Source organism: Pristiophorus japonicus, unplaced genomic scaffold (assembly GCF_044704955.1).
Source record: "Pristiophorus japonicus isolate sPriJap1 unplaced genomic scaffold, sPriJap1.hap1 HAP1_SCAFFOLD_1633, whole genome shotgun sequence".
NCBI classification, from domain to species: Eukaryota; Metazoa; Chordata; class Chondrichthyes; family Pristiophoridae; genus Pristiophorus; species Pristiophorus japonicus.
Window position 1 is genome coordinate 1 of NW_027251314.1, and position 53583 is coordinate 53583.

Below are 53583 nucleotides of genomic sequence, written 5' to 3' on the forward strand. Positions count from 1 at the left end.
GGGGGAGAGAGAGTCGCGGAGGTCGGGGGGGAGAGAGTCGCGGAGGTCGGGGGGGGAGAGAGAGTCGCGGAGGTCGGGGGGTAGAGAGAGTCGCGGAGGTCGGGGGGGAGAGAGAGTCGCGGAGGTCGGGGGGGGAGAGAGAGTCGTGGAGGTCGGGGGGGGGGGAGAGTCGCGGAGGTCGGGGGGGAGAGAGTCGCGGAGGTCGGGGGGGGAGAGAGAGTCGCGGAGGTCGGGGGGGAGAGAGAGTCGCGGAGGTCGGGGGGGGAGAGAGAGTCGCGGAGGTCGGGGGGGGAGAGAGAGTCGCGGAGGTCGGGGGGGGAGAGAGAGTCGCGGAGGTCGGGGGGGGAGAGAGAGTCGCGGAGGTCGGGGGGGGAGAGAGAGTCGCGGAGGTCGGGGGGGGAGAGAGAGTCGCGGAGGTCGGGGGGGGAGAGAGAGTCGCGGAGGTCGGGGGGGGAGAGAGAGTCGCGGAGGTCGGGGCGGGGAGAGAGAGTCGCGGAGGTCGGGGGGGAGAGAGAGTCGCGGAGGTCGGGGGGGAGAGAGAGTCGCGGAGGTCGGGGGGGAGAGAGAGTCGCGGAGGTCGGGGGGGGAGAGAGAGTCGCGGAGGTCAGGGGGGGAGAGAGTCGCGGAGGTCGGGGGGGAGAGAGAGTCGCGGAGGTCGGGGGGGGAGAGAGAGTCGCGGAGGTCGGGCGGGGGGGAGAGAGTCGCGGAGGTCGGGGGGGAGAGAGAGTCGCGGAGGTCGGGGGGGGAGAGAGAGTCGCGGAGGTCGGGGGGGAGAGAGTCGCGGAGGTCGGGGGGGAGAGAGAGTCGCGGGAGGTCGGGGGGGGAGAGAGAGTCGCGGAGGTCGGGGGGGAGAGAGTCGCGGAGGTCGGGGGGGAGAGAGATCGCGGAGGTCGGGGGGGGGAGAGAATCGCGGAGGTCGGGGGGGGAGAGAGAGTCGCGGAGGTCGGGCGGGGGGAGAGAGTCGCGGAGGTCGGGGGGGAGAGAGTCGCGGAGGTCGGGGGGAGAGAGAGTCGCGGAGGTCGGGGGGGAGAGAGTCGCGGAGGTCGGGGGGGGAGAGAGTCGCGGAGGTCGGGGGGAGAGAGAGTCGCGGAGGTCGGGGGGGAGAGAGAGTCGCGGAGGTCGGGGGGGAGAGAGAGTCGCGGAGGTCGGGGGGGGAGAGAGTCGCGGAGGTCGGGGGGAGAGAGAGTCGCGGAGGTCGGGGGGAGAGAGAGTCGCGGAGGTCGGGGGGGGAGAGAGAGTCGCGGAGGTCGGGCGGGGGGGAGAGAGTCGCGGAGGTCGGGGGGGAGAGAGTCGCGGAGGTCGGGGGGAGAGAGAGTCGCGGAGGTCGGGGGGGAGAGAGAGTCGCGGAGGTCGGGGGGGGAGAGAGTCGCGGAGGTCGGGGGGGAGAGAGAGTCGCGGAGGTCGGGGGGGGGAGAGAGTCGCGGAGGTCGGGGGGGAGAGAGAGTCGCGGAGGTCGGGGGGGAGAGAGAGTCGCGGAGGTCGGGGGGGGAGAGAGAGTCGCGGAGGTCGGGGGGGGAGAGAGAGTCGCGGAGGTCGGAGGGGGAGAGAGAGTCGCGGAGGTCGGGGGGGGAGAGAGAGTCGCGGAGGTCGGGGGGGGAGAGAGTCGCGGAGGTCGGGGGGGGAGAGAGTCGCGGAGGTCGGGGGGGGAGAGAGTCGCGGAGGTCGGGGGGGAGAGAGTCGCGGAGGTCGGGGGGGGGGGAGAGAGAGTCGCGGAGGTCGGGGGGGGGAGAGTCGCGGAGTTCGGGGGGGGGGGAGAGAGTCGCGGAGTTCGGGGGGGAGAGAGAGTCGCGGAGGTCGGGGGGGGAGAGAGAGTCGCGGAGGTCGGGGGGGGAGAGAGAGTCGCGGAGGTCGGGGGGGGAGAGAGAGTCGCGGAGGTCGGGGGGAGAGAGAGTCGCGGAGGTCGGGGGGGGGAGAAGAGTCGCGGAGGTCGGGGGGGGAGAGAGAGTCGCGGAGGTCGGGGGAGAGAGAGTCGCGGAGGTCGGGGGGGGAGAGAGAGTCGCGGAGGTCGGGGGGGGAGAGAGAGTCGCGGAGGTCGGGGGGGGAGAGAGAGTCGCGGAGGTCGGGGGGGAGAGAGAGTCGCGGAGGTCGGGGGGGGAGAGAGAGTCGCGGAGGTCGGGGGGGGAGAGAGAGTCGCGGAGGTCGGGGGGGGAGAGAGTCGCAGAGGTCGGGGGGGGAGAGAGAGTCGCGGAGGTCGGGGGGGGAGAGAGAGTCGCGGAGGTCGGGGGGGGAGAGTCGCGGAGGTCGGGGGAGAGAGAGTCGCGGAGGTCGGGGGGGGAGAGAGAGTCGCGGAGGTCGGGGGGGGGAGAGAGAGTCGCGGAGGTCGGGGGGGGAGAGAGTCGCGGAGGTCGGGGGGTCGCGGAGGTCGGGGGGGGGAGAGAGAGTCGCGGAGGTCGGGGGGGGAGAGAGTCGCGGAGGTCGGGGGGGAGAGAGAGTCGCGGAGGTCGGGGGGGAGAGAGTCGCGGAGGTCGGGGGGAGAGAGAGTCGCGGAGTTCGGGGGGGAGAGAGAGAGTCGCGGAGGTCGGGGGGGGAGAGAGGGTCGCGGAGGTCGGGGGGGAGAGAGAGTCGCGGAGGTCGGGGGGGGAGAGAGAGTCGCGGAGGTCGGGGGGGGAGAGAGAGTCGCGGAGGTCGGGCGGGGGGGAGAGAGTCGCGGAGTTCGGGGGGAGAGAGAGTCGCGGAGGTCGGGGGGGGAGAGAGAGTCGCGGAGGTCGGGGGGGGAGAGAGAGTCGCGGAGTTCGGGGGAGAGAGAGAGTCGCGGAGGTCGGGGGGGGAGAGAGAGTCGCGGAGGTCGGGGGGGGAGAGAGAGTCGCGGAGGTCGGGGGGGGGGAGAGAGAGTCGCGGAGGTCGGGCGGGGGGGGAGAGAGTCGCGGAGTTCGGGGGGAGAGAGAGAGTCGCGGAGGTCGGAGGGGGAGGAAGAGAGAGAGTCGCGGAGGTCGGGGGGGGGAGAGAGAGTCGCGGAGGTCGGGGGGGGGAGAGAGAGTCGCGGAGGTCGGGGGGGGAGAGAGAGTCGCGGAGGTCGGGGGGGAGAGAGAGTCGCGGAGGTCGGGGGGGAGAGAGAGTCGCGGAGATCGGGGGGGAGAGAGAGTCGCGGAGGTCGGGGGGGGAGAGAGAGTCGCGGAGGTCGGGGGGGGGAGAGAGAGTCGCGGAGGTCGGGGGGGGAGAGAGAGTCGCGGAGGTCGGGGGGGGAGAGAGAGTCGCGGAGGTCGGGGGGGGAGAGAGAGTCGCGGAGGTCGGGGGGGAGAGAGATTCGCGGAGGTCGGGGGGGGGAGAGAGTCGCGGAGGTCGGGGGGGGAGAGAGAGTCGCGGAGGTCGGCGGGGGAGAGCACGGAGAGAGAGCACTGAGAGAGAGCAGAATCCACTCGATGTTTCATGTTAAGGTCTGTATTCGATCTCAAAAAAGTGACTCGCATGATACATGAGATATATGGTAAAATCATGTTTTGGGGAGGAAAATTTAGGGGTCGCATGATACGCGAGATCGCAGGATACGCGAGTATATACGGTATTCAAAAGGGAGTTAGATGTGGCCCTTAAGGCGAAAGGGATCAAGAGGTATGGAGAGAAAGCAGGAAAGGGGTACTGAGGGAATGATCAGCCATGATCATATTGAATGGTGGTGCAGGCTCGAAGGGCCGAATGGCCTACTCCTGCACCTATTTTCCATGTCTATGTCTGTGTCTTCCCACCGAGCCCTTCGCGCGTCGGATACCAGTTTTAAGCCTGTATTAAGCAATTCTACTAAGGTATGCTGGGTACATGTCCCAACATTACTATGCCACTGGCCGATGCCAGTCCTCATGTAATGATCTTTACTGTGGTGGGTATAGGTGTGAAAGGGCCTATTCTGCCTGTGACGCAGGAATATCTTCACTGCCTTCCCAATTTTCTTGTGCTCGCTGACTTGTTCGCTGAGGGTTGTTCGTGTGGTGCACCACTGGGCCGGTGTGTGGCTGACCATGCACATGGTTAGTCTGTGAATCAAAAAAAGCTAAATTGAAATGCTTTAGGAGCAAAAATAGATATGTTGCTTCGCTCCTTCCCACCTGCACCTTCCTAGGATTTATTTTTAATCCTGCGCTCTGTCGAGCTCCTAGCGCTGTAGTTAAAGCTGGTACGTGTTGTTGTTCTATACTGGAGGCAATAAGGATATCATCCACATACTGCAAAAGGGTGCTTCCTTCTCCTACGTCTACTGGTTCCAAAATCCCTGACAATACTCAATGAAATATGCTCGGGCTATTATGGAATCATGTGGCACTCTGGTCCATGTGTATGGTTTTCCCTTTACAGTGAAGGCAAATTTTCCTTGGGACTCTTTGTCCAAGGGTATGGCCCAAAATCCATTCGCTGTATCCAGCACGGTGAATATCTTATGTTCTGGATCCAGGCCATTAAAAATTGTGGCCGGACTTGCCACCAATGGGTGTTCTTGGGGCGTCACTTTATTCAGGGCGATATAATCGATAGTTAATCGGTAATACCTGTCGGGTTTCTTTACCTGCCACATAGGTGAATTAGTGGAGACTATTACATGTTTCACTCCCCCTTACTCCTCTAATTCCTGCACTATCTGACAGACCACTGCCTCAGCTTCGGGTCTCAATGGGTACGGTCGGTGAGCTTTGTGTTCGTGGCCGGGAGTTTTGATATCCCTCTAAATTTTCCGTTTCCTTCCTTTTGCTGCGGGCATTCTTTACTGCAGTGACCTTCTTGATTGCAGTTAAAACATATCAGAGGGGCTGCGCGAGAGATGAGGTCTCCTTCCCCCTTCGCTTCTGCTGCTAACGTAACTGCTGTTATTTTAGCTATCTTCTCCCGTTGTTCTGACTTTAACTCCTCTGCCTGTTCTGCCCACTCCAAAGTTTCATCGTGATCATGTCCCACTTTAAATCCCCACTTAATTACCTTTTGATGGGCTTCTCCTAGCCCGTCTTTAAACATCCCGTGCTTGAGGAATTCCAATTTTTGCATTTTTTTTGTGTTGCTATGCTTGTGCACTGTACTTTCCGTCCGGTCCCCTCTTTTATCTCTTCCAGCTTATTTATCTTAGCTTCTAACTCTTGAATTTGTTTTACATAGAAACATAGAAACATAGAAAATAGGTGCAGGAGTAGGCCATTCGGCCCTTCGAGCCTGCACCGCCATTCAATGAGTTCATGGCTGAACATGCAACCTCAGTACCCCATTCCTGCTTTCTCGCCATACCCCTTGATCCCCCGAGTAGTAAGGACTTCATCTAACTCCTTTTTGAATATATTTAGTGAATTGGCCTCAACAACTTTCTGTGGTAGAGAATTCCACAGGTTCACCACTCTCTGGGTGAAGAAGTTTCTCCTCATCTCGGTCCTAAATGGCTTACCCCTTATCCTTAGACTGTGACCCCTGGCTCTGGACTTCCCCAACATTGGGAACATTCTTCCTGCATCTAACCTGTCTGAACCCATCAGAATTTTAAACGTTTCTATGAGATCCCCTCTCATTCTTCTGAACTCCAGTGAATACAAGCCCAGTTGATCCAGTCTTTCTTGATATGTCAGTCCCGCCATCCCAGGAATCAGTCTGATGAACCTTCGCTGCACTCCCTCAATAGCAAGAATGTCCTTCCTCAAGTTAGGAGACCAAAACTGTACACAATACTCCAGGTGTGGCCTCACCAAGGCCCTGTACAACTGTAGCAACACCTCCCTGCCCCTGTACTCAAATCCCCTCGCTATGAAAGCCAACATGCCATTTGCCTTCTTAACCGCCTGCTATACCTGCATGCCAACCTTCAATGACTGATGTACCATGACACCCAGGTCTCGTTGCACCTCCCCTTTTCCTAATCTGTCACCATTCAGATAATAGTCTGTCTCTCTGTTTTTACCACTGTTTTGTTTGAGTATCTATTTATTTTATCGGCCCGCTGTAGCAGGTGCGTATTATCACATTGGCATTCTCCGTTTTATTCTTATTCTGACTATCCCACCATTTCCTCTGTCTGTCTGGTGAGTCTTCTGGCTGTTATCCTTGCTTTTTCATTTCTTTTATTAAGAAACCCAAATTAATAATGTCCAGTATAAAGCAGCTGTCAATGGAAAGGGTTAACTCCTTTGCAGGTTTGTAAGAAGGCCTGACGTCATTACGTGACTTCGCGTAATTTTTTTTTAAACCTTTCCCGATATCAGAATTTTTTTCCCCCCAAATCTTTGTGCCTTCAAAACTTGCTTAGAAATTAGAAATCCATTAAAACAGCGGAAAACATTAGTAAAACTGCCATTAATAGCTTTAAATAAAACATTCTCATCGGGGAAAGCAGCATTTCAGATTAAACTCCAATTTGTTTCGAAACTTCCAATTCAAATATTTGCCAAAGATTTTTTTTTAATTGATTAAAAACGAGACCACCCATTTTTAATAGCTATTTTGTTTACTGAAACCCAATTTAAAATACAGTACTGGCAATTGTGACTTCAAGACCAGAGCTTATTTTCCTTAGCTCTGTAAATCATACTCAAAACAATCAAGGGAACTGACACACTTTTTACATTTTCACGCAAGCTATGTACATTACAGCATTTCGTTTTTTAAGGTCCTGTTCACTGAGCAAATCTTGTGTTTTATTTCCCTCGGCTCAATAGCTAAAACTTCCGTGCCAGTTCCATTCCCAGTTTTTTTTCCTTCCTTTGCTGAGTTCACATAGCTTAGATCTTTTCCCTTCGTTATCTCCAAAACCCTCTCCTGCTTGCTTAGACTGTTCGGGACTTTTCCTCAATAAGCACCGTCCATTTTGAAAAGGTTTTCAAACCCGAAATATAAATCTCCTTTACTGCAGAGAAACGTTCTCGTAATTTAAAATCATTATCAACATCGAGTGTCTTTTATCTATTTTCCAATATTCACACTTTGAAACAAACCCGAGATCTCACTGTCGCCATTATGAAAATTTGGCTTTCATTGGTTAATTACCCTCCAATTAAACCAATATCTTTTTCACAGCCAATATCAACTAGTATCCAGTAAGTTACATCTTTTTCCATTTAAATCACCTGTCTTCAAATTAGTTTTTGCAGCTTACAAACATTTTACACAGAGGGCTTATGTCTCCATGAATTTGTTAATTTAAGCTACATCAGACAATTACAAACACTTTTTTTCCAATTAGACATTCAATGGTTTCCTTTAGCAGCTGTAGCTTTCAAGGTTGCATCTTTTATCTTTTGATAAACAAGCTTTCCTTTGTGAATTCAACAGTCAAGAAAGCTTCCACTTGAACACTTTCACTTAAAGACAGACATTCACACCAAATACAGCTTATCCTATGTTTTCTCAGCAACTTAATGCATGCCATTTTTCGTCTGGGTACTTTTACCCCTCTACCAGATTCCGTGTACTGTTTCCAAGCCGTTGGACCCCTCCGGACCCGGCCGGACTAACAATACTGCTTACCTCCCTAATCTGGTTACTCCGACTGGAAGTGTCGGTTTTATTTTTCGTCTTTTTCTCTGGGTACGTTTTTCCTGCTAGCATTTATACCCGGGACCCCTTTGGTCCATTCTCAGAGACCCCCCCTTGGTCTTCATTTTATCCCACTGGTCATAAGAACATAACATAAGAACATAAGAACATAAGAATTAGGAACAGGAGTAGGCCATCTAGCCCCTCGAGCCTGCTCCGCCTTTCAACAAGATCACGGCTGATCTGGCCGTGGACTCAGCTCCACTTACCCGCCCGCTCCCCATAACCCTTAATTCCCTTATTGGTTAAAAATCTATCTATCTGTGACTTGAATACATTCAATGAGCTAGCCTCAACTGCTTCCCTGGGCAGAGAATTCCACAGATTCACAAACCTCTGGGAGAAGAAATTCCTTCTCAACTCGGTTTTAAATTGGCTCCCCTGTATTTTGAGGCTGTGCCCCCTAGTTCTAGTCTCCCCGACCAGTGCAAACAACCTCTCTGCCTCTATCTTGTCTATCCCTTTTATTATTTTAAATGTTTCTATAAGATCACCCCTCATGCTTCTGAACTACTCAATCTATCATCATAAGGTAACCCCCTCATCTCCGGAATCAGCCTAGTGAATCGTCTCTGTACCCCCTCCAAAGCCAGTATATCCTTCCTTAAGTAAGGTGACCAAAACTGCACGCAGTACTCCAGGTGCGGCCTCACCAATACCCTGTACAGTTGCAGCAGGACCTCCCTGCTTTTGTACTCCATCCCTCTCGCAATGAAGGCCAACATCCCATTCGCCTTCCTGATTACCTGCTGCACCTGCAAACTAACTTTTTGGGATTCATGCACAAGGACCCCCAGGTAATTTCTCCCCATTCAAATAATATTCCCTTTTACTGTTTTTTTTTCCAAGGTGGATGACCTCACATTTTTCGACATTGTATTCCATCTGCCAAACCTTAGCCCATTCGCTTAACCTATCTAAATCTCTTTGCAGCCTCTCTGTGTCCTCTACACAACCCGCTTTCCCACTAATCTTTGTGTTATCTGCAAATTTTGTTTCACTACACTCTGTCCCCTCGTCCAGGTCATCTATGTATATTGTAAACAGTTGTAGTCCCAGCACCGATCCCTGTGGCACACCACTAACCACCGATTTCCAATCCGAAAAGGACCCATTTATCCCGACTCTCTGCTTTCTGTTAGCCAGCCAATTCTCTATCCATGCTAATACATTTCCTCTGAAACTGGTCAGTTTTCCTAAACATCCTGGGGTCCCACCCCCCTTTTTTAGGTTGTATTCCTTCCTTTTCATGCAATATACCTATCCTCAACCTTGGTTTTCGTCCTTCCGTGGTTCGTTATAACTTTGTTCTACAGATTACTCCCTTCTAGTTCTTTATACAGATTACCTCCTTCCCCGTCAATACTACAGCTGCTGGTGGTACAAATAATATACTCACTGCCATTGCTAGCTGTCACATCATCCAGGTCGGAGGGTCTGTACCCTGCTCGCAGCGCCAATTGTTGGGGTAAAAGGAAGACTTCTCTCCCTCGGGGCGCTCTACCTGATATAGGTGATCGACAGTTCGACACTTCGCCCTTCACCCTCCGTATAACGACCACGGAATCAAAGAAACGAAACATTAGGTTCAACCGGCTTTATTTCGAGCAAATGTAGGGGAGGGCTCAATTGTTGAACCTTCAAATACAAGAGATTTCGAGTATAATTTATACAGGTTTTGGAGAGGAGCTATCCTCCTACAAAATCATGGATAGATCTATTGCTATCAGCGGAGTTACATTGATTTGTCGACTGTTATCAGACTGGTTCTGAGTGGTACATGCAATTGTCCATCTCCCATCATGTGTTAATTGTGTTGTTCCGTGATTTGCACTTTGCCACACTCTGTATGTTGCCTGAAGTAATTGTTCCCAAAATACTGGTTCTCTTATCTCTTCCTCAGAGACTTCTACTCAAAATTGTAACTGCTGACTTGGGCTGTTTTGTTACTACAGTTAACCATACAGTTTTAATGCATTATAAGTGTGCTATACCTAAATAAGCTAGTGTTACATACACAGGCAATTATTCCTCAGACCCTTCTAATGCTGATTAGTTCACTACCTTCAGCATTGTGTTGTGACCAGCTTTCTGTCTGCTCTTTGCCTGCTATAATTCTATATCTGGAGTAAAAATAAAACGGGGAAGGTGGCTCAACCGTGGCTAACCAGGGAAATTAAGGATAGTGTTAAAACCAAGGAAGAGGCATATAAATTGGCTAGAAAAAGCAACAAACCTGAGGACTGGGAGAAATTTAGAATTCAACAGGGGAGGACTAAGGGTTTAATTAAGAGGGAGAAAATAGAGAGGAAACTTGCAGGGAACATAAAAACTGACTGCAAAAGCTTCTATAAATGTGTGAAGAGAAAAAGATTAGTGGAGACAAACCCTTGCAGTCGGATTCAGGTGAATTTATAATGGGGGACAAAGAAATGGCAGACCAATTGAACAAATACTTCGGTTCTGTCTTCACAAAGGAAGACACAAATAACCTTCCGAATGTACGAGGGGATAGTGGGTCTAGTGAGAAGGAGGAACTGAAGGATATCCTTATTAGGCGGGAAATTATGTTAGGGAAATTGATCGGATTGAAGGCCGATAAATCCCCGGGGCCTGATAGTCTGCATCCCAGAGTACTTAAGGAAGTGACCCGAGAAATAATGGACACATTGGTAATCATTTTCCAACAGTCTATCGACTCTGGATCAGTTCCTATGGACTGGAGGGTAGCTAATGTAACACCACTTTTTAAAAAAGGAGGGAGAGAGAAAATGGGTAATTATAGACCAGTTAGCCTGACATCAGTGGTGGGGAAAATGTTGGAATCAATTATTAAGGATGAAATAGCAGCGCATTTGGAAAGCAGTGACAGGATCGGTCCAAGTCAGCATGGATTTATGAAAGGGAAATCATGCTTGATGAATCTTCTGGAATTTTTTGAGGATGTAACTGGTAGAGTGTACAAGGGAGAACCAGTGGATGTGGTGTATTTGGACTTTCAAAAGGCTTTTGACAAGGTCCTGCACAAGAGATTGGTGTGCAAAATTAAAGCACAAGGTATTGTGGGTAACGTACTGACATGGATAGAGAACTGGTTGGCAGACAGGAAGCAGAGAGTTGGGATAAACGGGTCCTTTTCAGAATGGCAGGCAGTGACTAGTGGGGTGCCGCAGGGCTCAGTGCTGGGACCCCAGCTATTTACAATATACATTAATGATTTAGATGAAGGAATTGAGTGTAATGTCTCCAAGTTTGCAGATGATACTAAACTGGGTGGCGGTGTGAGCTGTGAGGAGGACGCTAAGAGGCTGCAGGGTGACTTGGCTAGGTTAGGTGAGTGGGCAAATACATGGCAGATGCAGTATAATGTGGATAAATGTGAGGTTATCCATTTTGGGGGCAAAAACACGAAGGCAGAATATTATCTGAATGGCGACAGATTAGGAAAAGGGGAGGTGCAACGAGACCTGGGTGTCATGGTACATCAGTCATTGAAAGTGGGCATGCAGGTACAACAAGCGGTGAAGAAGGCAAATGGTATGTTGACCTTCATAGCCAAGGGATTTGAGTATAGGAGCAGAGAAGTCTTACTGCAGTTGTACAGGGCCTTGGTGAGGCCTCACCTGGAATATTGTGTTCAGTTTTGGTCTCCCAATCTGAGGAAGGACGTTCTTGCTATTGAGGGAGTGCAGTGAAGGTTCACCAGACTGATTCCAAGGATGGCTGGACTGACATCGGAGGAGAGACTGGATCAACTGGGCCTTTATTCACTGGAGTTTAGAAGGATGAGAGGGGATCTCATAGAAACGTATAAGATTCTGACGGGACTGGACAGGTTAGATGCGGGAAGAATGTTCCCGATGTTGGGGAAGTCCAGAACCAGGGGACATAGTCTTAGGATATGGGGTAGGCCATTTAGGACTGAGATGAGGAGAAACTTCTTCACTTAGAGAGTTGTTAACCTGTGGAATTCCCTGCCGCAGAGAGTTGTTAATGCCGGTTCATTGGATATATTCAAGAGGGAGTTAGATATGGCCCTTTCGGCTAAAGAGATCAAGGGGTATGGAGAGAAAGCAGGAAAGGGGTACTGAAAGAATGATCAGCCATGATCTTATTGAATGGCAGTGCAGGCTCGAAGGGCCAAATGGCCTACTCCTGCACCTATTTTCTATGTTTCTATCCCTTACAAGGGTTATGGAGAACGGGCGGGGAAGTGGATCTGAGTCCACAATTGGATTAGCCATGATCGTATTAAATGGTGGAGCAGGCTTGAGGGGCCATATGGCCGACTCCTGCTCCTATTTCTTATGTTCTTATGTGGAGCTCCATCCCACACCAAGGGAAGACATGGGGCTCAAGGTTGAGCGTAGTTGAAGATTCTCGCGTCTAGTAGCTAGTGTCAGCTGTGGCTCAGTGGGTAGCGCACTCGCCTCTGAGTCAGAAGGTTGTGGGTTCAAGTCCCACTCCAGGGACTTGAGCACATAAATCTAGGCTGACATTCCCAGTGCAGTACTGAGGGACTGCTGCACTGTCGGAGGGGCAGTACTGAGGGAGCGCTGCACTGTCGGAGGGGCAGTACTGAGGGAGCGCTGCACTGTCAGAGGGGCAGTACTGAGGGAGCACTGCACTGTCAGAGGGGCAGTACTGAGGGAGCGCTGCACTGTTGGAGGGGCAGTACTGAGGGAGCGCCGCACTGTCGGAGGGGCAGTACTGAGGGAGTGCTGCACTGTCGGAGGGGCAGTACTGAGGGAGCGCTGCATTGTCGGAGGGGCAGTACTGAGGGAGCGCTGCACTGTCGGAGGGGCAGTACTGAGGGAGTGCTGCACTGTCGGAGGGGCAGTACTGAGGGAGCGCCGCACTGTCAGAGGGGCAGTACTGAGGGAGTGCTGCACTGTCGGAGGGGCAGTACTGAGGGAGCGCTGCATTGTCGGAGGGGCAGTACTGAGGGAACACTGCCCTGTCGGAGGGGCAGTATTGAGGGAGCGCTGCACTGTCGGAGGGGCAGTACTGAGGGAGTGCTGCACTGTCGGAGGTGCCGTCTTTTCGGAGGAGACGTTTATCCGAGACCCTGTCTGCTTTCTCTGAGATGGACGTAAAAGATCCCATGGCATGTTTCGAAGAAGAGCAGGGGAGTTATTCCCGGTGGCCTGCCCCAATATTTATCCCTGAATCAACAGAACAAAAACAGATTACCTGGGTCATTATCACGTTGCTGTGTGTGGGAGCTTGCTGTGCGCAAGTTGGCTGCTGCCTTTCCCACATTACAACGGCGACTACACTCCAAAAGTACTTCATTGGCTGCAAAGTGCTTTGGGACGTCCGGTGGTTGTGAAAGGCGCGATAGAAATGCAAGGCTTTCTTTTTTTTTTCATGGCCGGTCGCCCTTGCTTTACGTTCGCCCTTTGACCCGTGTCTTTGTCTGCCGCAGAGAAACTGATATCGCCCGAGATGTTCGCGGAGATCCTGTGCGATGACCTGGATTTAAACCCGTTGAACTTTGTGCCAGCCGTAGCCTCGGCCATCCGGCAGCAGGTGGAGTCCTACCCAATGGACAGCATCCTTGAGGACCAGACTGACCAGAGAGTGATCATCAAGGCAAGTGCCTCCCAACACCTAACAACATCAGAAATAGGAGCAGGAGTCGGCCATACCGCCCCTCGAGCCTGCTCCGCCATTCAATACGATCCTGGCTGATCCGATCATGGACTCAGCTCCACTTCCCCGCCCGCTCCCCATAACCCCTTATCCCCTTATCGTTTAAGAAACTCTCTATTTCTGTCTTAAATTTATTCAATGACCCAGCCTCCACAGCTCTCTGAGGCAGAGAATTCCACAGATTTACAACCCTCTGAGAGAAGAAATTTCTCCTCATCTCAGTTTTCAGTGGGCGGCCCCTTATTCTAAGACCATGCCCTCTAGTTCTAGTCTCCCCCATCAATGGAAACATCCTCTCTGCATCCACCTTGTCAAGCCCCCTCATAATCTTACACGTTTCGATAAGATCACCTCTCATTTCTTCTGAGCTCCAATGAGTAGAGGTCCAACCTCCTCAACCTTTCCTCATAAGTCAATCCCCCTCATCCCCGGAATCAACCGAGTGAACCTTCTCTGAACTGCCTCCAAAGCAAGTATATCCTTTCTTAAATATGGAAAACAAAACTGCACGCAGTATTCCAGGTGTGGCCTCACCAATACCCTGTATAACTGTAGCAAGACTTCCCTGCTTTTATACTCCATCCCCTTTGCAATAAAGGCCAAGATACCAGTGGCCTTCCTGATCACTTGCTGTACCTGCATACTAACCTTTTGTGTTTCATACACAAGTAACCCCCAGATCCCGCTGTATTGCAGCACTTTGCAATCTTTCTCCATTTAAATAATAACTTGCTCTTTGATTTTTTCTGCCAAAGTGCATGACCTCACACTTTCCAACATTATACTCCATCTGCCAAATTTTTTCCCACTCACTTCGCCTGTCTATGTCCTTTTGCAGATTTTTCGCGGGCGGGCAGGGAAGTGGAGCTGAGTCCATGATCAGATCAGCCATGATCTTATTGAATGGCGGAGCAGGCTCGAGGGGCCGTATTGCCTACTCCTGTTCCTATTTCTTAATAGGGGCGTTACATTTGCAGTTTTCCAATCTGCTGGGACCTCCCCAGTAATCCAGGGAATTTTGGTAAATTACAACCAATGCATCCACAATCCCTGCTGCTACTTCTCTTAAGACCCTAGGCTGCAAGCCATCAGGTCCAGGGGATTTATCTGCCTTTAGTCCCATTATCTTACTGAGTATCAGCTCCTTAGTGATTGTGATTGTGTTAAGTTCCTCCCTCCCCCCCTATAGCCCCTTGACTATCCACTGTTGGAATATTGTTAGTGTCCTCTACCGTAAAGACTGATACAAAATATTTGTTCAGAGTTTCTGCCATCTCCATGTTTCCCATTACTAATTCCCCGGTCTCGTCCTCTAAGGGACCAACATTTACTCCAGCCAATCTTTTCCTTTTTATATACCTAAAGAAACTTTTGCTATCTGTTTTTATATTTTGTGCTAGTTTACTTTCATAGGGCCCAAGTTTCCACATGATTCGCGCCTGATTTTTAGGAGCAACTGGTGGAGAACGGACTATCTTAGAAATCGCAATTCTCCACATTTTTTTTTCTGCAGTTCTAGTCAGGTAGAACAGTTCTAGTTTGGAACAGATTTTTTTCTTCAAAAGGGGGCGTGTCCGGCCACTGACGCCTGATTTGAAAGTTTCCACAGTGAAAATGTACTCCAAACTAAAGTAGAATGGAGCCAGTGAAGATTTTTGTCGAACTGAAAAAACCTGTTCTACACATTAAAAAATCAGGCGCAGGTTACAAATTAGGCGTCCAGACCGAGGTGGGGGGGGGGGAAGGGAAGTCATTAAATTCGACAATAAATTCTTATTTATACTTCTACAAATATTATACAAATAAATCCAACCTGAATAAACATTTATAAGCCAAGAAAAGATGAAATAAACCATCTTCCTACCTGTGTGAAAGTGCTTCAGCCAGGGAGAATTCTGCAGCCGGGAGGGGAGAGAGAGAGAGAGAGAGGGAGAGGGAGAGAGAGAGAGAGGGAGGAAGAGAGAGGGGAGGGAGGGAGAGAGGGAGGGAGGGAAGGGGAGAGAGAGAGAGAGAGAGAGAGGGAGGGAGAGGGAGAGAGAGAGAGAGAGGGGAGGGAGGGAGAGAGGGAGGGAGGGAGGGGAGAGAGAGAGAGAGAGATGGAGGAGAGAGAGAGAGGGAGGGAGGGAGAGAGAGAGCGGGGGGGGTGGGATAGAGAGAGCGGGGGGGGGAGAGAGAGAGCGGGGCGGGGGGAGAGAAAGAGAGGGGCGGGGGGGAGAGAGAGAGTGGGGGGGAGAACAGAGCGGGGGGGGAGAGAGAGAGCGGGGGGGGGAGAGAGAGAGCGGGGGGGGAAGTGCGGGGGGGCGGGTCGGTTTGGGGAACAGGAGCTCGGGTCGGGTCAGTCGGGGGGGGGGGGGAGCGGGTGTCGGGTCGGGGGGGGAGCGGGTGTCGGGGCGAGGGGGGGAGCGGGTGTCGGGTCGGGGTTGGAGCGGGTGTCGGGTCAGTCGGGGGGGGGGGGAGCGGGTCTCGGGTCGGGGGGGGAGCGGGTGTCGGGGCGAGGGGGGAGCGGGTGTCGGGTCGGGGGGGGGGTGGGGGAGCGGGTGTCGGGTCTCGGGTCGGGGGGGAGGGAACGGGTCTCAGGTGTCGGTGGGGGGGGGGGGAGCGGGGGTCGGGTCTGGTCGGCGGTGGAGGAGGGGGGAAGCGGGAGTCGAGTCGGGTCGGGCGGGGAGCAGGAGCTGGCCGTGGGAGGGGAGCCCCAGTGAGGCCATTGGGCCAGGGCTAGGGGCTGTGTGCTTCGGGCCCCTCCCACACAGTTTGGCGCCTGGAGCTACTGCACTTGCGTGCCGACTGTAACGCGCATGTGCAGAGGTCCCGGCACTGTTTTCAGCGCAGGGACCTGGTTCCGCCCCCCCCCCCCACAGCTCGTGCTGGCTGCGCCGAGGGCCACAGGACCTGTATGTCGGTGGAGAATACCGAGGATTTTTTTAGGCGCCGTTTTAGGCGCGAAAAACGGGCCCCCAGCTCGGAGGGGCACCCGTTTTTTTTCTTGTGGAAACTTGGGCCCATGGTCTATCTTCCCTTTCTTAATCATTTTTTTAGTCGTTCTTTGCTGGCTTTTCAAAGCTTCCCAGTCTTCTGTTCTCCCACTAGTTTTGGTCACTTTATATGCCCTTGTTTTTAGTTGGATACCGTACTTTATATTTTAGTTAGCCACAGATGGCTATCTTTTCTCTTACGCCCTTTCCTCCTCACTGGAATATATTTTTCTTGAGAGTTGTGAAAATCTCCTTAAATGTACACCACTGTTCATCAACCGTCCTACACTTTAATCTATTTTCCCAGTCCACTTTACCCAACTCAGACCTCATACCTTCATAGTCTCCTTCATTTAACCTCTAGCGGGAACGGCAGCAGTTACTGGAGTAAATGAGGAGAAACTGATTCCAGTGGCAGGAGAAAGACTTGCATTTAAATAGCGCCTTTCACGACCACGGGACGCCTCAAAGCGCTTTACCGCTAATGCAGTACATTTGGAGTGCAGTCTCTGTTGTAATGTTGGAAACGCAGCAACCAACCTGCGCACAGCAAGCTCCCACACACAGCAATGTGACAATGACCAGATCGTCTGTTTTTGTTATGTTGATTGAGGGATAAATATTGGCCAGGACACCGGGGACTTTAGAATTCTCTGCCCCAGAGAGCTGTGGAGGCTGGGTCATTGACTATATTTAAGATGGAGATAGACAGATTTTTGAGTGATAAGGGAGTGAAGGGTTATGGGGAGCGGGCGGGGAAGTGGAGCTGAGTCCATGATCAGATCAGCCACGATCTTATTGAATGGTGGAGCAGGCTCGAGGGACTGAATGGCCGACTCCTGCTCCTATTTCTTATGTTCTTATGTTATGTTCTTATATCTCCCCTGCTCTTCGTCGAAATAGTGCCATGGGATCTATGGCACTGTGACATCTCATCCGAAAGACGGCACCTCCGACAGTGCAGCACTCCCTCAGCACTGCACTGGGAATGTCAGCCTTGATTTATGTGCTCAGGTCCCTTGAGTGGGACTTGAACCCACAACCTTCTGACTCAGTGTGCTACCCACTGAGCCACAGCTGACACCCCAAATGATCACGAGTTCAAAACCCGCCATGGGAGCTGGGGAATTTAGATCTGGAATTAAAAAAGCTAGTCTCAGTAATGGCGACCATGACATTAACAGATTGTGGTAAAAACCCATCTGGTTCACCAACGGTCTTCCGGTCTGGGCCCATACGTGACTCCAGACCCACGGCAATGCGGTTGACTCTTAACTGCCCTCTGACACGGCCCAGCGAGCCGCTCAGTTGTACCAAACTGCCAGGAAAAAAAAACCGCAACGGTTCAAGGCGGTGGCTCACCACCACCTTCTCAAGCGAAATTAGGGATGGGCCGTAAAAGGCCGGCCTTGCCAGCGACGCCCACATCCCGGACCTGTCCCGGACCTGTCCCATTGCTCCGATCGGATGGTGGAGGAGGGGCGGTGGGGGGGGCTCTGCCAGGTCCCGTGGCATCCATTTTGTTTCCCCGGCCGCCATTTTGTTTCCACCTGTCCGCCATTTTGTTTGACCTGGGATCTTTTTCTCCGATGAGAGCGAGGCTTTGGCTCAGGGCTGGTGTCCACCCTCCCCCTCCCCCCCCTCCCTCTCCCCCCCCCCCCCCCACACACTCTGAGTCAGAGGGTTTAGGGTTCAAACTCCACTCCGAACAGAAGCCACACCCCTCCCTTGGAGGGCGTGCAGTGAAGATTTACCAGAATGATTTTCCTGGACATCAGGGGCTAAATGACGAGGAGAGATTACACAAACTAGCGTCGTATTCACTGGAATTCACAAGGCTATGGGGTGATTTTCAGGATAGTCGGTTGAGTGGTTGACGCGAACAGTATAGATGTAGAGTGGATACAGAGACAGTGTTTGCAGTTGTGGGGTGTTCTGTATGCAATGGAGGTACAAACTGAGTACTGTTTAACTGAACAAGGTAACACCCTTGGCTCTGCTTTATTACGGCCCAGAGTGCCTGACTCACAACATGGCTGGCCTTTTATACCAGAGCAGCACCAGGTGCGTGCTGCTCAGTGGCCTCCAACAATGGCACCATCTGGTGGCTATAAACAGCATGTACATACATGACACGGGGAAGAGCAAAACTAGAGGCCATCAATATAAGATAGTCACCAATATAAGATAGTCACCAATATAAGATAGTCACCAAGAAATCCAAGGGGGAATTCAGGAGAAACTTCTTTACCCGGAGAGTGGTGAGAATGTGGAACTCGCTGCCACAGGGAGTGGTTGAAGCGAATTGTATCGATGCATTTAAGGGGAGGTTGGACAAGCGTACGAGGGAGAAGGGAATAGAGGGTTCTGCTGATAGATTTAGATGTGGAAAGACGGGAGGGGGCTTGAGTGGAGCATAAACTGGTTGGGCCGACTGGCCTGTTTCAGTGTCCTCTATCCGATGTAATTCTATGTAAAGACTGATAGGGTAGGTAGAAACTATTTCCGCTGGTTGGAGGGACAGAGTCTAAAAATTAGAGCCAGGTCTTTCAGGAGTGAAGTTAGGAAACACTTCTACACGCAAAGGGTAGTAGAGGTTTGGAGCTCTCTTCCGCAAACGGCAATTAATGCTGGATCAATTGTTGATTTTAAATCTGAGATTGATAGATTTTATGTGAACCAAAAGGTATTAAGGGATTTGAGCAAAGTGGAGTATATGGAGTTAGGTGGCAGATTGGCCGTGATATTGAATGTCGGATCAGGCTCGAGGGGCTGATTGAGCCTCCTCCTGTTCCTGTGTAACAGGCTCGAGGGGCTGAATGGGCCTCCTCCTGTTCCTGTGTAACAGGCTCGAGGGGCTGAATGGGCCTCCTCCTGTTCCTGTGTAACAGGCTCGAGGGGCTGAATGGGCCTCCTCCTGTTCCTTTGTAACAGGCTCGAGGGGCTGAATGGGCCTCCTCCTGTCCCTGTGTAACAGGCTTGAGGGGCTGAATGGACCTCCTCCTGTTCCTGTGTAACAGGCTCGAGAGGCTGTATGGGTCTCCTCATGTTCCTGTGTAACAGGCTCGAGGGGCTGAATGGACTTCCTCCTGCTCCTGTGTAATAGGCTCGAGGGGCTGAATGGACCTCCTCCTGTTCATGTGTAACAGGCTCGAGGGGCTGAATGGGCCTCCTCCTGTTCCTGTGTAACAGGCTCGAGGGGTTGAATGGGCCTCCTCCTGTTCCTGTGTAACAGACTCGAGTGGCTGATTGGGCCTCCTCCTGTTCCTGTGTAACAGGCTCGAGGGGCTGAATGGGCCTCCTTGTGTTCCTGTGTAACAGGCTCAAGGGGCTGAATGGGCCTCCTCCTGTTACTGTGTAACAGGCTCGAGAGGCTGAATGGACCTCCTCCTGTTCCTGTGTTTCCTCACTGAGTCAGAGGGTGAATGGATTCAAATTCCCATTCCGGACAGTCCTGGTAAGCAGAGACGAGAATATAATCTCCAAATACTGGTTTATATCGAATTACGTCGCGCCTACTGCACAGAAACAGGCCTTTGGGCCCAGCGGCTCTGTGCCGGTGTTTATGCTTCATAACAGCCTCCTCCCCGCCTCTACATCTCACCCCATCAACATATCCGTCTAATCTTTTCTCCCTCATGTGTTTATCTCATTTCCCCTTAAATGTATCTATACCATTCGCCTCAACCACTCCCTGTGGTCGAGTTCCACATTCTCACCACCCTCTGGGTAAAAAAGGTTTCCCCCGAATTCCCGATTGTAATTATTGGTGACTATCGTATATTGATGGCCTCTACTTCTGGTTTCGCTCGCAAGTAGAAACATCTTCTCCATGTCTACCGTATCGAACCCTTTCATAATCTTAAAGGCATCTGTCAGGTCACCCCTTTGCCTTCGCTTTTCTAGAGAAATAAAGCCCCAGGCCTGTTCATCCTTTCCTGATAGTTACAACCTCTCAGTTCAGGCATCATCCCTGTTAATATTATTTGCACCTTCTCCAGTGCCACGATATAAGAACATAAGAATTAGGAACAGGAGTCGGCCATCTCGCCCCTCGAGCCTGCTCCGCCATTCAACAAGATCATGGCTGATCTGGCCGTGGACTCAGCTCCACTTACCCGCCCTCTCCCCGTAACCCTTAATTCCCTTATTGGTTAAAAATCTATCTATCTGTGACTTGAATACATTCAATGAGCTAGCCTCAACTGCTTCCTTGGGCAGAGAATTCCACAGATTCACAACCCTCTGGGAGAAGAAATTCCTTCATAACTCGGTTTTAAATTGGCTCCCCCGTATTTTGAGGCTGTGCCCCCTAGTTCTAGTCTCCCCGACCAGTGGAAACAACCTCTCTGCCTCGATCTTGTCTATCCCTTTCATCATTTTAAATGTTTCTATAAGATCACCCCTCATCCTTCTGAACTCCAACGAGTAAAGACCCAGTCTACTCAATCTATCTTCATAAGGTAACCCCCTCATCTCCGGAATCAGCCGAGTGAATCGTCTCTGTACCCCTCCAAAGCCAGTATATCCTTCCTTAAGTAAGGTGACCAAAACTGCACGCAGTACTCCAGGTGCGGCCTCACCAATACCCTGCACAGTTGCAGCAGGACCTCCCTGCTTTTGTACTCCATCCCTCTCGCAATGAAGGCCAACATTCCATTCGCCTTCCTGATTACCTGCTGCACCTGCAAACTAACTTTTTGGGATTCATGCACAAGGACCCCCAGGTCCCTCTGCACTGCAGCATGTTGTAATTTCTCCCCATTCAAATAATATTCCCTTTTACTGTTTTTTTTCCCAAGGTGGATGACCTCACACTTTCCGACATTGTATTCCATCTGCCAAACCTTCGCCCATTCGCTTAACCTATCTCAATCTCTTTGCAGCCTCTCTGTGTCCTCTACACAACCCGCTTTCCCACTAATCTTTGTGTCATCTGCAAATTTTGTAACACTACACTCTGTCCCCTCTTCCAGGTCATCTATGTATATTGTAAACAGTTGTGGTCCCAGCACCGATCCCTGTGGCACACCACTAACCACCGATTTCCAACCCGAAAAGGACCCATTTAATACTTTTTAATAATATCGAGACGAGGGGGGCCCAAATCGCCCGACACGGGGCGGACCGACCGATCGTTCAGCGTTGCGTCCACCCCAATGCACGGCCGGACATTCCGGGGAAACTCAGACCTGTATTTTTTTTTTTTGGAGCGGGGCAGAAGTGGCCTCGTCATCGGGTCAGAAGAGCGGGCGGGTCGGAAGTAGCGGCTGTCGCTCCGACCCGCCCGCTCCGCGCTGATGCGTCACAACGTCGCTGCCCTTCAGTTAAAGTGCGGGGCCGCTGTGAACTCCGCCTGTTTCTCAGTTAGGCCCTGCTGGGCCACCAGGGAGGGTTTCGGCCAGGCCAGTGGTCTGCTACACAAGGGGGGGGGGGGAGGGGTGCCGGGAGGGGTTGGTGACGGGCTGCCTGTTCGCGGCCCGGCCGAACCCCGAGGGGGGGACTTAATTGTCGGGCGACAGTAACAAATGAGATGGCGGCATCGCCGGCTGTCAGGGAAAGCCGGATGGCGACAGGCAAAGCTGTCGGGGGCACCGACCAGCGCAAGCACTGTTCCCGCTGAGTGATTTCCCGGCGCGGGGCGAAAAGGGAGTGGCCGCCGGTCGCGGGGGGTTCGGAGTGTGCCCGACGGGAGCAATTACCGCTGGAAAACCCAGGTAGGGCAATTTCAAAAATGGTCCTTATTCTGCACCGACTCGGCACAGAGTCATTACCGACCTGTGCACGCCTCTTAAAAAAGGGCCAGTTTCAGCCCTCGGAACAGTGCACAGTAACTCCCAGTGTGATATGGTGACCAGAATTGTACACAGTAACTCCCAGTGTGATATGGAGACCAGAACTGTACACAGTAACTCCCAGTGTGATATGGTGACCAGAACTGTACACAGTAACTCCCAGTGTGATATGGTGACCAGAACTGGACACAGTAACTCCCAGTGTGATATGTAGACCAGAACTGTACACAGTAACACCCAGTATGATATGGAGACCAGAACTGTACACAGTAACTCCCAGTGTGATATGTAGACCAGAACTGTACACAGTAACTCCCAGTGTGATTATGCAGACCAGAACTGTACACAGTAACACCCAGTGTGATATGGAGACCAGAACTATACACAGTAACTCCCAGTGTGATATGACCAGAACTGTACACAGTAACTCCCAGTGTGATATGGAGACCAGAACTGTGCACAGTAACTCCCAGTGTGATATGACCAGAACTGTACACAGTAACTTCCAGTGTGATATGACCAGAACTGTACACAGTAACTCCCAGTGTGATATGACCAGAACTGTACACAGTAACACCCAGTGTGATATGGAGACCAGAACTGTGCACAGTAACTCTCAGTGTGATATGACCAGAATTATGCACAGTAACTCCCAGTGTGATATGACCAGAACTGTACACAGTAACTCCCAGTGTGATATGGAGACCAGAACTGTACACAGTAACTCCCAGTGTGATATGACCAGAACTGTACACAGTAACTCCCAGTGTGATGTGACCAGAACTGTACACAGTAACTCCCAGTGTGATATGACCAGAACTGTGCACAGTAACTCCCAGTGTGATATGACCAGAACTGTACACAGTAATTCCCAGTGTGATATGACCAGAACTGTACACAGTAACTCCCAGTGTAATATGACCAGAACTGTACACAGTAACTCCCAGTGTGATATAACCAGAACTGTACACAGTAACTCCCAGTGTGATATGACCAGAACTGTACACAGTAACTCCCAGTGTGATATGTAGACCAGAACTGTACACAGTAACTCCCAGTGTGATATGACCAGAACTGTACACAGTAACTCCCAGTGTGATATGTAGACCAGAACTGTACACAGTAACTCCCAGTGTGATATGGAGACCAAAACTGTGCACAGTAACTCCCAGTGTGATATAGAGGCCAGAACTGAACACAGTAACTCCCAGTGTGATATGACCAGAACTGTACACAGTAACTCCCAGTGTGATATGTAGACCAGAACTGTGCACAGTAACTGCCAGTGTGATATGGAGACCAGAACTGTACACAGTAACTCCCAGTGTGATATGACCAGAACTGTACACAGTAATTCCTAGTGTGATATGGAGACCAGAACTGTACACAGTAACTCCCAGTGTGATATGACCAAAACTGTACACAGTAACTCCCAGTGTGATATGGATACCAGAACTGTACACAGTAACTCCCAGTGTGATATGACCAGAACTGTACACAGTAACTCCCAGTGTGATATGACCAGAACTGTACACAGTAACTCCCAGTGTGATATGACCAGAACTGTACACAGTAACTCCCAGTGTGATATGACCAGAACTGTACACAGTAACTCCCAGTGTGATATGGATACCAGAACTGTACACAGTAACTCCCAGTGTGATATGACCAGAACTGTACACAGTAACTCCCAGTGTGATATGACCAGAACTGTACACAGTAACTCCCAGTGTGATATGACCAGAACTGTACACAGTAACTCCCAGTGTGATATGGATACCAGAACTGTACACAGTAACTCCCAGTGTGATATGACCAGAACTGTACACAGTAACTCCCAGTGTGATATGGATACCAGAACTGTACACAGTAACTCCCAGTGTGATATGACCAGAACTGTACACAGTAACTCCCAGTGTGATATGGAGACCAGAACTGTACACAGTAACTCCCAGTGTGATATGACCAGAACTGTGCACCGTGCTCCCAGTGTAGTCTAACCAAAGTTCAGTGGAAGGTTCACGTAAATTCTCTGCTTTTCAACTCTATCCCTTTCGAAATGAACTAGTTGACAACCAGTGTGTGAGGGCGGGGGGAGCAATGTGTGTCTGATGGGTTTAGGTACTTTGCCTGTAAAGGGTAAGTGGGGAGAGGGGCTATCTAGAAAGTACAGTGCGGCTGGACTTTGAACCAGTGTCTCCACCCCTTAGACCTGTATTGCCCCCCCCCACTGCACCTTCGCTTGAGTAATCCCCCTGCTTTCTTTTCTTCTTCCCTACCCCTTCAACCCTCCTCCCCCCCCCCCCCCCCACTCCCCCACTTGCATCTCTCCCGTAGCTCAACACTCACGTGGGGAACATTCTGTTGGTGGACCAGTTCGAGTGGGACATGTCCGAGAGGGACAACTCACCCGAGAAGTTTGCGTTGAAGCTGTGCTCGGAGCTGGGACTGGGGGGAGAGTTCGTCACCACCATCGCCTACAGCATCCGGGGCCAACTCAGCTGGCATCAGAGAACGTACGCGTTCAGGTCTGTTAGGAGCACGAGTCTGCGCGCAGCAACGGGAGTGGGGGAGGGGCGGTGGGGGTGCGGAGAGGGAGCCCGCACCACCACCCAGCGGGCACAGGGGGGCGCAGTGCGTTTCACCACTGACCTTTCACCCTCCGCTTGACCTGGGGGTCAAGTCCGGTGGGCGGGAGCGGGGGGGGGGGGGGCCGAAATTCAGCCTCCCGATAGGGCCTGTTACCGCCGTGAGGTTGGCAGCCACGCGGCCGTGTCAAATGGCCGCTGATTTTTCCTCAAATGGCCGGCGCTTGTGAAATTCTCACCGCTGGTTTTTCCCCCGCTGGTCGCCACTTCTGGCGAACCATGCTCAGTGCGCCATCAAAGTGTGCAGCGCTGATGTTCCGTCCCGCAAACAAAATGCTTCCAAAAAAACTTCCGTTCGCCGCCTGGTGCTCCTGACAGTTTTTTCTGTCGGTGCGCTGTGCTTGCAGTGTGCGTAAAATGGCGGCGCGGCCTCCATTGTAGGCCGCCATCTTATTTTTTTTTGGTCGGCTGACTGCCAATTCGGCCCGACAATTATGCCTCCCCCCACCCCGGGTTCGGCCGGGCCGCCGACAGGTAGCCCGTCACCAACCTCTTGGGTGCCAGGCCGCTGGCCCAGGCCGAAAGCCTCCCTGCTGGCCCAGTGGGCCTAACTATAATAATGACAGAGCTCGCAGCGGCTATTCTCCTTTAACTGAAGCGGACAAACGCGGTGACGTCACCAGCGTGATGACGTCACCAGCACAATGATGTCATTAGCACGATTACGTCACCAGCACGATTACGTCACCAGCACGATGACGTCACCCGCACAGTGACGTCACCAGCGCGATGACGTCACCAGCACAATGACGTCACCCCACAGTGACGTCACCAGCGCGATGACGTCACCAGCGCGATGACGTCACCAGCACAATGACGTCACCCCACAGTGACGTCACCAGCGCGATGACGTCACCAGCGCGATGATGTCACCAAGCACGACGACGTCACCCGCACAGTGACGTCACCAGCACAATGACGCCACCCGCACAGTGACGTCACCAGCGCGAAGACGTCACCAGCCACCACTCTTATGACGGACACCCCGCGCCCTGCTCGAAACACAACGACAAAGAGCTGAATTTCGCAAATTGGTGTGGCGTCCGAAACTACAAAAACAGTCGGTGCAACCCCTCTCAGGCGGGGGCTGAATTTCGGCCCCCAGGCCTCCGGACAGAGGGAGCCTGGGCTATCGCAGCAACCTCTTCCCCCCCCCCCCCCCCCGCACTTATTCCAGTACTGGCCATGGGATCTTATAGGTCCACCTGAGAGGCAGGTGGGACCTCGGGTTTAAGGTCTCATCTGAAAAGATGGCACCTCCGACAGTGCGGCGCTCCCTCAGTACTGCCCCTCCGACAATGCAGCACTCCCTCAGTACTGCCCCTCCGACAATGCAGCGCTCCCTCAGTACTGCCCCTCCGACAATGCAGCACTCCCTCAGTACTGTCCCTCCGACAGTGCAGCACTCCCTCAGTACTGCCCCTCCGACAGTGCAGCGCTCCCTCAGTACTGACCCTCCGACAGTGCAGCGCTCCCTCAGTACTGCCCCTCCGACAGTGCAGCGATCCCTCAGTACTGCCCCTCCGACAGTGCAGCGCTCCCTCAGGACTGGGCATCTGGCTTGAGTCTCAGGAGAGATGGGCTCGAACCCACGACCGACTGACTCGGAGGCGAGAGTAAAGCGCTCCTTGCCTCAGTCGCAAAGTGCTTGTTGGCCAGCTCAAAGTCAAGAGCCTTGGAAGGAATGGATGGCGCGTCCCGAGTTATGAGGTGCGTGGAATTTAAAAGGTGTAACAACCCGGCCTTGGGTTCGGAACAGCCGCCTGTTGCCTCTCACCCGTCCATTGAGAGTTTTTACCCCTGTTCGCCCGCCCTCCCCCACTCCCGTTCTGTCTTCCAGTGAGAACCCTTTGCCAATTGTGGAGAGCGCACTCCGCAACACCACCGATGCTGACCAATGGTGCCCACTGCTGGAGACGCTGACGGACGCAGAGATGGAGAAGAAAATTCGGGATCAGGACAGGAACACCAGGTAGGGCACGGAGAGGCGGCGATACAGGAACGTTTCAGTGCTGAGGAACGTTCACCCCTTTATCAATCTCTCTGTCTCGGTCTCTCTCGCTCTCTCGCTGTCTCCAGAACTGTTGAGGTGTAACCCGTCCGGTTTGTACAGGTCCCACTTTCCCCCAGAAGTGGTCCCAATGTCCCAGGAAACTAAAGCCCCCCCTTCCTGCACCATCTCTCCAGCCACGTCGCCATCTGCTCTATCCTCCTGTTTCTGTACTCGCTAGCCCGAGGTACCGGGAGTAATCCGGAGATTACTACCTCTGAGGTCCTGCTTTCTAATCTCTCTCCTAGCTCCCTAAACTCTGCCTGCAGGACCTCATCCCTCTGTCTACCCATGTCATTGGTCCCGATATGGACCATGACCTCCGGCTGTTCACCCTCTTCCCCCCCAGAATACCCTGGAGCCGCTCGGTGACCTCCTGGACCTGTTACCTGGGAGGCAACATCCCATCCTGGAGTCACGTCTGCGGCCGCAGAAACACCAGTCTGTTCCCCTGACTATTGTATCCCCTACCACTATCGCTTTGCCGATCTTCCTCCCCCCCCCCCCCCCCCCGCCCACCCCCACCCTCCTTCAGGCAGCTGAGCCACCCATGGTGCCATGGACTTGGCTCTGGCTGTACTCCCCAGACCAAACGGTATGTTGGCCTTCATAGCGAGAGGATGTGAGCATAGGAGCAGGGAGGTCTTACTGCAGTTGTACAGGGCCTTGGTGAGGCCACACCTGGAATATTGTGTTCAGTTTTGGTCTCCTAATCTGAGGAAGGACGTTCTTGCTATTGAGGGAGTGCAGCGAAAGGTTCACCAGACTGATTCCCGGGATGGTAGGACTGACATATGAAGAAAGACTGGATCGACTGGGCTTGTATTCACTGGAGTTCAGAAGAATGAGAGGGGATCTCATAGAAACGTATAAAATTCTGACGGGTTTAGACAGGTTCGATGCAGGAAGAATGTTCCCGATGTTGGAGAAGTCCAGAACCAGGGGTCACAGTCTAAGGATAAAGGATTTAGGACCGAGATGAGGAGAAACTTCTTCACTCAGAGAATTGTGAGCCTGTGGAATTCTCTACCACAGAAAGTTGTTGAGGCCAGTTCGTTAGACATATTCAAAAGGGAGTTAGGTGTGGCCCTTACGGCTAAAGGGATCAAAGGGTATGGAGAGAAAGCAGGAATGGGGTACTGAAGTTGCATGATCAGCCATGATCTTATTGAATGTTGGTGCAGGCTCGAAGGGCCGAATGGCCTACTCCTACACCTATTTTCTATGTTTCTATGAACCATCGCCCCCACCAGTAGTTAATACTGAATACAGGTTGGAGAGCGAGATGCACTCGGGACTCCTGCACTACCTGCTTCCTTGTCTGTGTGACAGTCATCCATTTCCTCTCTGTCTGCTCACTGTTACGCTGTGGGCTGACCAGCTCCTGGAATGTGCTGTCCACGTAGCTCTGAGCCTTGCGGACCTGTAATGTCTGTAAGCTTGTAATGTTTGTCGATCCTTTGCGAATATATCACAGGAAGCATCGCAGAGACGCTCAAGCTCTGAAACCCGGAGCTCGAGATCCTCCAGCCGACAACACTTGCTGCACATGTGGTTGTTCCAGGACATGGAAAGCGTCCTGGAGTTTCCACATGGCACAAGCTGTGCATTCCACGGGACTGAGGTGCCCAGCCATGCCTCTATTTAATAGACGATTAAGTAACTGAACAGAAATAAACTTAGGACTTCACAAAAAACAATCACCGCCTACTCAACCAACCCGCTCCTTCCCTTGCGCTGATGTCACTCACCTTGCTCCCAGACACTCGCGCTCTCTCCGGGCTCTCAGAGACATCTTTATCCACAGCCGCTCCTCTCTCTCTCTCCCGTGGGTCCGCTCTCGTGTCTATTAACTTGGAGAAACATAGAAACATAGAAAATAGGAGCAGTAGTAGGCCATTCGGCCCCTCGAGTCTGCACCGCCATTCAGTATCTCAACACCATATTCCCGCTTTTTCCCCCCATACCCCTTGATGCCTTTTGATTCTCTCTTAAGTATATTCAGTGACTTGGCCTCCACAGCCTCCTGTGGTAGAGAATTCCACAGGTTCACCACCCTCTGAGTGAAAACATTTCTCCTCATCTCAGTCCTAGATTTCCTATCCCGTATCCTGAAACTGTGACCCCTGGTTCTGGACTTCCCAGCCAGGGGAAACATAGAAACATAGAAACATAGAAAATAGGTGCAGGAGTAGGCCATTCGGCCCTTCTAGCCTGCACCGCCATTCAATGAGTTCATGGCTGAACATGCAACTTCAGTAACCCATTACTGCTTTCTCGCCATACCCCTTGATTCCCCTAGTAGTAAGGACTTCATCTAACTCCTTTTTGAATATATTTAGTGAATTGGCCTCAACAACTTTCTGTGGTAGAGAATTCCACAGGTTCACCACTCTCTGGGTGAAGAAGTTTCTCCTCATCTCGGTCCTAAATGGCTTACCCCTTATCCTTAGACTGTGTCCCCTGGTTCTGGACTTCCCCAACATTGGGAACATTCTTCCTGCATCTAACCTGTCTAAACCCATCAGAATTTTAAACGTTTCTATGAGGTCCCCTCTCATTCTTCTGAACTCCAGTGAATACAAGCCCAGTTGATCCAGTCTTTCTTGATCGATCAGTCCCGCCATCCCAGGAATCAGTCTGGTGAACCTTTGCTGCATTCGCTCAATAACAAGAATGTCCTTCCTCAGGTTAGGAGACCAAAACTGTACACAATACTCCAGGTGTGGCCTCACCAAGGCCCTGTACAACTGTAGCAACACCTCCCTGCCCCTGTACTCAAATCCCCTCGCTATGAAGGCCAACATGCCATTTGCTTTCTTAACCGCCTGCTGTACCTGCATGCCAACCTTCAATGACTGATGGTACCATGACACCCAGGTCTCGTTGCACCTCCCCTTTTCCTAATCTGTCACCATTCAGATAATAGTCTGTCTCTCTGTTTTTACCACCAAAGTGGATAACCTCACATTTATCCACATTATACTTCATCTGCCATGCATTTGCCCACTCACCTAACCTATCCAAGTCACTCTGCAGCCTCATAGCATCCTCCTCGCAGCTCGCACTGCCACCCAACTTAGTGTCATCCGCAAATTTGGAGATACTACATTTAATCCCCTCATCTAAATCATTAATGTACAGTGTAAACAGCTGGGGCCCCAGCACAGAACCTTGTGGTACCCCACTAGTCACTGCCTGCCACTCTGAAAAGTCCCCATTTACTCCTACTTGCTTCCTGTCTGACAACCAGTTCTCAATCCATGTCAGCACACTACCCCCAATCCCATGTGCTTTAACTTTGCACATTAATCTCTTGTGTGGGACCTTGTCGAAAGCCTTCTGAAAGTCCAAATACACCACATCAACTGGTTCTCCCTTGTCCACTCTACTGGAAACATCCTCAAAAAATTCCAGAAGATTTGTCAAGCATGATTTCCCTTTCACAAATCCATGCTGACTTGGACCTATCATGTCACCTCTTTCCAAATGCACTGCTATGACATCCTTAATAATTGATTCCATCATTTTACCCACTACCGATGTCAGGCTGACTGGTCTATAATTCCCTGTTTGCTCTCTCCCTCCTTTTTTAAAAAGTGGGGTTACATTGGCTACCCTCCACTCGATAGGAACTGATCCAGAGTCAATGGAATGTTGGAAAATGACTGTCAATGCATCCGCTATTTCCAAGGCCACCTCCTTAAGTACTCTGGGATGCAGTCCATCAGGCCCTGGGGATTTATCGGCCTTCAATCCCATCAATTTCCCCAATACAATTTCCCGACTAATAAGGATTTCCCTCAGTTCCTCCTCCTTACTGGACCCTCTGACCCCTTTTATATCCGGAAGGTTGTTTGTGTCCTCCTTAGTGAATACCGAACCAAAGTACTTGTTCAATTGGTCTGCCATTTCTCTGTTCCCCGTTATGACTTCCCCTGATTCTGACTGCAGGGGACCTACATTTGTCTTTACTAACCTTTTTCTCTTTACATATCTATAGAAACTTTTGCAATCCGCCTTAATGTTCCCTGCAAGCTTCTTCTCGTACTCCATTTTCCCTGCCCTAATCAAACTCTTTGTCCTCCTCTGCTGAGTTCTAAATTTCTCCCAGTCCCTAGGTTCGCTGCTATTTCTGGCCAATTTGTATGTCACTTCCTTGGCTTTAATACTATCCCTGATTTCCCTTGATAGCCACGGTTGAGCCACCTTCCCTTTTTTATTTTTACGCCAGACAGGAATGTACAATTGTTGTAGTTCATCCATGTGGTCTCTAAATGTCTGCCATTGCCCATCCACAGTCAACCCCTTCAGTATCATTCGCCAATCTATCCTAGCCAATTCACGCCTCATACCTTCAAAGTTAGCCTTCTTTAAGTTCTGGACCATGGTCTCTGAATTAACTGTTTCATTCTCCATCCTAATGCAGAATTCCACCATATTATGGTCACTCTTCCCCAAGGGGCCTCGTACAACGAGATTGCTAATTAATCCTCTCTCATTACACAACACCCAGGGGGGAGGCCAGTCTAAGATGGCCTCCCCCCTAGTTGGTTCCTCGACATATTGGTCTAGAAAACTATCCCTTATGCACTCCAGGAAATCCTCCTCCACCGTATTGCTTCCAGTTTGGTTAGCCCAATCTATGTGCATATTAAAGTCACCTATTATAACTGCTGCACCTTTATTGCATGCACTCCTAATTGCCTGTTTGATGCCCTCCCCAACATCACTACGACTGTTTGGAGGTCTGTACACAACTCTTACTAACGTTTTTTGCCCTTTGGTGTTCTGCAGCTCTACCCATATAGATTCCACATCATCCAAGCTAATGTCCTTCCTAACTATTGCCTTAATCTCCTCCTTAACCAGCAATGCTACCCCACCTCCTTTTCCTTTTATTCTATCCTTCCTGAATGTTGAATACCCCTGGATGTTGAGTTCCCAGCCCTGATCATCCTGGAGCCACGTCTCCGTAATCCCAATCACATCATATTTGTTAACATCTATTTGCACAGTTAATTCATCCACCTTATTGCGGATACTCCTTGCATTAAGACACAAAGCCTTCAGGCTTGTTTTTTTAACACCCTTTGTCCTTTTAGAATTTTGCTGTACAGTGGCCCTTTTTGTTCTTTGCCTTGGGTTTCTCTGCCCTCCACTTTTCCTCATCTCCTTTCTGTCTTTTGCTTTTGCCTCCTTTTTGTTTCCCTCTGTCTCCCTGCATTGGTTCCCATCCCCCTGCCATATTAGTTTAACTCCTCCCCAACAGCACTAGCAAACATTGGTTCCGGTCCTGCCCAGGTGCAGACCGTCCGGTTTGTACTGGTCCCACCTCCCCCAGAACCGGTTCCAATGCCCCAGGAATTTGAATCCCTCCCTGCTGCACCACTGCTCAAGGGAAACATTCCCCCCGCATCCAATCTATCCAACCCAGTCAGAATTTTATACGTTTCAATGAGATCCCCTCTCATTCTTCTAAACTCTAATGAATACAGGCCTAGTCGACCCTAGTTGGGTTCTCCTCCTCTTCAGTTAGACGTCTCCACAGCCTTCCTCCTCTCCACCCAGTTGCTGCGCTCACAAAATTCCTCACTCGACTTACGATCTATTCTGCTTGCGATTTACCCAGCTCTTCCTCCAAGCTCTGTGCTCAAGCGCTCCTTTATCAATCTCTCTCTCTTGCTTTCTCTCTCTCTCTCTCTCTCTCTCTCTCTATCTATCCCTGTCCTCACTCACACCTTTATCAATCTCTCGCTCATAGAATCATAGAAATTTACAGCACGGTAGGAGGCCATTTCGGCCCAACATGTCCGTGCCGGCCGACCAAGAGCTACCCAGCCTAATTCCACTTTCCAGCTCTGGGTCCGTAGCCCTGCAGGTTACAGCACTTCAGGTGCACATCCAAGTACTGTTTAAATGTGGTGAGGGTTTCTGCCTCTACCACCCTTTCAGGCAGTGAGCTCCGCCCCAGACCCCCACCACCCTCTGGGTGAAGACATTTCCCCTCAAATCCCCTCTGAACCTCCCCCCAATTACTTTAAATCTACGCCCCCTGGTTGTTGACCCCTCCGCTAAGGGAAACAGGTCCTTCCTATCCACTCTATCCAGGCCCCTCATAATTTTATACACCTCAATCGGGTCTCCGCTCAGCCTCCTCTGTTCCAAAGAAAACAACGCCAGCCTATCCAATCTTCCCTCATAGCCAAAATTCTCCAGTCCCGGCAACATCCTCGTAAATCTCCTCTGTACCCTCTCTAGTTGTGCAATCACATCTTTCCTGTAATGTGGTGACCAGAACTGCATGCAGTACTCCAGCTGTGGCCTAACCAGTGTTTTATACAGTTCAAGCATAACTTCCCTGCTCTTGTATTCCATGCCTCGCCTAATAAAGGCAAGCATTCTGTATACCTTCTTGGTGTCTCTCTATCACTGACGTCACTCACACCTTGATCAATCTCTCTTGGTGTCGTTATGATACTAAATGTAAATATGAATGATATAAATCCAATTAGTCACTAATCAATCCAAGGGGGAATTTAGGAGAAACTTCTTTACCCGGAGAGTGGTGAGAATGTGGAACTCGCTGCCACAGGGAGCGGTTGAGGCAAATAGCCCAGATGCATTTTAGGGGAGGTTAGATAAACACATGAGGGAGAAAGGAGTTGAAGGACATATTGATGCGGTGAGATGTAGCGGGTTGGGAGAAAGCTCATGTGGATTGCTGGGTGGAAAAAGGCATGGACGAGAGCTTCATCGGCTGCTGAAACCCTCCTCCATGCCTTTGTGATCTCTAGACTTGACTATTCCAACGCACTCCTGGCTGGCCTCCCACATTCTACATAAACTTGAGGTGATCCTAAACTCAGCTGTCCATGTCCTAACTCGCACCCAGTCCCGCTCACCCATCACCCCCTGTGCTCGCTGACCTACATTGGCTCCCGGTTAAGCAACGCCTCGATTTCAAAATTCTTATCCTTGTTTACAAATCCCTCCATGGCCCTCGCCCCCTCCCTATCTCTGTAACCTCCTTCAGCCCCATAACGTTCCCCCCCCCCCCCCCCGAGATGTCTGCGCTCCTCTAATTCTACCCCCTTGTCAGATCAGCCATGATTTTATTGAATGGTGGAGCGGGCCTGAGGGGCTGGATGGCCGACTCCTGCTCCTATTTCTTATCTTCTTGAGCATCCCTGATTATAATCACTCAACCATTGGTGGCCGTGCCTTCTGTTGCCTGGGCCCTAAGCTCTGGAACTCCCTCCCTAAACCTCTCCGCCTCTCTACTTCTCTTTCATAGAAACATAGAAAACATAGAGCAGGCCATTTGGCCCTTCGAGCCTGCACCACCATTCAATAAGATCATGGCTGATCATGCAACTTCAGTACCCCTTTCCTGCTTTCTCTCCACACCCCTTGATCCCTTTAGCCGTAAGGGCCACATCTAACTCCCTTTTGAATATATCTAACGAACTGGCCACAACAACTTTCTGTGGTAGAGAATTCCACAAGTTCAAAATTCTCTGAGTGAAGAAGTTTCTCCTCATTTCGGTCCTAAATGGCTTACCCCTTATCCTTAGACTGTGACCCCTGGTTCTGGACTTCCCCAATATTGGGAACATTCTTCCTGCATCTAACCTGTCCAAACCCGTCAGAATTTTATATATTTCTATGCGATCCCCTCTCATTCTTCTAAATTCCAGTGAATATAAGCCTAGTTGATTCAGTCTTCATATGTCAGTCCTGCCATCCCGGGAATCAGTCTGATGAACCTTCGCTGCACTCCCTCAATAGCAAGAATGTTCTTCCTCAGATTAGGAGACCAAAACTGAACACAATACTTAAGGTGTGGTCTCACCAAGGCCCTGTACAACTGCAGTAAGACCTCCCTGCTCCTATACTATGAAGGCCAACATGCCATTTGCCTTCTTCACCACCTGCTGTACCTGCATGCCAACTTTCAATGACTGATGTACCATGACCCCCAGGTCTCGTTGCACCTCCCCTTTTCCTAATCTGTCACCATTCAGATAATATTCCGCCTTCCTGTTTTTGCCACCAAAGTGGATAACCTCACATTTATAATCTCGGAATGCTGCCTGCTTGTGGGACACACACATTCTGTTGTCCGGTGTCTTCGCTAATAAGTGTTCACTCGCATCTCTTGTGAGGGAAAAAAAAAGCCTTCGCCTTCAAGATGCTCCTTAAAACCTATTCTTTGGCCAAGCTTTTGGCCACCTGCGCTAATTTCTACTTACGCGCCAATTTTTTTGTCTCATAATACTCTTGAGAAGCGGCTTGGGACGTTTCACTTCAAGTTATATAAATACAAGTTGTGTTGAAACCTTGCTGACCAGTGTTGTGCCTGTTTTGTTTTTTAACCCTGCAGGCGAATGAGACGTCTTGCCAACACCGCCCCCAGCTGGTAACACCGGTTACTAGGCCTGGCCCCGGCTCACAGTCACAGCGTGGAACAGAGGGTTGGGGCGGGGGGCGGGGGTTGGAAAGGAGGGTGACCAGCCGAGTGCAGCTTGGTGCTGACCGACTCCACAGGGTGCCTGCCGCCATTCGCGCTTTGGGAACCGGCGTTCCGCGTTCTTATTTAATTTATTAAGTTAATTCTTTTCGCTGCCCTCGGTTGACGGCGGAACTGGGGTTTTATTTTATAGGTTTTTCACGGCCCGACGAGATTGGGGAGATTGCGAAGCGGACGGGATTTGTATTCGTCAGTAAAAACAGTTAATACCAAACCAAGACGTCTCGTTTCGTTGGTCTTGTGTGGGGCCGACTGGCGTAAGGCCGGGCCCGGGAGCATCGTGAGAAACACCAAACGTGCAACTGTTAACGGGCCCAAAACCCATCCCCAGTTAATGGTCTCAGCCGCCCCATCGTCCTCAGACACTGGGCCCAACACCCCGCCCCCCCCCCCCCCAAGTTAATAGGCTCATCCACCTCCCCACAGCCCCCCAACCGATAATGGACTCATCCCCCTCAGTTAATAGACTCATCCACCTTCCTCCCTCCCCAATTAATGGATCCACCCCCTCCCCCCTCAGTTAATAAGTTCATCCACCCCCCCTACAATTAATGGATCCCATCCCACCTCCTCAGTTAATAGGCTCACCCATCTCCACCCCCCCATTAATGGATCCAACACCCCCCCCCACCCAGTTAGTAGGCTCATCCACCTCCCCCCCCCCCCAATTAATGGATCCAATCCCCCACTCAGTTAATAGGCTCATCCATCCACCACCCCCTCCCCACTTAATGGATCCAACCCCCCCCTCAGTTAATAGGCTCATCCGCCTCACCCCCCCCCAATTAATGGATCCAACCACCCCCCTCAGTTAATAGGCTCATCCATCCACCACCCCCCCAATTAATGGATCCAACCCCCCCCCCTCAGTTAATAGGCTCATCCATCCACCACCCCCCCCAATTAATGTATCCAATCCCCCCCTCAGTTAATAGGCTCATCCGCCTCGCCCCCCAATTAATGGATCCAACCCCCCCTCAGTTAATAGGCTCTTCCACCTTACCCCCCCATTAATGGATGCAACCCCCCCCCTCAGTTAATAGGCTCATCCACCTCCCCCCCCAATTAATGGATCCAACCAGCCACCCCCCCCCCTCAGCTAATAGGCTCATCCACCACCCCAATTAACGGATCCAACCCCCCCCTCAGTTAATAGGCTCTTCCACCTTACCCCCGCAATTAATAGACCCAAGCCCCCCCCCCCCCAGTTAAAGGACTCACCGAATGCCACCTCCCCCCCCCCCCCCCCATTAATGGGCTCACCCAACCAAACCCCAGATAATGGACACTCCCAACTTCCTCACCCGCGATAATGGGCTCACCTAAACCACCCCCACGCAGATCATGGGCTGAGCGACACACCGTCTGGTAATGGCCTCATCCATTTCCCCCCACCCCTCCCCTCCCCAATTAATGGATTCATCCACGTCCCACCCCCCTGAATGGAGCCCAAGTCAACCCCGCCCCCAATTAGCCACACCCTAAATAGCCCCTCCCCGTCGGTGGCAGTCTGATGCGCGCTGGGGAAGGTCACATGGGTGCGGCTCAAGCACAATCATTGGCCGGCCGGCGTCCACTGGGCGGGAGTGCACCCCTGGTGGTGAGGTATGCTTATTGTTACAGGTCATATCTAGTTACAGTCATGTACAGCATGGTAAGATACAGTGTGAGATACATGACATCACCCTCCCCCAAGGTCTTATTGCCTTGAAAGATTCAGTCTCTCAGGTGGTCTGCGCTCTCGTGTGGAGCGTCTTATTTGTGGTTCAGTTGTTTGCCTTGGTGCCTGTTTTTCGTTCGGTGTGATTGCTGGTATCTCGCCTGGGCTGTCTGTTTCGTTCGGTGCGATTGTTGTTGACTCACCTGGGCTGTCTGTTGGGATTGCTCTTTCCTCAGGTTGTTCCCTCTGTCTGTCCACCAGGTGTGGTGTGAGTTCCACATTGTAGTCTGCCTCTGGTTCAGCAGTGTTATCAGTGAATCTACTTTTGACTTGGTCTACATGCCTCTGGCAGGTTTGGCCAGTCCATTTGTACAACCAGTAGTCTGTTTCCTTCCTTGCCCGTTACTGACCCTGCAAGCCATTTGGGACCCCGGCCATAGTTTAGCACGAACGCTTTGTCCCCTATCTCATTCTACCTCCCCCTCAAATTTCGGTCATGGTTCTCAGTTAGCTTTTGACGCTTAGCCTCAACAATTTCATGCATGTCTGGGAGGATTAACGAGAGCCTGGTCTTTAAGGTCCGTTTCATCAATAGTTGCGCGGGGGGAACCCCAGTCAACGAATGCAGAGAGATCTGTATGCCAGCAGCAGTCACGACAGGCGGCTCTGCAGTGTGGGCCTTGGATTCTGAGCATGCCTTGTTTAATGATCTGCACTGCTCGCTCCGCCTGGCCATTGGAGGCCGGCTTGAAAGGTGCCATCTTAACGTGATTTATGCCGTGGTCAACAATAAAATCGTGAAATTCTGCGCTGGTGAAGCACGGACCATTATCACTGACCAATATGTCAGGAATGCCGTGCGTTGCAAACATGGTTCTAAGGCTCTCCACAGTGGTGGAGGTGGTGCTCGAGTTTAAAATGGTGCACTCGATCCATTTTGAAAATGCATCAATGACTACGAGGAACATTTTGCCCATGAATGGGCCCGCATAGTCTACATGCACCCGCGACCACGGTTTGGTAGGCCAGGGCCAGGGGCTTAGGGGGGGCTTCCCTGGGGGTTTACTGAGTTGGGCACAAATGGTGCACCGACGGACGCAGAGCTCCAAGTCCGCGTCAATGCCAGGCCACCAGACGTGGGACCTGGCTATGGCCTTCATAAGAACGATCCCCGGGTGCTCGCGGTGGAGCTCCCGGACAAATGCCTCTCTGCCTATCAAGGGCATAACTACTCGGCTGCCCCACATCAGGCAGTCTGCCTGTAGTGATAGTTCATGCATGCACCTATGGAAGGGTTTGACCTCCTCGGGGCAGGCATCGTGAGCCTCTGCCCAGTCATCAGTTAAAACACATCTTTTAACTAGAGATAACGTGGGGTCGCTGAACGTCCAGGCTCTGATTTGGCGAGCTGTCATGGACGAACCTGTGAATTCAAAGGCATTGATTGCCATGTATATCTCTCAGTCCTGTTTGTCGGACCCTTCTGTGGTCGCCAGGGGTAGCCTGCTAAGCGCGTCGGCACAGTTGTCTGTGCCTTATTGTGTAGTCGTAAGCCGCCAGCATGAGTGCCCACCGTTGAATGCGCACCGAGGTGTTGCCGTTGATTGCCTTGCACTGGATAGTAGGGACGTGAGGGGTTTGTGGTCGGTTTCCAACGCAAACTTGGCTCCGAAAAGGTATTGGTGCAATATTTTGACACCGTACACGCACGCGAACGCCTGCTTCTCAACCATGCCGTACCCGCGCTCCGCCCGCGAAAGTGACCTGGAGACATAAGCAACGGGCTGCAATTTGCCCGCATCATTGACATGCTGTAAAACGCACCCGACCCCATACGCTGACGCATCACACGTAAGGACTAACTTTTTACCTGGGTCAAAAAAGGCTAAAACACTCTTGGAACACAGAAGGTTGCGTGCCTTATTGAAGGTGCGTTCCTGGGCGTCCCCCCAAAACCAATCGCACCCCTTTCTGAGTAGCACGTGGAGAGGCTCCAGCAGTGTGCTCAAGTTCTGCATAAAGTTCCCAAAGTAATTGAGTAGCCCGAGAAAGGCGCGCAGTTCTGAGACATTCCGGGGCCTGGGTGCCAGGCGAATCGCTTCTGTTTGGACTCTGTTGGGCGGATTCCATCAGGGGCAATCCTTCTGCCCAAAAATTCAACCTCGGGCGCGAGAAACAGACACTTGGATTTCTTAACTCTGAGGCCTACCCGATCCAATCGACTTAGTACTTCCTCCAAATTGCGGAGATGGGAGTCGGTGTCCCTGCCCGTGATAAGTATGTCGTCTTGAAACACAACCGTCCCCGGGGTGGACTTGAGCAGACTCTCCATGTTGCGCTGGAATATAGCAGCTGCCGACCTGATGCCGAATCGGCATCGATTGTACACAAAAAGGCCTCGATGTGTGTTGATGGTGGTGAGTAGCTTAAACTCTTCGGTCTGTTCTTGCGTCATATACGCAGATGTGAGGTCAAGTTTCGAGAAAAGTTTACCTTCAGCCAATGTGGCAAATGGGTCCTCCGCTCTGGGCAGCGGGTATTGGTCCTGTAGGGAGACTCTGTTTATGGAGACTTGTAATCCCCACAGATTCGCACGGATCCATCAGGCTTCATGATGGGGACAATGGGGCTTGCCCAGTCGCTGAATTTCACGGGAGAAATTATGCCTTCCCGCAGAAGCCGGTCCAATTCGTTTTCAATCTTTTCCCTCATCACATAAGGCACAGCTATAACCTTTTGATGGATCGGTCTGGCATTCTGTGTGATGTAGATTTTAACTTTAGCCCCTTTGAAGGTGCCCACACCTGGCTGAAAGAGATGTTCAAAATGGCTTAGAACTGTTGAGCAGGAGGTCCGTTCCTCTGACGACATGGCGTGAACATCATCCCATTTCCAATTAAGTTCTGCCAGCCAGCTTCTCCCCAACAGGGCTGGGAGATCTCCGGGGACAATCCACAGGGGAAGTCGGTTCACCATCCCTGTGTGTGTGACTGAGAGCATGGCGCTGCCAAGGACTGGGACGATTTCTTTAGTATAGGTCCTTAGTTTGGTGTCGATCTTTGTGAGTTTTGGTCTGTTGCTTTTGTGCGGCCACAACTGTTCAAATTGTTGAACGCTCATGAACGATTGAATGGCCCCCGTGTCCAGTTCCACGTTGACTGGTATCCCGTTGAGTCGAACCCTCATCATAATTGGAGGCGTCTTGGTGTAAGAACAGTGGACATTGATCGTGTTAACCCGCTGTACCTCAGCGTCCCGTGCACTGTTCCAACCGTTTTCTGGTCCGCTTTCCGACCCTTCCGATTCGTATACCAGCCGAGCTGCTGTTTTTCTGCACATGTAAGCCAGATGTCCTGTGTAGTTGCAGTTTCTGCAAACGGCATGCTGAAATCGACACACCCTGGTTGAGTGCCTTCCCCCACATCTCCAACACAGACCATTTCCATTGCTTCCAAAGGATGAGCTGCGTCGAGCTGATCTCCCTTGAGTTTCTCTCAATCTGTTGTTGATTGCTCACATTGTGGGTTGATGAGGTGTGATCGGTCGTTCATGTGGCCCTTGATTTTGATGGCTTCTGGCGCCACTGTCTGCTGTTGAAGGCCTGCTCTCCTGCCTTTGTCTGTGTGTGGGGGTAGCGGTTTGTTTCACAATGTGAACCCCTTGTTCCGATGCCTCATTGGTTGTCATACCCAAAGTATAGATCAGCCTCGTTTCTTCTTCTCCTGCCAAGAACGTCTGTGCGACCAGTGCTGCTGCCTCTAGAGTCAAGTTCTTAGTCTCAATAAGCTTTCGGAATATGCCTGCGTGGCCTATTCCTTCAATAAAAACGTCTCCCGGTACTTCTCTCCTTAGTTCATAGGGGAACTCACATAAACTAGCCAGCCTCCGAAGTTCCGCCACGAAGTCGGGTATGCTTTGGCCCACACAATGTCTGTAGTTGTAGATCCTGTGTCTGGCCATGTGTAGGCTGCTCGCTGGCTTCAGGTGGTCTCTCACCAGTGTGTTCAACTCCTCAAACGACTTGCTTGCTGGTTTCTCGGGTGCCAGCAGGTCTTTCATTAAAGCGTATGTTTTCGAGCCACAGCTGGTCAAGAGATGGGCTCTTCTCTTGTCTGCCTTATCGCTGCCCAGCCAGTCTTTGGTCACAAAGCTTTGCTGGAGCCTTTCTATAAAGTCCTCCCAATTGTCTCCAGCATTGTATTTCTCAGCTGAGCTGTTGGTAGCCATTCTGTGGATTCTGTGATCCCGTAACTCATCGCCACTGTTAACTCCTGACTCTAATGTACTGACTTGCACGAGACACATGCTGAAGTCAAGGTCACTCAGGACCTGCACCTTTAATTCCAGCTCTCCAGTGCTGCACTTGCCTGAGACCTCCCTTTATATACCTCAGTGGGACAGGTATGGAGTGTCTCCTGCAAGTGCACCCCCAGTGGTAAGGTATGTTTATTGTTACAGGTCATATCCAGTTACAGTCATGTATAGCATGGTAAGATACAGTTATATACAGTAATGTGAGATACATGACAACTGGGGAGAGAGAGAGAGAGAGGGAGAGAGAGAGGGGGGGAGGAGGAGGAGAGAGAGAGAGAGACTGAGGGGGGAGAGAGAGACTGAGGGGGGAGAGAGAGACTGAGGGGGAGGGGAGAGAGAGAGACTGAGGGGGGAGAGAGAGACTGAGAGACTGAGGGGTGAGAGAGAGACTGAGAGACTGAGGGGGGAGAGAGAGAATGAGGGGGGAGAGAGAGAGAGAGACTGAGGGGGGGAGAGAGAGAGAGACTGAGGGGGGGAGAGAGAGACTGGGGAGGAGAGAGAGACTGAGGGGGGGAGAGAGCGAAAGAGAGACTGAGGGGAGAGAGATCGAGAGAGAGACTGAGGGGGGGAGAGAGAGAGAGACTGAGGGGGGGAGATAGAGAGAGAGACTGAGGGGGGGAGATAGAGAGACTGAGGGGAGAGAGAGAGAGAGAGAGACTGAGTGGGGAGAGAGAGAGAGAGACTGAGTGGGGAGAGAGAGAGAGAGAGAGACTGAGTGGGGAGAGAGAGAGAGAGAGACTGAGTGGGGAGAGAGAGAGAGAGAGAGAGACAGAGGGGGGAGAGAGAGACAGAGGGGGGAGAGAGAGAGAGACTTTGTTGGACAGAGAGAGAGAGAGAGAGAGACTTTGGTGGACAGAGAGACTGTGGGGGGGGGGTGGTGGGGGGGTTGAAAGTGAGAGGGATAGAGATTGGGGAGAGAGAGAGAGAGAGAGAGACTGTGGGGGGGGGGGTGAGAGAGAGAGGGAGAGAGACTGGGGCGAGTGCGGGGAGAGAGAGAGAGAGAGTCTGGGGGGTGGGGAGAGAGAGAGACTGGGAGGTTAGAGAGAGAGAGACTGGGGTAGAAAGAGAGAGAGACTGGCGGAGAGAGAGAGAGAGACGGGGTGGGGGGGGCAGAGAGACAAGGGGGAGAGTGGGAGAGAGAGACTGGGGCAGAGAGAAAGAGAGAGAGAGAGAAAGTTAGGGGAAGAGTGAGAGAGAGCGACTGGGGGGAAAGAGAGAGAGAGAGAGAGACTGGAGGGAGAGGTGGGGAGAGAGGGAGAGAGAGACAGTGGGGAATGGGGAAAGAGAGAGACTGGGGGGACTGTAGGGGGTAGAGAGAGACTGGGGGGGTGGAGAGAGACTGGGGGGGTGGAGAGAGAGACTGGTGGGGTGGAGAGAGACTGCGGGTGGGGGGAGAGAGACTGGTGGGGGAAGAGAGAGACTGGGTGGGGGAGTAGAGTGACTGGGTTGGGGAGGAGAGAGACTGGGGTGTGTGGGTGAGAGACTGGGGGGTGTGGGAGAGAGACTGGGGGGTGTGGGAGAGAGACTGGGGGGTGTGGGAGAGAGACTGGGGGGTGTGGGAGAGAGACTGGGGGGTGTGGGAGAGAGACTGGGGGGAGGGAGAGAGACTGGGGGGAGGGAGAGAGACTGGGGGGAGGGAGAGAGACTTGGTGGGGGGGGGAGAGAGACTTGGGGGAGGGAGAGAGAGAGACTGGGGAAGAGAGAGAGTCTGGGGGGAGAGAGAGAGAGACGGGGGGGTGTGGGGGGGAGAGAGGGAGAGAGTGTCATGTATCTTACATTATTATATATAACTGTATCCTAACATGCTATACATGACTGTAATAAGATATGACCTGTAACCACCAGCATACCTTACCACCAGGGGTGCACTTGCAAGAGACAGGTATATAAGGACAGGTCTCAGGCAAGTGCAGCATTCCAGAGCTGTGAAATAAAGGTGCAGGTCCAGAGTGACCTTGACTTCACTCCATGCCTCGTGTGAATCTGTACTGAGGGGACAGGACTTTACAGCGGCGACGGGTTACGGGATAACAGAATCCACAGAATGGCGAACAATGGATCAGATGAAAAGTACAATGCTGGAGACAATTGGGAGGACTTTATAGAAAGGCTCCAGCAAAGCTTTGTAACCAAAGACTGGTTAGGCGACGATACGGCAGACAAGAGAAGAGCCCATCTCTTGACCAGCTGTGGCTCGAAAACATGCTTTAATGAAGGATCTGTTGGCAACCGAGAAACCAGCAAGCAAGTCGTTTGAGGAGTTGAGCACACTGGTCAGAGACCACCTGAAGCCAGTGAGTAGTCTACACATGGCCAGACACAGGTTCTACAACTACAGACGCTGTGTGGGCCAGAGCATACCCGACTTCGTGGCGGAACTTCGGAGGTTGACTAGTTTATGTGAGTTCTCCGATGAACTGAGGAGAGAAATGCTGAGAGACTTTTTCATTGAAGGAATAGGCCACACAGGCATATTCCGAAAGCTCATAGAGACCAAGAACCTGACCTTAGAGGCAGCAGCACTGGTTGCGCAGACATTCTTGGTAGGGGAAGAAGAAACGAGGTTGACTTACAATGCAGGTACGACAACTAACGAAATAATGGAACAAGGAGTTCACAGCACGTAACAAGCTGCTACCCCCACACACAGACAAAACCGGGAGAACAGGCTCTCGACAGCAGGCAGAAGCCATCAAGGGCCACAGGAACGGCCGTTCACACGTCATCAACCCACAATGTGAGCAATCAACTACAAACTGAGAGAAGCTCAAGAGAGATTAGCCAGACGCAGCTCATTCTTTGCAAGCAGTCTGTGCTGGAGGTGTGGGGGTGGGCACTCGTCAAGGGAATGTTGATTTCAGCAGGCTGTTTGCAGGAACTGTGACTATACAGGGCATTTGGCCCGCATGTGCAAAAAAACAGCAGCTCGGCTGGTATACGAATCAGATGGGTCGGAAAGCGGACCAGAAGACGGTGGGGACAGTACCCGGGACACCGATATACAGCGGGTCAACACGATCAATGGCCGCTGCTCCTACAACAGGACTCCTCCTATACTGATGAGGGTCCTACTCAACGGGATACCTGTCCACATGGAGCTGGATATGGGAGCAAGTCAATCTCTCATGGGCGCTCAACAATTTGAACAACTGTGGCCGCATGAAAGAGACAGACCAAAACTCACAAGGGTCGACACCAAACTAAGGACCGATACCAAATAAATCGTACCAGTCCTCAGCAGCGCCATGCTCTCTGTCACACACAAAGGGACAGTGAACCGACTTCCCTTGTGGACTGTCCCCGGAGACCCCCCAGCACTGCTGGGGAGAAGCTGGCTGGCAAAACTAAACTGGAAATGGGATGATGTCCATGCCATGTCATTAGAGGAATGGACCTCCTGCTCAACAGTTATAAAGTGATTTGAACATCTCTTTCAGCCAGGTGTGGGCACTTTCAAAGGGGCCAAAGTCAAAATCTACATCACACAGGATGCTAGACCGGTCCATCACAAGGCCAGAGCTGTACCCTATGCGATGAGGGAAAAGATTGAACACGAACTAGACACGATTCTGCGGGAAGGCATTATATCACCTGTGGAATTTAGCGACTGGGCAAGTCCCATCATCCCAGTCATGAAGCCTGATGGATCCGTACGAATCTGTGGGGACTACAAATCTACCATAAACAGAGTCTCCCTACAGGACCAGTACCCGCTGCCCAGAGCAGAGGACTTATTTGCCACATTGGCTGGAGGTAAACTTTTCTCAAAATTAGACCTCACATCTGCGTATATGACGCAAGAATTGACCGAGGAATCCAAGCTACTCACTACCATCAACACACATCGAGGCCTTTTAATGTACAATCGATGCCCATTCGGCATCAGGTCGGCAGCTGCCATATTCCAGTGCAACAGGGAGAGTCTGCTCAAGTCCATCCCGGGAACGGTTGTATTTCAAGACGACATACTTATCACGGGCAGGGACACCGACTCCCATCTCCGTAATTTGGAGGAAGTACTAAAGCAGTTGGATCAGGAAGGCCTATGAGTCAAGAAATCAAAGTGCCTGTTTCTCGCACCCGAGGTTGAATTTTTGGGCAGAAGGATTGCCGCTGATGGAATCCGCCCAACAGAGTCCAAAACAGAAGCAATTCGTCTGGCACCCAGGCCCGGAATGTCTCAGAACTGTGCACCTTTCTCGGGCTACTCAATTACTTTGGGAACTTTATGCAGAACTTAAGCACGCTGCTGGAGCCTCTCCACGTGATACTCAGGAAGGGGTGCGATTGGTTTTGGGGGGACGCCCAGGAACGTGCCTTCAATAAGGCACGCAACCTTCTGTGTTCCAACAGTGTTTTGACTTTCTTTGACCCAGATAAAAAGCTAGTTCTCACATGCAATGCGTCAGTGTATGGGGTCGGGTGCGTTTTGCAACATGTCAATAGTGCGGGCAAATTACAACCCATAGCTTATGGCTCCAGGTCACTTTCGCGGGCGGAGCGTGGGTACGGAATGGTAGAGAAGGAGACGCTCGCGTGCGTGTACGGTGTCAAAAAAATGCACCAATACCTTTTCGGGGCCAAGTTCGCGTTAGAAACCGACCACAAGCCCCTCACATCCCTCCTATCCTCGCCGTGAATTCAACGGTGGGCACTCATGCTGACGTCCTACGACTATACCATAAGGCACAGACCAGGCACAGACAACTGTGCCGACGCGCTCAGCAGGCTACCCCTGGCGACCACGGAAGGGTCTGATGAACAGGACTGTGAGATAGTCATGGCAATCAATACCTTTGAGTCCACAGGTTCGCCCATGACAGCTCGCCAAATCAGAGCCTGGACGGCCAGCGACCCCACGTTATCCTTCGTAAAAAGATGTCTCCTAACCGGTGACTGGGCAGAGGCTCGCAATGCCTGCCCCGAGGAATTAAAACCCTTTCACAGGCGCATGCATGAGCTATCACTACAAGCAGACTGCCTGATGTGGGGCAGCCAAGTAGTCATGCCTCTGCGAGGCAGAGAGGCATTTGTCCGGGAGCTCCACCGCGAGCACCCGGGGATCGTTCTCATGAAGGCCATAGCCAGATCCCACGTCTGGTGGCCTGGTATTGACGCGGACTTGGAGCTCTGCGTCCGAAGGTGCACCATTTGTGCCAAACTCAGCAATGCCCCCAGGGAGGCTCCACTGAGCCCCTGGCCCTGGCCTACCAAACCGTGGTCGCGGGTGCATGTAGACTATGCGGGCCCATTCATGGTCAAAATGTTCCTCGTAGTTGTAGATGCATTTTCAAAGTGGATCGAATGCACCATTTTAAACTCGAGCACAACCTCCACCACTGTGGAGAGCCTTGCAACCATGTTTGCAACACACGGAATCCCTGACATATTAGTCAGTGACAATGGTCCGTGCTTCACCAGCGCAGAATTCCAAGACTTTATAATTGACCACGGCATAAATCACGTCAAGACGGCACCGTTCAAGCCGGCCTCCAACGGCCAGGCAGAGAGAGCAATGCAAATCACTAAACAAGGCATGCTTAAAATCCAAGGTCCCACGCTGCAGGGTCGCCTGTTGTGACTGCTGTTGGCATACAGATCTCGTCTGCACTCACTGACTGGGATCCCCCCCGCGCAATTGTTGATGAAAAGGACTTTAAAAACAAGGCTCTCATTAATCCTCCCAGACATGCATGAAATCGTTGAGGCAAAGTGCCGTAAGCTGACTGAGTACCATGACAGAAATTCGAGGGGGAGGTGGAATGAGATAGGGGACAAAGTGTTTGTACTAAACTATGGCAGGGCTCCCAAATGGCTTGCAGGGACAGTAACGGGCAAGGAAGGAAACAGGCTACTGGTTGTACAAATGGACAATGACTAAACCTGCCGGAGGCATGTTGACCAAGTCAAAAGCAGATTTACCAACAACACTGCGGAACTAGAGGCAGACTACAATGTGGAACTCGCACCACACCTGGTAGACAGACAGAGGGAACAACCTGAGGAAAGGGTAATCCCAACAAACAGCCCAGGCGAGTCAACAACAATCACACCAATCGAAACAGACAGCCCAGGCAAGATACCAGCAACCACACCCAAAGAAAAACAGACACCAAGGCAAACAACTGAATCACAACTCAGACGCTCCATGCGAGAGTGTAGACCACCTGAGAGACTGAACCTATAAAGACAATAAGACCTTGGGGGAGGGTGATGTCATGTATCTTACATTATTATATATAACTGTATCCTAACATGCTATACATGACTGTACTGCGATATGACCTGTAACCACCAGCATACCTTACCACCGGGGGTGCACTTGCAAGAGACAGGTATATAAGGACAGGTCTCAGGCAAGTGCAGCATTCCAGAACTGTGAAATAAAAGGTGCAGGTCCAGAGTGACCTTGACTTTACTACATGCCTCGTGTGAATCTGTACTGAGGGGACAGGACTTTACAGAGAGAGACGAGGGGGAGAGAGGGAGAGAGAGACTGGGGGAGAGAGTGAGAGAGAGAAACTTGGGGGAAGAGAGAGAGAGTGAGAGAGAGAGACTGGGGGGGGGGAAGAGAGAGAGTGAGAGAGACAAGGGAAGAGGTGGAGAGAGAGAGATTAGGGGGAGAGGTGGAGAGTCTGGGAGGAGAGGGGGAGAGAGAGAGACTGGGGGGAGAGAGAAAGACTGGGGGGAGAAGCCAAAGATAGAGACTGGGGGGAATGGGGAGAGAAAGAGACTGGGGAATGAGGAGAGAGAGAGACTGGGGGTGGCAGAGAGAGACGTGGGGGAGAAGAGAGAGAGAGAGACTGGGGGCAATGGGGAGAGAGAGAGACTGGGGGGGGAAGAGAGAGAGAGAGACTGGGGGCAATGGGGAGAGAGAGAGACTGGGGAATGGGGAGAGAGTAAGAGTGGGGGGGAGAGAGCGAGAGACTGTGGGTGCGAGAGAGAGAGAGACAGAGGGTAGAGAGAGCGCGAGAGAGAGAGACTGAGGTTGGAGAGAGAGAGAGACTGAGGGTGGAGAGAGAGAGACTGAGGGGGGAGAGAGGGAGACTGGAGGGAGAGGGGGAGAGAGAGAAAATGGGGGGAGAGGGTGAGAGACTGGGGAGGGGGGAGAGAAACTGGGGGGGGGGGGGAGAGAGAGACTGGGGGCAATGGAGAGAGAGAGAGACTGGGGGCAATGGGGAGAGAGAGAGACTGTGGGGAATGGGGAGAGAGTAAGAGTGGGGGGGAGAGAGAGAGAGACAGAGGGTGGAGAGAGAGAGAGAGAGAGACTGAGGGTGGAGAGAGAGAGAGACACTGAGGGGGGAGAGAGAAAGACTGGGGGGAGAGGGGGAGAGAGAGAGACTGGGGGGAGAGGGGGAGAGAGAGAAAATGGGGGGAGAGGGTGAGAGACTGGGGAGGGGGGAGAGAGAGACTGGGGTGGGGTAGAGAGAGACTGGGGGGGGAGAGAGAGAGACTGGGGGGGGAAGAGAGAGAGACTGAGGGTGGAGAGAGAGAGAGAGACTGGGGGGGGGGGGGAGAGAGAGAGACTGCGGGGGGAGTGAGAGAGACACTGCGGGGGGGAGAGAGAGAGACTGGGGGGGGAGAGAGAGAGACTGGGGGGGGAGAGAGACGGGGGGGGAGAGAGAGACTTGTTGGGGGGGGGAAAGAAAGAGATTGGGGGGAGAGAGAGACTTGGGGGGGAGAGAGAGACTGGGGGGGGGGATTGAGACTGCGGGGGAGGGGAGAGAGACTGTGGGGGGAGGGGAAAGACAAACTGGGGGGTAGAGAGAGAGACTGGGGGGATGGTAAAGAGAGAGCGACTCGGGGGGCGTGAGAGAGAAAACCTGGGGGGGGAGAGAGGGAGACTGGTGGAGGGAGAGAGAGAGATTGGGTGAGAAAGAGAGAGACTGTGAGAGGGAGAGAGAGAGAGAGAGAGAGTGGGGGGAGAGGGAGAGAGAGAGAGAGACTGGGGGTGAGAGAAAGAGAGAGAGAGAGAGATTGAGGGTGGAGAGAACGAGAGAGACTGAGTGGGGAGGGAGAGAGAGAGACTGGGGGGGAGAGGGTGAGAGAGAGAGAGAGACTGGGGGGGAAATGGTGAGAGAGAGAGACTGGGGGGAGAGGGGGGAGAGAGAGAGACTGGGGGGAGAGGGTGAGAGAGAGACTGGGGGAGAAGGGGAGAGAGAGACTGGGGGGAGAGGGGGAGAGAGAGAGACGGGGAGAGGGGGAGAGAGAGAGAGAGACAAGGGGGAGAGAGAGAGACTGGGGGGAGAGAGCGAGACTGACTGACTGGCGTCAATTGGGAGAGAGAGAGAGATTGGGGTAAATGGCGAAAGAGAGACTGGGGGAATGGGGACAGAGACTATGGGGAATGGGGAAAGAGAGACTGGGCGGGGGGGGCAGAGAGAGACTGAGGAGGGGGGAGGGGAGAGAAGACTTGGGGGGGGTAGAGAGAGAGAGACTGGGGGGGTAGAGAGAGAGACTGGGGGGGAGAGAAAGAGAGAGACTCGGGGGAGGGAGAGAGAGAGACTGGCGGGGGAGAGAGAGAGACTGGGGGGGAGAGAGAGAGACTGGGGGGAGGAGAGAGAGAGACTGGGGGAGAGGAAAGAGAGAGACTGGGGGGGGGGATTGAGACTGGGGGGGAGGGGAGAGAGACTGGGGGTGGGGAGGGGAGAGACAAACTGGGGGGTAAAGAGAGACTGGGAGGATGGTAAAGAGAGAGCAACTCGGGGGGCGGGAGAGAGAAAACCTGGGGGGGGCGGAGAGAGGGAGACTGGTGGAGGGAGAGAGAGAGAGATTGGGTGAGAACGAGAGAGACTGTGAGAGGGTGAGAGAAAGAGAGCGAGAGAGACTGAGGGTGGAGATAACAAGAGAGAAACTGGGGGGGGGGGGAGGGTGAGAGAGAGAGAGAGACTGGGGGGAAAGGGTGAGAGAGAGAGAGACTAGGGGGAGAGGGTGAGAGAGAGACTGGGGGAGAGGGTGAGAGAGAGACTGGGGGAGAAGGGGAGAGAGAGAGACTGGGGGGAGAGGGGGGGAGAGAGAGAGAGACTGGGGGGAGAGGGGGAGAGAGAGAGACTGGGGGAGAGGGGGAGAGAGAGAGACTGGGGGGAGAGAGGGAGAGAGAGAGAGACTGGGGGGAGAGAGTGACTCGGGGGAGAGAGGGAGAGCGACAAGGGGGAGAGAGAGAGACTGGGGAGAGAGGGGGGAGAGAGCGAGACTGACTGGCTGGCGGCAATTGGGAGAGAGAGAGAGACTGGGGTAAATGGCGAAAGAGAGACTGGGGGAATGGGGAGAGAGACTGTAGGAAATGGGGAGAGAGTGAGTGGGGGGAATGGGGAAAGAGAGACTGGGCAGGGGGGGGGAAGAGAGAGACTGAGGGTGGGGAGAGGGGAGAGAAGACTTGGGGGGGGAGAGAGAGGCTGGGGGGGTAGAGAGAGACAGGGGGGAGAGAGAGAGTGAACCTGTGGGGGGTGGAGGGAGAGAGAGAGAGGGAGAGAGAGACTGGGGGTGAGAGAGAGGGAGAGACTGGGGAGGGGAGAGAGAGAGAGAGAGACTGGGGTGGGGAGAGAGAGAGAGAGAGACTGGGGTGGGGAGAGAGAGAGAGACAGGGGTGGGGGAGAGAGAGACTGGGAGGAGAGAGAGAGAGAGAGACTGGAGGAGAGAGAGAGAGAGAGACTGGGGGTGAGAGAGAGGGAGAGAGAGACTGGGGGTGAGAGAGAGGGAGAGAGAGACTGGGGGTGAGAAAGAGGGAGAGAGACTGGGGGTGAGAGAGAGAGAGAGAGACTGGGGGTGAGAGAGAGGGAGAGAGAGACTGGGGTGAGAGAGAGAGAGAGGGAGAGACTGGGGTGAGAGAGGGAGAGACTGGGGGAGGGAGAGAGACTGGGGGGTAGAGAGAGAGACTGGGGGGAGAGAGAGAGTGAACCTGTGAGGGGTGGGGGAGAGAGAGAGAGCGAGAGAGAGACTGGGGGTGCGAGAGAGGGAGAGAGAGACTGGGGGTGAGAGAGAGAGAGACCGAGGGTGAGAGAGAGGGACAGACTGGGGAGGTGGGGGAGAGAGAGCGACTGGGGGGGGGGGGAGAGAGAGAGAGACTGGGAGGAGAGAGAGAGAGAGAGAGTGAGAGACTGGAGGAGAGAGAGAGAGACTGGGGAGAGGGAGAGAGAGAGAGACTGGGGGGAGAGGGAGAGAGAGAGAGATAGACTGGGGGTAGAGGGAGAGATAGACTGGGGGGAGCGAGCGAGCCTGAGGGTGGAGAGAGCGAGAGAGACTGACGGGGGAGAGAGAGCGAGAGAGACTGAGGGGGGGGGAAGAGAGAGACTGGGGGGAGAGAGAGACTGGGGGGGGAGAGAGAGACTGTGGGGGGAGAGAGAGAGACTGGGGGGGGGGGGAGAGAGAGACTAGGGGGGAGAGAGAGACTGTGGGGGGAGAGAGAGGGACTGGGGGGGGGGAGAGAGTGACTGGGGGGGGGAGAGAGAGACTAGGGGGGAGAGAGAGATTGGGGGTGAGAGAGAGACTGGGGGGGGAGAGAGAGACTGGGGGGGAAGAAGAGAGATGGGGGGGAAAGGGAGAGACTGGGGAGGGAAAGAGAGAGACTGGGGGGAAAGAGAGAGACTGGCGGGGGGAAGAGAGAGACTGGGGGGGGATTTAGACTGGGGGAGTAGAGAGAGACTGTGGGGATGGTAAAGAGAGAGCAACTCGGGGGGCGGGAGAGAGAAAACCGAGGGGGGGAGAGAGGGAGACTGGTGAAGGGAGAGAGAGAGATTGGGTGAGAAAGAGAGAGACTATGGGAGGGAGAGAGAGAGAGAGAGTGGGGGGGTGAGGGAGAGAGAGGGAGACTGGGGGTGAGAGAAAGAGAGAGAGAGAGACTGAGGGTGGAGAGAGCGAGAAAGACTGAGTGGGGAGAGAGCGAGAGAGACTGAGTAGGGAGAGAGAGAGAGATTGGGGGAGAGGGTGAGAGAGAGAGAGAGACTGGGGGGAAGAGGGTGAGAGAGACACTGGGGGAGAAGGGGAGCGAGAGAGACTGGGGGGAGAAGGGAGAAAGAGATAGAGAGACTGGAGGGAGAGGGGGAGAGAGAGAGAGACTGGGGGGGGGGAGAGAGAGAGACTGGGGGGGGAGAGAGACTGAGGGGAGAGAGAGAGAGAGAGACTGAGGGGGAGAGAGCAAGAGAGACTGAGGGGGGAGAGAGAGAGAGACTGAGGGGGGAGAGAGAGAGAGAGACTGAGGGGGAGAGAGAGAGAGAGACTGAGGGGGGAGAGAGAGAGACTGAGGGGGGAGAGAGAGAGAGACTGAGGGGGGAAAGAGAGAGCGAGAGAGACTGAGGGGGGGAGAGAGAGCGAGAGAGACTGAGGGGGAGCGAGAGAGACTGAGGGGGAGAGAGAGAGAGTGAGAGTGACTGAGGGGAGAGAGAGACTGAGGAAGGAGAGAGAGAGCGAGAAAGACTGAGGGGGGAGAGACTGAGGGTGGATAGAGCGAGAGAGACTGAGGGGAGAGAGACTGAGGGTGGATAGAGCGAGAGAGACTGAGGGGGGAGAGAGAGAGACTGAGGGGGCGAGAGAGAGACTGAGGGGGGAGAGACTGAGGGTGGATAGAGCGAGAGAGACTGAGGGGGGAGAGAGAGAGTGAGAGTGACTGAGGGGAGAGAGAGACTGGGGAGGGGGAGAGAGAGCGAGAGAGACTGAGGGGGAAGAGAGCAAGAGAGACTGAGGGGGGAGAAACTGAGGGTGGATAGAGCGAGGGGGAGAGAGACTGAGGGTGGATAGAGCGAGAGAGACTGAGGGGGGAGAGAGAGAGACTGAGGGGGCGAGAGAGAGACTGAGGGGGGAGAGACTGAGGGTGGATAGAGCGAGAGAGACTGAGGGGGGAGAGAGAGAGACTGAGGGGGCGAGAGAGAGAGAGGGAGATTGAGGGGGACAGAGAGAGAGAGACTGAGGAGTGAGAGAGATTGAGGGTGGAGGGAAAGAGACTGGGGGGAGAGAGAGAAAGAGACTGACTGACTGGCGGCAATGGGGAGAGAGAGAGAGAGACTGTGGTAAATAGTGAAAGAGAGAATGGGGAGCGAGACTGCGGGGAATGGGGAGAGAGTGAGTGGAGGGAATGGGGAAAGAGAGAATGGGTGGGTGAGGAGAGAGAGACTGAGGGGGTGAGAGGGGAGAGAAGAATTGGGGGGGTATAGAGAGAGTCTGAGGGGGTAGAGATATACTGGGGGGAGAGAGAGAATTAACCTGTGGGGGATGGGGGGAGAGAGAGAGAGAGAGAGGGAGAGAGAGAGACTGGGGGTGAGAGAGAGGGAGAGAGAGACTGGGGGTGAGAGAGAGGGAGAGAGAGACTGGGGGTGAGAGAGAGAGAGAGAGAGAGAGAGACTGGGGGTGAGAGAGAGGGAGAGACTGGGAAGGTGGGGGAGAGAGAGAGAAAGACTGGGGGGAGAGTGAGAGAGACTGGGGAGAGAGGGAGGGAGAGAGAGAGAGACTGGGGGGAGAGGGAGAGATAGA

At 52.7% G+C, this 53583-nt stretch overlaps 1 protein-coding gene across 1 annotated transcript; it reads left to right on the forward strand.

Moving 5' to 3' along the window:
• Positions 1 to 12922: 12922 nt before the first annotated feature.
• LOC139243215 (SWI/SNF-related matrix-associated actin-dependent regulator of chromatin subfamily B member 1-like) lies at positions 12923 to 35333 on the forward strand (the record flags this gene model as incomplete). Its single annotated transcript, XM_070870720.1, has 4 exons — positions 12923 to 13089; positions 24254 to 24444; positions 26405 to 26536; positions 35001 to 35333. Coding segments are annotated over 4 exons (530 nt in total), but the record flags the coding sequence as incomplete, so codon positions are not given.
• Between the last annotated feature and the right edge of the window lie 18250 nt (positions 35334 to 53583).